The sequence below is a fragment of the Zosterops lateralis genome, assembly GCF_965231275.1.
Source record: "Zosterops lateralis genome assembly, chromosome: 22".
Lineage (NCBI taxonomy): Eukaryota > Metazoa > Chordata > Aves > Passeriformes > Zosteropidae > Zosterops > Zosterops lateralis.
In genome coordinates, this window is record NC_139782.1 from 2,734,377 (window position 1) to 2,805,103 (window position 70,727).

A 70,727-nucleotide genomic window follows, 5' to 3' on the forward strand; every position below is an offset into this window, starting at 1 on the left:
AAAGCAGAAAGGTTTGTCTCTCACAGACTCAGGAGAACTGGGAAATGTTTGTGGGAGGCTCAAGTAGAAGAGTTGAGACTTTTTCAGTGTCTCAGAATGAGGAATCTGGTTTTGGTCTCATAGTGGTATTAAGTAAGAAGGAACCTTCTTGAAGTTAAAGGTGTTAGATGGAATAAATCAGGAGTAATCAGGGAGAACCAGGCTGTCTAGGGCACTTCACAGGGAACACTTTCCAGCAGTGGCCAGTACTACTTTCCAGTCAGGAGTTAATATGATGTAGGACGCAAAGTACAGTCTGTGTTTACCCAGTACCTTCCTAGCATGGCTACTTCTGATGAAACCAAAAAGTTATCTCTTTTCAATTTATCTCTAATTTTAAAGAATACAAACCTTTTCCCTCTCACAGCATAGGGCCACTCTTCACTGGTCACACTGCCTACTGTGATTTAATTTGTTATTGATTTTTACTCAGGTGGTGTCCATGACAGAAGTGGAGCAACCCAAATCTCAAATCACTAATGAAAATTGTGACCAGCCTCTTAGCAGCCTGCAAAAATGATGATTAAAAATGACTGGAAAGGCAAAATCAATCAGGTTCCTTCACAAAGTTGTTTGTGAAGGAGCCTGGCTGGTGTACAAAAACAAAAAGCAAAGATTAGTAATATTAAAAAATTCTTCAAAAGCTTCAGATGGTCTCCTGTGTGACAGAAGTAGCTTTGTTCTCTGAACACAGAAACAGGGATTTATTTCCTCAGCTGTGGTGGCTGAGGAGGAGCCACTCTTGTGTGTCAGATAAATAATGTGAGTTTCTAACATTGTTTTGCATTACAAAGTTCCCAAAAAAGGTCTTAATGGCCTTCAGGACAATAAATCTAGAGAGTGGGTTATGGATTTAACATTTTAGATCCCAGATGGCTGCTGTGGGAGGGATATTAACTCTGGTATCAGTGTGTTCTGAGAGATGCATGGCCCTGCTTGGCTGGGCTCAGAGCCTGCTGTGCTGAAGGCACTCAGGACACTTCATGGAGCTCCCTACAGCTCTGTGCACTCACCCAGCACCAGCTCCAGCTCCTGGTGGGGCCAAGCGTGGTTTCAGTGATGTATTCGCAGGGCTGCTATTTTCCATGAGCACAGCACATGGATATTGGTAGATGGAACCCCAGAGGAGCCTTGGGAAGCAGTGAAGGTTCACCATGGACATGGCACATACCTGGTGCAGCCCAGTGCCTCACTCAGCACTGTCAAGGTCCTCAGTGGGGATAAACTGGTCTAAATCCATCATTTTCACTGCCACTGCAGTGACTGATGTACACCATGAGAGCTGGCCTCAGATGGAGCTGGGATATGAGAAACATCTCTCATTCAGCTCATCTGGATGATGCGGCCTGTTGACTGAGCAAGTGGCTGCAGGGGAAGAAGTCCAGCAAGATCTCTGCATCTTCTCTTTTAAGGCATGAGTGAGCTTTGGGAAGGCCTTTTCTGTTCTCCTCTGTCAAATGTGCTAGTTCTGCATTTCCATTACATCAATTATGTACATTGCTAATATTTGAATTTGGGGAAACGTGAAAAGAAAGGAAACTACTTCCCCCTGTCTCAGGGTGGACTGGATGTGCATCAGAGTAAAGGAAATGGGCAGAGAGCTGGGGAAGCAGCTTTTATGGCTTGTGGATCAAATGGCACGAATATGCAAGAGAATGTAATTGGCTCCCACAGAGTAACCAAGCTGCCAGAGGGCCCAGGTGTCCTGGCTAATTGTTGTAGACAATTAATAACTCAGAATCTACTGATTCCATATGGAGCTGGGCAGCTCATTGCAGGACCAGAGAGGGAGATTTTCTGAAAAAGCTGGTTGGAGATAGGGAGCCTTGGGGGATCCAGGCTTAGGGGCAGAGAAGGTCACAACTGGGCTGGCACTACTGTTGGCTCAAATGGCAGCAAAATCACAGCCCCAGCAGGAGACAGGGACAGTCTGTCAGCCTTTGGCTGAGATCTGGGGGTCACAGGAGGGAGAGCTCTCATCCACTTGCTCCTCCCTGGAAACAGGAGCCGGGTGATGAGTCTGTGGGTTTAGTAAAGCCTAACAAATCACATCTTTGTCCTGTGACCCAGCTCACATACAGACTTTTTTTTTGTGGTAACATGAATCCTGTAAGTCAAAAACATTTCTTGACCCACTGTGTCCCATCCACAGATACATCCTGCAAACTGGATGACCTGTGGTGGGGGATGCAACTGCCTGAAGCCCACTTGAGGCTTCCATGATAACCTGCCACTAACCACAAATCTCCTTGAGAGGAAACACTTGCAATTTTAAGGAGGGGATGTGGCAGCTGCCCAGTTTGCTCTGTGTTGCAGGGCCTTGAATAGATACAGACAGAGTTTGTGGGAGGACTCCTGCTCCTATCAGCCATACTCTGCATGCTGTGGCAATGCTGGCATCTGTTTTGAGCCAGACTGTTTTATAAGTGTTCTGAGAAGTGATGGACCCTGGATTTCAGAGCCTAATAAAGCTTTTGCTGGGTTTAATGCACTTGTCACAGCAGCATCCATCAGAAGTGAACAGCACCTGAGAGAGTACAGCTCCATGGTACTTGAGCACCCAAAAATGGATGGTGCTCCAAGCTGAGATTTTGAAGGCAGCATGGATCACATTACATTTAGAAGCAACTCATATTTTTATGGAGTTCCAACAAGCTCCTCCATTAGCTACTGTTACAGCAGCCCTCTTCTTAGAGGGTAGAAATGAGCTGAGACACAGACTTCTTGTTTATCACAGCATGAAAAGGGTCCTGGTTTATTCCTCTTCACAGCTCAGCCATCCTGACTCGAACCATACACTGACTCTGGCTGCAGCAGCTCCTGCTGGAGGTTTCCCTTGCAGCCTCTGACTGCTGGGTATTTTCTGCTGAACTCTGACTGTAGAGATTGGTGTGCAGACTGTGACTGCAGGGATTGGTGTGCAGACTGTGACTGCAGCTTTTACCCAGCTAGACTCTGACTGCAGGTTCCAACAACAGGCTCTAATTGCAGACCCAGACTGACCTCACTGCAGTGATTCTGTCTCCCCAAGATCCTTCCTCATGGTTCTCTCATCTCCTCCTCCTCCAACTTTCTAATTTTTTTTTCTATTAATATTTTTCCTGGAGTGTAATTCTAAATGTAAGAAAGTTCCTTCTCTGCAACTTTACTATCTATTTTGTGGGAGTTCTATAGCAGAGATTTTAGGTACCAGTCCTATGCTGCAGAACAGGTTTTCTAAAACTTCTGTTGTACTGTTTTTAATTCCCTCACCTATTCCCTTCATGCTTTTTCTCATCTGAGTATTCGCCTTCCTATCCCCACATACTTCCCTGATTTTTCACTTTCCATCCTGTTCTTTTAGACAGCCTGATCATGACAGAAGAGGTTCTGCAATCTCACAGTCCTGTCTCTGGCTGCAAGGGGTTCAGTGTCCCAGAGCCTGGGCTTGGATTACAAGGGGGACCCTGGAAAGGATCTCAGATGCCCTATTTTGAGTCAGGGTCACACAAGCTACATTGGATTCTTACAGATATCTAAATAATGGCATTTCTAAAATACAACTGCAGGGGAAAATAGGAAATAATTATAAATAAATGAATGCAGCAGACTGCTGATGGGCACTGGTGGAACTTTAATCTCAGGGCCAATTGGAGTAAACACATCCATGCCACCCACCAGCTCTGGCCACTCTCACTGCTTTGCCATCTGTTGCAGGATGGCTGGATGAACAAATTTCCATAATTTGCACAATGTCCTCATGTGAAGCACAGAAGGAAGGCTGATGGTAGTTCCTGATCTTATGGACTTTCACTATAGGGAAGAGGCCAGACCACTTCCCATGTAACTCTTTTTCTTTGGAGTTTCAGACCTTGAAAAAGTTTTCCAGAATTTTGTGAAATAGTCCTAATTTTTTCCCAGGGACAATGAATTTCCAAAACATCCCATGGACTGCAACTTCAGCAAAACAATCCTCTGCCAGCACCTGAGGCAGTCAGGGAAGCAAAACAAACAAGTAAAACCCAAGCCACACACACTGCTTGAGCTTAATGCAAATAAACCACAGAAGTATTAAGTTCAGCTCTAAATCTCTCTCTCCTTCTTCCTGTATTTCAGACTGTGTCTTTCAGACTGTTTCTTACCTAAGAATATTTTGGCAGTCTGGCTTTATGTACTGTTTAGCTTTTTCCTGGCTGTGTATTGTCTGTCTGCTTCCCTGCTTATACTTCTTACTCTACTTTTATTCTAATAACACTGTGTTAGTAAATAAGGGCACACCACCAAAAGCAATTACAAGAGATATTTCTCCAGCGCTGTCTCTCAGAGGACACTTTTCTCCATCAGAGGCTCTTTTACAGATATATTTTTATATCAGCTACAGCCTGCGCTGGTCCCCACTTCCACACTGGAGGCAGCACAGTTGGGACTGTCAAAAAACCTGAGGACACTGCACTGTCCTCACATGGCTGCAGTCCACAGCCTTCCACACAAACACAAACTCACTGATTGGCACAAAGGGCTCTGGTGAAGCAGTGGAGCCACAACAGGAAGAGCTGCCCTGTCAGAGCATGAAGCCACTGGCTTTGTCGAAAGGCAACTCCATCATCCTGCCTGCCTGGGCTGCTCACACAAGTGGCTCCTTTTTATTGCTCCCTGTCATGGTTTGAAAGCAAAACGAGTGTGAGGCTCCAAGTCAGAAATACAATTTAATAAGAAGAAAGGAAAAAAGTAAACTAAAATAGGAGGAGCACTGACAGAGTCAGAACACAGCCTGAGCAGGGTGGTGGGAGCAGTCCAGGTGAGGGGCTCTTCCTGAAGCAGTGATCCCACAGAAAGGTCTGGGAGCTCTGCTCCTCTGGGAATCCAGTGGCTCAGGGCTGCTTGTCCTGTCCCAAATCCCAGATTCTCTCCAGGTGGGAATGCTTGGCTCCTCCCCCTGGGCATTGGGAGCATCTCCCAATGGGATGAGGAGTCGTGCAGTGGGTCCTTGATGGCCCATTAAACAGAGAGAGCTCCTGGAGGGAGTTCCCTGTGAGTCCTGGGCAAGGCATTGATGGGCCATGAGCAGAAGAGCCCAAAGGAGGGGCCTGGGAAAACACTGCTCCAACTATTGGATTCAGCAGTTTATGAGGATGGTGATAGAATATTTTGTGCACATCCTACACTACAACCCAGGACACTCCCTCAGAAAGAACCACACCAGTTGATGGCTTCCTCAGCCACAGGTAGATCAGCCTTTCTCCCACATCAACAGTCAACCAGGTTGATGTTCAAATGAAAAAGCCTGCACAAGGCAAAATACAAAGCCTGAGAATAGATAGAGGGTTTCAATCGCCCCCATTTGCTCAGGGTGAGAAAATATCTTTTATTCTGTTTACTTGTCTAAGGCAGAATGCTTTGCTTGGCTCAGTGAAAGGACCTGGAGATTAAAGGAATACTTAGCTGCTTAGCTTCCCAATAGCTGTTTGGAGATAATGCTGTGTATGGGGGGACAAAAGATTCATTTTCCAAGCAGGCACCATATAGATCTTCCTGCCACAGGGTGTTTAAATAGACAGGTAATGAGTCCTATGCTCCATTGCTAGGAACAGACCAACCTTTCTGAGGTCAAAATGGAACAGGATGGATTTATAACAGCTACCAACTTTGTTCATAATGATGCTTGGTATAATAATGTTTGGGTTTTGCCTTTTTTCTATGTTCTCTGTATTCTTTGCACATATATTTGTAGCTCTGTAGCCTATTGTATTAGTAGCTAGTTTTCCCAGTACTTTTCCATGGCCTTTCCCTGGGCAGAAAGACAAAACTAATTTCAGAGCTCCAAGCCCTGGGGGTACACAGCCCCTGTGCTATCTTGGTTCTTCCTGAGAACCAAGGCTGAGAACAATTCCTTGAAATGCACTTCATGGACCAAGTACAGCCAGTGCTGGAGGGGGGACTCCAGAGAAGAGGCTTGACCTGGGGGGAATTGCACCTCCACTTGTCCTCCTAATTGGTGCTTTTTATCAATTATGCTAATTTTCTAAAACCTATAAAAATGTATTTACCCCTGGAAGGGGGGGGCTTTTGTGGACATCTTTCCATAACTGCCCCTGAAGGCCTTCAAATGAAGATCTGCTCTTGCATTACCTCCTTACTAAAATTATCTTGACTTTCATTTCCAGGTTGGGAAAAAGGCAACAATAATTTCTCCCCACAGTTAATTTTTTTTCCACAGACTTTACATCAACAGGAAAACTACCTGATATAGATGTGTGGTATTTGAAAGACATCTTCTCTTGCGTTAATCATTAGGCCACAGTGTGCCCTGTGTTTGCTATGTGCACACTGGAACATTTCCCACAGATGGTTCAGGGTGATCTACACCAGTGGAGGAAGGTTTGATTTTGAGGAATCCTTTTGCTTGCAAGCACTTTCTGGCTTAGAACTTTACTAGGAATTTTTTTGTTTTATATAAATTGTTTTCTTTCTGGTAATTTTTTGACCTTGAATCACTTCTGCAAGCTTTCCTGATTTGGTTCTAGAATAGCTAAAGAGATTGGGAACATTTCCAAAGTGGTAGTGGGTATGCACTTGCCCTTCAGAGTGTGAATAGTTTGAGTTCCTGTGCTCCTCCTTATTTTCCTTATTCTGTTCTGCATTCCTGGGGCATTTCTTCCACCTGATTTTCAGGAGCACTTTTTTACTGCTGCTACCAATATGCCATAATTTCTGATTGTCTGCACTGCATATCTGGTGGAGAAGGAGTCAAAAATGATGCTTTGCTTAAGTACATTTTAATTGCTTCAATAAGGAATATCTGCAACTCAAAATATTTCAGCTTAAACTAATATATTTTTGTTCCAGTCAGTGCTTCCTAAAGATTTGTGTTTCCAGTGAAGAGCTCAAACGTTCTGCTGGTAATGTAGAATGTTTTTTGAGAAGTTTTTATGTAAATAGGAATATTTACATATCTGAAAATAAATGACCAAGGTTTAAAAGCCTTGAGTACTCACAAATTATGTTACATGTAATGAGAGCTTCAGGTTTGATGCTTAGGGATTTAAATATTGATTTAAAAACCTACCTTTTGGCTTCTGGATTTGAAGTTTTTGGGTTTTTATTATTGGAATGCCCTGACTTTTCCTCTGTGTGACTGCTTCAAGATGTGTTCCCCCTTAGGGATCTTGCATTCATCAGAGAAATAATTTCTGCAATGAATCAGGGCTGTGTGGTGAAGGCAGGTGATAAGAAGAGGCAGCAGAGAACAAATAACAAATGGCACCTCAAATGCCTCCCACCACCCAGCTGTACAGAGGGAAGGAGAAGGCCAGAGGAAAGCCAAGGTGGAAATAACCACAGTGACTTTTTCAAGATCCCAGAGTGGATCCTGGAGGTCCAGGAATGGAGGAACAGAGGTGTCCACCAGATTGTGATGTGCCTCAGACAGTTGAATTGTTAAAAAATTAATGCTTCATAGTCCCCCCTCTACAGATGGTTATTATTTATGTTTATACCATTAACAGTTTGAAGGAAAATCTATCTATATCAAAACTTCACTTATTATGTCTCCCCTTCTGTGTTCAACTCTATTATGACCTGTTTGGTAAAATCTGTTTAGGGGCAGCACTTTAACTGGAGGGCAGGAAAAATGGAATGAGGTGCTCTACAGGTGGACATGAGTAAGAACAGTTGAACAATTGATTGCAGAGGGGTTTCTGCAGGTGCTGGGGCTCCAAGAGGGAGCTCTATAGAAAGACACAAGGGAAACACAAGGCCAAAGATAAACTATGAAATAGGGATAGGAAAAAGAGTAGGAAAGGTTGAGCACTAACTGCCACAGGAAGACCATTAAGAGCAGGGCAACACTACCCTGCAGAAAAACAGCTGCTATATTAGTTCTGTTGTCTTCTGCCTCAGAGTGGCCTGTAGGGGATAACCTCACCAGGAGGAACAGAAATGGCCTCATCTCTCTCCCTTCCCCCCTGTCCTCTGATGACCACAGTGCCACAGAGGAAGGGATGTCTTGTTCGAGGTCACACAATGAGTCAGTGGCAGAAGCCAGCTGGGGACAAGGGCTCCCCAAGTCCCTGGCCTGCCCCCACTGTGCATCACTGGGATAGAGGCAGCTCCGTAAATCTCACATTCATTACAACACAATAAGGCTTTGCTGCATGGGTCTGGTTTTTGGGGGTTTTTTTACAATGTCTCTCAGAAACCCAAGACTGATTTGCATTTTTAAAACCACCAGTTAGAGCTCAGGAAAATGCTATTCAGTAGCTCTGGGAGCTCAGGAGTGAAGATTATCTCCCAGTTTTTCTCTCCCAGGTCTTTTTTTTGCCCGAAGTATATTTTTCTCCTAATAGCCCAATACTTACTGCTAATGTTTGTGTTGTGCATATTCATTACATCCTGGGGCTCCAAGGCTCCAGAGGGAAGAGCACAGGAGGCACTGCAGTGCTGATACTCCTACGCTCCATTGACACAGGGCAGAGGCATCAGGGTGAGAAGGCTGGCTCAGGGTGGGAGCTGTGGGATACTAATGCAGCCTGGAAGCCTTTGGGGAACGCTGCTGAAACTCCATTAAATAGTGCACTGAAGGCCTTTTCAGCAAATAACTTCCATAAAACCATTAGCTTGCCTTAATTGCAAGGAAAAAGCTCCAGACACAGCAGGAGTTTAGGACATTCTGTCTCTCTAGATCTGTTTCTTTCTCTATGGCACTCTGCAGAAGGATGACTCCATCCCAGTGAACTCCAGGACTGGGATCCTCTTCCTGCCCTCAAAACTGTAGAGTTTTACCTGTCAGCAGTGGTGATTTAGGTTTCCACATGTGAATTTATGCAGAAGAGCCCTCCTCTCATGTGTGCCTGAGCAGGGGCAGTCTCCTGCAGCAGCGAGGGCTGCAGCTGCTTGCAGGGCTGGGACATGTTTCCCTTCTCCTGATGTGGCTGGAGGCTCCTGAGCTCACTGCTGTTCAGATGGTGCCATCTGGCTCTCATGAAATAGATGAGAAATGTTATCCAATAAAAGAGGGGGCTGGCTGGCTGTGTGCCCTCACCTCTGCTCTTCGGGGGAGCGATTGTTTCTGCATCTGGGAAATGTTTAACAGGATCTTTGAGTACTAGTGGTGCCTGAGTAAGAAATAACAGGCTGGCAGTTAGGATTCAGGCCTGAATCAGTGGTAACTAGAAGATATTTTGCTTGGTCAGGTCAGAGCTGAGGTTTATAAAAATACACAACACATAGACATAGATAGTAATGTGGCTTTGTTAGTTTTATAGACAGATAGGAAATGTCTCTCTCCTTGATGTTCTGTCAAGCAGGATGTTTGGGTTAAGAAAGACAAGGAGAAAAGGTCCCAGTGTCGCCCCTGATTTTCTTGCTTTCAAGTGTTTGAACCTTTGCAGCCTGATTCTCACACTGCTTCATGTAAACAATGTGTATTCTTAGAATTTATCTGTATGTTTTGCATAGTTGTTCTCTGAGAGAGAATTTGACTGATGGTCATAGTGACCAATGGAGTCAGGAGGTTGTAACTTCCTTGGGCCAATCTGGGCCCCTGTAAAAAGTGTATATAAATAGATTTGAGTCAGATAATAAAGAGCCTTCTATGTTTGACCCTGCTGCTACTGCTGTCCTCTGTGAGGGTCCACACCATGTTGCAACTTGTTACCCCTCAAAGTGAAGAGGATCACAGTCCCAGTTCTATGAAAGAAAGACATAGGAAAAAATGGCTGAGGGAAGTTTCTAAAAAGACTATTTTTTCCCCACTCCCCATTCTATTCATGTGAAAAAATGCTTTATCTGCAGCTCAGCATCCTCAGGAGGATCCCGAGGAGCTGAGGGGACTGATGGTGCTGTTGCATGCACCTGCAGATTCTCCTGGGACACTTTGCTGGCAGCTGATGAAAAACAACCTCTTTGGCTTAGGAGCTATTGCCCTTTCTTCCTGGGTTTGTCCATTCCTTTCTCTTCACATTGTTCACATTGTTAAGCTTGCTGGTGTGTTCAGTCTTCCTTTGAGCCCCTTCTCTATGTCCCTGCAGTCCCACATGCACCTCACCCTGTTGTGGTTTGACACTGGCCAAACACAGGCACCCACAAAAGCCCCTCACACTCCCCTGGCACAGCTGAGCAGAGGAGGGGAAAAATTCACAAAGGATTCATGAGTTAAGGACCAGGAGAAAACACTCCAAGGGCAAAACATGCACATCTTAGAGATACAGACTGAGCTTATCACCAACAAAATGAGAGGAGGATAATGAGAAGTAAAAGAAGCCCTTAAAAACACCTTTTCTTCCCCCAGCCCCTCTCTCCTTCCCACAGACAGCACAGGCAGACAGGGCGTGGGGATCTTGGTCAGATCATCATCTGAGGTTTTCTTCTGCTTGGCTCAGGGAGAGAAATTGTTCTCCTGTGAGACCGTGGGGTCCCTTCCACAGGAGACACTTCTCCATTAACTCCAGTGTGGCTCCAATCTCATGAGCAGCAGTGACATCTCCTCCAGTGTCCTCCCAAAACTGCTGCAGCTTGGGCTGCTCTTCCACAGGGTGCAGCCCTGCAAGGACAGGCTGCTCCAGCCTGGAAACAGGGGCCCTTTCTCTGCTGGATCACAGCCCAACCCAGGCATCCTCCTGCTCTGGCCTGAGCACCTCCCTCATGGGCTGTGGGTGGATCTCTGCATCCCCTGTGGATCCCCATGGGCTGTGGGTGATCTCTGCATCCCCTGTGGATCCCCATGGGCTGTGGGTGATCTCTGCATCCCCTGTGGATCCCCATGGGCTGTGGGTGATCTCTGCATCCCCTGTGGATCCCCATGGGCTGTGGGTGATCTCTGCATCCCCTGTGGATCCCCATGGGCTGTGGGTGATCTCTGCATCCCCTGTGGATCCCCAGGGGCTGTGGGTGATCTCTGCATCCCCTGTGGATCCCCATGGGCTGTGGGTGGATCTCTGCATCCCCTGTGGATCCCCATGGGCTGCAGGGGCACAGCTGTCTCACCGTGGTCTCATCACAGGCTGCAGAGGAATCTCAGCTCTGGCCCCTGGAGCACCTCCTGCCCCTCCTCCACTGACCCTGGTGTCTCCATGTTGTTTCCCTCACATGTTCTCACCTCCTCCTCTTCTCTGGCTAGAATTAAAACTGCACCACTAGTTTTGTTTTGATTTTCTTCTTACATATGTAATCACAGAGGCATTCCCATCATCTCTAACTGGCCCAGCCTTGGCCAGCAGCAGGTCCATACTCAGAGCCATCAGGGATTGATTCTGCTGGACATGGTGGAAGCTTCCAGCAGCTTCTCTCCTCTGTGGTCCCCCATTTTCAAGAACCAGGCCATGCAAAACCAACACACACTTTCCAATCTAGGTGCTTTCAACTCCAAGCACACAAACATCTCCATGTACACAAGCCCTGGTAGCCCTGTGGGCCCTCCAGGGCTGTGCTGACAGACTTTGCATGCACTCATCTGTACACACTCACATGGAGGCATTTCTCCATCCCAAGCCAGCCCTTATGTTTGATGGAAGCTCAGTGCTCAGCTGTTGCCCAGCCCTCTCTGCTCTGTGTCAGGCTGGTACAAACTTGAAAGCCTTTCAGGCAATCAAGCAGTGGATTCAACACACTGTGGAAGCTGAAAGTCCCCCAGATAAAATTTACAAGACCTAAGAGAGCCTGCTTGGCATTATTTAAGGCTTTAGTAATGAGCACCTGGACAGGAAAGATTGCTTAGGCAATTTTCTTCTGCATTGATGAGCAGTCAGAATTTCAGAGAGGGGCCATAAATATATGCAAGGGGAATGGCCAATGATGGTGCCTGATCTTGGTGTGGAAGGCGGATGTGCTGAGGCTGTGAGACATGAATAAAAGGTTTCCTTCAGTTTCCCAACTCCAAAAGGCACGTTTTAGCCAGGAATGGCTTTAGGTACAGCAGCAATCTTTTCCCTGCCTGCCTGTGACTGTGGCTCTATGGATGGATGTTTGTGGATTTGCAGCTGCTACCCAAGAGCGCAATTCAGTGCTGATGTCCCCTGTGCCATGGGTGTGTGGCTGAGGACAGCAGTGTGCAGCACCTCAGCCCCTGTGCTCTTTGCCTGGGCATCTGTGCCATTAATAAGAGCCACAGATAATGCTAATTCTTTGTAGATGCATTTGCATTGTTTGCAGAGTCTACAGTAAGGCACTGACACCTTTGTGCACAGTTTATGCACAAGTAATGCAGGTACAGCTGGATACAGTTTGTGTTTATGTGTTGCTCTCACAGTTTCAACTTTTGTCTGAGTAAAACATACTCAGTATTGCTGATTTAAACAAGTAATGAACTATATCTTCATTTTGGCAGCACATGCCATGTTTGATTGAACGCTTCTATCAGACCTGAGGGAGGAAAGTGATAGCAGTTAGAAGCTGATGCTCGATGATCATGGAAGGAAATGTTAAACTAGGTATGAAGATCTCTCCTAGGCACTTTACTGGCCCTCTCATCCCCAAATATTTGAAATGTTTTATTTCTTTCCAATGAAGAATGAAAAGAGACTGAAATCATAGAAGTTGCCATAGCACAGGACTGTCAGCCCTTTCCATCCAGGTGAGTACTCCATTATGGGCTTTTTGAGTGCTGTACAGAGCTGTTAATGTACTGACACTTAATGTTGAATATGGCAGTTGGAGTGGCTCTATACTGACATGAAAAGACATACTTGTCATGTACATATTATAGGTGCTAGCACAGCAAGAGAAAATTCTAGTTCAGCTAAGGGCTAGTTTGGGTCTGTGGTGTGCATGTGAAGGAATGTGTCATGGTTTTATGCTCTTGGAAAACCATGCACAAGTTTTAAAAGCTGAAGTGGTCAAGTTGGTTTGTACAGAGAGGAGATGGGAACGGTTTGTCTTTGTGCAGATGCCAGCAGCACTCTGTGGCTGTTCACTCCTGTGTGCATCACACAGCCTGGGCTGCTTGTGCCCAAAAGCCAGCAGGGCCAGCTCAACCCAGGATGCTTGTGCCCAAAGGTGAGTGGGGCCAGCTCACAGGGTGTGTGTCTGTCTGTCTGCACCTGGAAGGCTGTCTGTCTGTCACAGTCAGAAACACTGCTGAGGAGGGTCATGTTACTGAGGGCTTGGAACAAGCACTGGCTGATAACTCCTGCAGCCTGCTGGACTCTGCTGAGTGATGGATTGAGCACTGTCCCCCACAGCAGCGTGGGCTGTGCCTGCAACACCAGCAAAGTTAGGGAAACCATTTTTTCCCTTTATTGTACACTTGCAGTTTTCAGCAAAATTGCTAACCCCACGCTGTCACCTTCTCTGCAGACACCTTTATAACTGGCAAAAATGTACAGAGCTGGTGGAATGCATTTTTGCTTCAGAAGCCTCATTAAATTTGCATTCCTTGGAGCCCCACAAGGAAGATGATGGTCTGGCTTTGTCTGCTTCACTTCCTGTTCACTTCAGGTGATGCATCAGAAAGAGCTTTTGACACAGCCCGCTTGGTTTTATTGTGCTGCTTTCTATTTCTTATTGACCTGACAAATCTATCTGAAAATAGATACTTTCCCTAAGCACCATCAACAGTTAAATAATTGAAAGTATAGGGCAAACAAGCTTAGGTTACATTACAGAGATAATGTAGCCCAATTAAAAGCCATGACCATTGGGTTGTTGTTCAGCAATTTACTAACACAATCCTGCTCTTGCAGGAGCCCACATTACAGTAACAGGTCAGGCCAGTAAACAGGCCAAGGATGGGGGGACTATTGTTCTCTCTCTGCCTCCAAAGCCAGAAGAGCACAAAATAAATAAATAAATAAATAAATAAATGCAAAACCACTGTACCCAGCACAGTAATTAGAGATCGTCCACCAACACTAAGCAAAGCCCCTGTGCTCAGGGATGTCTTTAACACAGATGGGACTCCATCTCCTGAAAGCCCAGGCAAGGGCAGGGCAAGCTGGAGGACCAGCTGTGCAGCCTTGCTCTGTGATAGGCAAGTATGAACATATAAAAGATTTTCTCTACCACCTTCATTAATAAGTCTCACTGGCTTCCATTTAATGACTTGTGCTTAATTCAGGGATTGTTGCTGCATATCATTGCCACTTAACGCACATAGATATCTCCTGTATAGAACATTTATCTAGCAGTGAGGGCACCAGCGATGAGTCCTTCCCAAAGCCCTGGCTCTGAGACGGGCTGGACCTGTAAAAGTTTCTGGTATTTCCGTCCCAAGAGGCGCCAGCTCTCAGGGCGGTGGCGGTGCCCACCCGGCAGAGCGGGACTGCCATCCCCAGTCAGTGACACGGGGCATCCCCATCCCTCCCTCCGCCAGCGGCAGCGTGACAACCGCGGGCTCCTCTGCGGGCGGGCAGGGCCGGGGCGCGCCGAGGGGACACGGGCACCGGAGCCCCACACCGGCACCTGGAGCTCCACACGGGCTCCCCCAGCCCCTCGCTCCGGGCTCGGTTCCCTGCCCTGTCCGCCGAGGAGCAGCGCGGGGCGGGCTGTCCCCGGGGGCCGTTCCCGAGCCCCAGGTACCGGTTTAAGGTACCGGGTTAAGGTACCGGCTTTAGGGTACCGGGTTAGGGCGGTGCGGCTGCCCTTCCCCCCGAGCGGCGCGGCCTGTCCGGGGCCGGCGGGGCGGGGGCTGCGCAGGGGGCACGGTTTATATCCACGGTTTATATCCGCCGTAGATATCCACGATTTATATCCGCCGTTGGTACCCGCGGTTTATAGCGCGGCCACAGCGCCTCCCGCAGCCCGGCGGGGCGGCCGCAGCCCCGAGCTCCGCACCGCACCATCCGATACCACACCACACCACACCACACCACAACACTGTGCTCAGCTCAGCTCCGCACCGCTCTGCTCCGCTCCACAGCGGCTGCCGCTCTCCTGCCCGTCCTTCCGCCCACAGCGGCCGCGGCGCTCGGCGGAGCGGGTCCAAAAGCGGCGGCGGGCCCGGGGCAGGGCTGCGGGCCCGGGGCAGCGCTAACGGGACCGGCACGGCCGCCCGCCGCCGCAGCGAGCCCCGGTACCGGGTGCAGCCCGGCATCGCTGCCAGCCCGCCGGGGCGGAGGTGAGTGATGCGCCCCGCGGCCCCGGGTCTGGGCACAGCTCCCTGTCCCTGTGCCATCTCTGCCGCCGGCCCGCAGCGCTCGGCTGTGCCCGGGGGGTGCACAGGGGTGTCGGTGGGGGTCCCGCAGTGCTTAGAGACAGCACCGCCTGCAATCGTCCTTTCCTTTCCTTTCCTTTCCTTTCCTTTCCTTTCCTTTCCTTTCCTTTCCTTTCCTTTCCTTTCCTTTCCTTTCCTTTCCTTTCCTTTCCTTTCCTTTCCTTTCCTTTCCTTTCCTTTCCTTTCCTTTCCTTTCCTTTCCTTTCCTTTCCTTTCCTTTCCTTTCCTTTCCTTTCCTTTTTTCCCCCTGGGAATCCAGCAACTGAATCCCTCGGCTGTGTGTTTAGCCAACTCTCCCTGGAAGCTCTGGATAGCCCATGAATATGCACAGGGGGATCGTTTCCCGGGAGGCTGCCTCTATAACGAGCTGATTGAGCCGCGCCTGCAGCAGGGCTGCTCTCCTGGGGGAAAAGTTGGGTGCCAGAACTGAGGAGCTTTGTGTCCCTGGCTGCACGGAGGCTTGGCAGAGTCACCGAGGTATTGGCTGTACTCGGTGGTGTTAGCAGGTCCAGCCAGGCAGGATTCTCATCTGCTGTGTGTCCAAAAAATGTAAAGAGCATCATGTAAGTAGTGCGTGTAAGGTAATGTTCCTGTTCTATACCAGCTCGTGTAGAAATGGACTTTTCCTGTCCAAAAACACCGCAGCACTTAATAAGGACATTTCATTGCTTAGCAACGGTCCCAACTCAGCCTGGTCCTTGTGGCTCTTGCCATTCAGGTGTTCTCCAAAGATGTGCCAGTAGAACAGCCACTGTCCTGGAGGAAAGGATCTCTTCTGGTTTTTCCTTTGTGATGCAGTGACCCAGCTGAAAGAGCAGGGCTGGTCGCTACTGCCCAAGCATTTAAGAGCACTTGTGAGATTTGTGTAACTGGAAAACTGCAGGCTGGACAGAGTAGATGGAAGTGGCCAGTCCCTCAGGCATGAGTGGGACCTTGCTGCTGCATCCTGTGTCTCCTGCACCTTTGTTTTGTGCACAGGCACGGCAGGGTGCTGGTTAACAACCTTCACTTATGCAATTATTAGAATAGTGTTTTGACAGCTGTGCAGAGCCTGCTAGTGTTTAATGTAATACACAAACAAACAAGTTCCTTTAAAACAAGGCTGATGCGTGCCCTCATCTGCTGTGACAAGGCAGACTGGTGAAGTGGGGTGAGGACTTGTGCTTTGGAAGAGCAATTCAAATGACAGATAAACACACAGACTTTTTGCTCACAGAGCCACATCCTGATACACATAAAATCCGCTGTCCTAGAAACTCAGGCTTTTAAAAACAATTTCCCCATGAAGGTTTGTGTAAGCTTTTGAAACTAGCTGTCTGCTCTTATCAGAACAACTTTGCTTGGGGACAATATTTTTCCCTGTTTCTCACCAGTAACCTTATAAAGTGTTGATAAAGATAGAATCCACAGCATCAGCTTCCTTTAATTGCTCTTTTAGGCTGTGTGTCTAGATGGAAGCCTAGCAACACAACTGTATTGAAAGGAGATGTTTCAATAGCTACACTTCTTTTATCACCCTGGATGCATCTTCAGAGGTTAGACTCATCAAGCCAGTCTCTTTACTCCTTGGAGCTTTATAGCTTGATTCCCTAAGCCTGGAATAAACCAGAGCTGAGCTAGTGAAAAAGACAACAAAGATGGAATGGAAATGCTTAATATGATAAAAGATCTGTTCTTCCTTTCTTCCTGCTGCCCCTGTGAATACCTGCAGTATTCCCCTGGGGATGATCCTCCTCTACAGAGAGAGAATGCTTGTCTAACAGGAAAATGATTCGAGGGGAAACTACCCAGCAGTGTTTGTGTCCCTTTCACATAGAAGCCCAAGGGGAAAGCTGAGGGACCAATGGCCCAGAGCAGTGTGTAACAGTGTAATCTGTGAGAACTGGACTGGCATTTGGGAAGAAGCATCAGCATCATCCAGTCTCCAATTGCCCATGGTGGTGATTCAGTTTCTGCAATGTACAAGGCAAATTCATCCTCAGGGGTAGGAAAAAACCCCAAACCACAACCACAAACACAAGCTGAAGTCACTGATACTCTGTCCAGATTTCCCTCACTGGCTATAGTTTAGTGTTTTTAGCTATATTGACAAACACCCTTGTTGTCCATAGTCTCCTTACCATAGATAGAGCACTTACAAGGAGTCAAGGTGGCAATATCTGACTGGCTCTGTGTAACTTGGGGGCACATAGATGAGGGATTTCACACTGATGAAATTGCTGTTAGTTTTCAGGTGTCTGGGGGAAATGTGTTTGCTAGGTGCTAAAAATTCTCTCAGTACCTAGGGTGTCCTTGGCTATGCCTCCCAAGATCTTGTATTTTCTCAGCATTAATGAATTAAACATTGCAAATGCTTTTGTCACACCAACAGAAGAAGCAGTTAAGTTACAGGAGAACTCTGACCCTTTCTCTATCTGTCATTTCTGAGCTGCAGATGAAGTGTTGTTAACAAGCTGTATTTTGCAGGAGTCTATGGGATGGCTGTGATGTGTTTCTATGAGAGTGGTGGGATGGATGTATTTCAGTTTGGCACAGGCAGAGGGTATGCACATGGTGTTAACATTTTGCATCTAAAAAAGCCACAGCATGTCTGTAATCCTCTTGTGATGCCAGTGCTCTCAGATAAGTGCTGCTTATACAAAGACTTGCCTGTTGGGTATGAGTACTTAATAAATAAGCTTGAGTGAAACTGGAGCGGGATAGAAGTTCATACCCTGGTGCATATGGAAGATCTGGATAAGCTGTGATTTTTATTTCTGAAGTCTGAACGGGTCCTTCTGTGAGTCCCAGGTGATGCTGCTGTGGTCTCTGTTCAAGCCAACATGCAGTAAATCCTGGCAGGACTCTCTTCAGCACCAAAGTATTTAGCATACAATTGGTTTAATCCTGTAATCTTATCAAGCACTAACATAAATGAGAATTGAACAGATTAGTTCATTCTAAAAGATCAAATCCCGTGTAGTGCAAAATATTTCTCCTTTTACTTACCTGATTGGCTTATTTTTTTTTAATCCATTCTTTGTTTGGAGGCATCAGAGTACAGGTTTGGGTTTAGTGGTGAAAGTTTCAGGTAATGGGCTCTCCTGTGATGTGAGTTTATCTGCGCTTTGAACAGCTGGAGGGGATCTCAGGATCAGAGCAAGGAGCGTGGCCTGAGGGCCTGGTTAGAGAGAGGGTTTCTACCGAGTGTGAGTGTTTCTTACCTCCTCAGCAACAGCAGTCCTGTGCACTTTTTATTGTGAAGAACAGTCAAGAACAGCAGAAGATGTCCTTTGCCTTCTTCCTGTGCACACACCTCACTGTTCCTGTCTCTTCAGAGGGATGAGCAGTGTGTGAGCACACGAGGTGTCTCTGAAAACTCTCCTGCAGCTCCCTGAATGTGTGGCCGGGGTCAGGAATGTGTTTTCAGGCTTCCTGATGAAGTTCAGCAATGAAATATTAATTTCTAGAACTCACTCAATCTCCCCCCGTGGTACCGCAGAACAGGCTGTCTCTTTAAATTACTGACTTCACACAGGTTTACCTGAGTTTATTCATCTTATTGTAGCTTTGCCAGGTTGAATTTTCTCTCAGGTGTGTCCTTACCCATGCCTTTGCCTCTTTCAGAGCAGCCCCTCATTCTGTGACCAGCTCTGCTGCATTCGGTGACTTAGAGAGAGAGGCTCTGGTGCCTGTGACTCAGACTAATGCAAGTCAATTTAAAGGACAGATTAAGCGCAGTGTGAGTATGGATTGCAGCGTCTGGCCTGTAATGAATAATTCAGGAATGTGGAGGAGACAGTGTAAGAGTTAAGTGCTTAATCCAGCTCTAGGTGAAGTCAGCAAAAGACTTTCCATTGACCCCCGTCCAGGATACTTTCAGCAAAGCTTAACTGTGTGTGAGTTTGTAAATTGTCTCATTGATAGCAGTGTGCTTCAGGCCTGAGCTACAAGTGTCTGCATTAGCACCCAGCTGAATGTTATTTATGATTCTCTTGTCTGTTATACTGTCATTATCCGTCCCCTGCAGCACCCAAGGGAAGCTTCCTGAGGTCTGAGCACGGCTATGGATTCACGCTTTTAGAGTATTGAAAACCAGAAAAGATTAATAACTGGAGTGCCACACCATTAACAGTAGAAAATACAGACACAAAAAGCTTCAGAGGTTTAATTTTGGTTGTTTAGAGCCAGAATCTGTGCCCTCCTTCTGTAAGAACAAGGGAATTGCCTGTGGTAGGGATCCCACCATGACTGGACGGAGCCTTTCCCAGCTCAGGAGCCCACTTGTGCCTGCTCTGCCAGCAGCTGAGTGTGATCCTCCTTCCCGGGTGAATTGAACCCCCAGGGAATGCAGCTGCCCTTGGAAGAGCAGATGTGGGAATGGCAGAGCTGGTGGGAGCCAGAGGATGCTCTGCACCTGCAGCTCTTGTTTTCAGGTGTGGGTCTGTAGCACCTGGGAATTCTGTCCTTCCAGCTGCTCCAGAGGGATTTACTTTCCCATAAAAGTTCAGTTCAGCACAGCCACTAGCAGTGCTGATTTTTTTTCATGATGGCAGCATCATCGACTTGGAGGGGCAGAATGTCTCCTTCTGGTTGTTACTCGATATACAAAAATTCCAGTTTACCCTGTGCCTTTGCTCTGAGCCTGCAGATTCTGGCAGTGCCACAGGCTTTGCTCTCCCATGGGGAGACAAGCACACCCACGACAGGGGCTGTCTCCTGCACTGAAAATAGGGCTTCACACATTCCTCACCCTTTCTTCCTGTTTTTGAGTTCTCTCTGCTTGCTGGGAGAAGTGGTTTGGGGGACAAGGCTGGGATACTTTCCCTGCCATCTGCCTTAAAGGCAGCAGGCTTGAAAGTTGGCACAGTCACTTCCTGATCTTTGCCAAGCTCTGTTAATACAGAACAGCTTCTGCTGAATAGAAGGCAGTTCATGTTTCATAAATCATGGAGAAAGGGGAGAGGCCAGTGTGTTTAAAGGGGTTGAAAGACACACTGGCAGTGATCTGATTCTTGAACTGCTGCTGGCCTTGACTCTCTGCTGTTTTATGGGGGGAGATTTAGGGGGGAACATCATTTTTCTGCCTGGACTTGAAGGTGTGAATGCTGTTGCTTTTGGGGGCTCGTTCTGCAGCTGCATCTCATTTGCAGTCATGTCAGGGAAGTCACTTTGGGTTTGTTACCCGGGATCTACCTGCTGAGCTAATTACATCAATAAGCTTATTTGGGCTTCGGGGCATCCTGTCTGATGCTGCCACAGACTTTCTTCCCGTCTTACTTTTGCATAGCAGAAATCTTTTTGGCTTGAACAAAGAGGAGTGTTCTGGGAGATCTCTAGTTTTACTCTGAGCTCACTGGGCTGATGTTGGGCTAGGAAGTCACAGGCTCTCTGTGTCACTGATAAATGGAGTTGTAGGTACCACTGCTGCTCCTCAATTGGCAACTAAAGCTGAATGATGTTAGGTCTGTGTTTAGCTTCTGTCAAAGTCAGCAAAAGTAATAGATTAATTCCATCAGAGATGTGGAACCTTGCTTAATTAATTTATGAACTTGCATATAATCCTATCTATTTCCCTAGAGGAATAAAGAATTGGATTTCATAGGTGTTTGCAAAGGGTTTATGCATCTGATCATCATCAGATTATCATCTGATATATGATGCACAAAGTATTACTCTTTGCTTCTAGGGGGATGTTGACTTGTTTCCTGGTTCTGTGTTACACCCAGGAGCTGAGAATTGCACTGCTTTTGACCTGTTTTAAATCTTTGGAGACAATTTGGAAAAAAAACCCACAAAACAGCACCTAACCCTTCTACTGCTTGGGGTACTGTTGCACATGCAGGACACTTGATTCCCTGAATCCAACAAATTCTCTCTTTGTTCCTCCTTTTAACAAGGGAAATGAATTACTGGAGGAGATGGGGCTGCAGACTCAGGTTTGAGCTAGAGCCCAACAGGGTGTTTTAAACATGTTTGAGAAATGCCCAAAGCCACCCTGACTGCTGCCTATAAATCAAACCTGGCCAAATCCTGTGTCTTCATATTTCCACTGTCACTGCTTTCCCTCTACCTCCCCCCTTGCACACCCTCCCACTTGCTCTCCAGCTAAAACTCAGGTACCAGGTTTAATCTTCAAGCCAATTTTTATAGCTGAATTGAAATGGGGAGGTGGACAGGCCCACAGGAGCATGAAAGTGACTCACTAACACAATGGGCTCCAGTTAAACTGGGAGTCTGGACAATATAGACATCAGCTTGTTTTTAAAGCTAAATTTATTTAGCCTGAAATCTCAGACTAGTTCTTGGACCATGCTGAAAGCTGCTCCTTCTGATGCTTCCTGCCAACAGTTGCAATTTCCAACCTCTGGGCATTGCAGGCTGGGCTTCTTCAGGACCCACAGAGCACCTGTCAGTGCCTTGGAGTGGACATCCAGACTGGACTGGACATCCAGAGTGTCCAGTCTCTGGATGTGTTTCTCAGTGGAGTGTCTCACAATCTGATGTATATGCTGCAAGCCACTTCTTTCCACATCCAAACTGAATTTTACATCTACAGCCATCCCTTCTCTTTCTCCCCATCCTAACCCTTGCATCTCAGCTCTGTCCCTTCACACAGGGCTCAGAGGTGGGCAGCAAGGGGGCAGCTGAGCTGTGGTCTGTGGTGGTCTTTGGTCCATTTCATGCTTGTCTCTGGTGTCAATGCACTTGTGCACAGAGTGTGGCAGAAAAGCTGCAGCGTTGTAAGGAGCTATAAAACACCAGTCTACAACAACTGGAAACAAGATATATCAGCAGGTAAATGTTTCATCCCCTGTGGCAGTGCTTATGCCAAAGCAGCACAGCTTCGTTCCTGTAAATCTCCTGTCTGGAACCAATTCCTTGCAAGTTTCCTCACATTAATTGCAGAGTTCATAGCATGGGTTTGTGTGTAAGTGGCACAGGAAAGCATCTGGCCTTGTTTAGATTCCAGTGACAGAGAGCTCCACTGTTGGTAGCAGACAAATAAGATTTTGATGACATTTCCTTTACAGACCTCTTGCAGTCTCTTGAATTTCTGATGTGTTGTAGGGGAGATAATTCCTTCTGGATCCAAATCTTGGTTTATATGCAGCTAAACTCATTCCTGCATGTACACCAACCTGCCTACATCCTCATTTATTTGGTTATGTTGCAGATCCTGGTACTGTTTGCATTTCTATTTCTTTGGTTGATTTGAGAAGTGCCTGCAGTGACTTTTCTCTTGTGGTCAGCCAACAGCCTGGTTTCCAGAGGGCCAGACACAGTTCTGTATCCACACAGGGCTGCAGAGCGAGTCCCTTTGAAAATCAATTTACAAATGTCTTTGCAAAAATAGCCCGTGTTTCCTTGTGAAGGGGAATCCCAGGAGTCTTTTGAACAAGGTACATTGTGAAAGGATGGAAGTCTCAAACTCCAAAATATGAGAACAATTCAGAGCAGATGATATCCTTTGCCTCAGGAAAGCTGGAAAAACAAACAGTAGAGCCACAAATATTTCTTTCATTTTTGTGTTTTAACTGCAAGACTTGGTCCTTAGAGATAGCACAAGTAGCATCTCAGCCTGTAAACATCTGTCTGAAAGTGTGGGCTGCAGTAAGAACCTGGGAACAATTGGCTGAAATGCTTTGATCCCTCCAGGTGGCAGTTCTTGTCCCTTTGGCTTGGCTGGTTGCCACTCAGGAGCAGCTCCTGTGGCTGTGGATCTCTGCATCTTTGCTGGTAGAAGGGGAATAAGGACAATGCTGATGTTTCTGAACTGCTGCAGATCACAAACCTCCAGGTCTGTGCTGGAAGGGAGAAGAGAGCAGAGAGGAGGGACATTCCTGCTGTCTCAAGCTCTGTTCTGGTGGCCTAAATCTGTATCCTGGAGACGTGGCTTCACTGGCAGCTTCTGGGAGCTGTTGCAAGCAACATTTCCCTCCCTTGCACAGTAACTAATGGGAAGCAGCTCATGGTGTCTCTTGTTTGTATTTGGAGGCATCCTGGACTTTCTCTGAGATGAATGTGTCATTAAAGCCTGTTTGCTTATTCTGAGACTCTGCCCCTTCCTCAGCTAATGGTCTGTGCTCATTGAGCTGTAGTAATATTTAATGTGAGTTTCTGCATGGCTGGTGCAGCTGGCAATAAGCTCTAACTCCTTGTACTGGCAGGGGATCTGCCGACCTGCTGCTCAGGCACTGAGGCAGCTTGTCTTGTCTCCCCATCTTCCCCTAAGAAGGTTTTCTTCTGTTCTGAAAATCCTTGTGCTTGGCCAGGTCCTGCTCCAGAGCAGTGAGCTGTGTGGCACTAGAGACTCTTCAGCCTCTGGATATTGCACATCTGCTTCCACATTTCTCACTGATTCTTGGGAGGTGAAATAGCAGTGCTAATTAATCTAATTCCACAAGCACTGGATTTCCATCGGAGTAGAACAGGTAGCTGCATCTGTTTGGGAGAGAGAGAGAAGTGTGGGAGGTAAGATACCTGCTCAGATCCCACTTTTCAGGCTGCTAAAATCCAATCAGCTGCTTTGTGAGTCCCTCCTGATCCAGTAATAAGTTTTCCATGGGTCACTATAAAGCATGGTTTGCTGCAGTTAATTCTCACTCAGTTGTATTGACTGTCAGGATGAATTTCCTCCAGAATTCACCCTCACATTCTGAGAAATAGGAGGCTGTGTCTGTGCCACAGATGAGCTCAGCTCAGTGCATGGAGCTGGAATGGAGCATGAGTATTTCAGTATTCCTGCTGCTCCCTCATTTGGGAGAGTGCTACAGATCCCCCAGTTCTCTCATGCTGGTGTGTGCAAAGCCCTGCTGAAAAAGTGAATGTGACTGAAATACCATGGGAGCTGTGTCCTCACTACAGGTTGCAGTCTTACAGTATTCCTCTTCCAAATCTGACATTTTCTGATGTCAGTAAATTGTAGCAGTGAAAAATGAGACCTTTAGATCCATTAGATATAACTGGGTGGCACCTGGGGTGAGACACTGACCTGCATGACTCAACACCTGCAGATGGGGCTTTGTGCCTGTTCCTCCTCTCTCTGGAAGGTCAGAGCACAAGGAGCAGAGCTGGCTACGTACACTCTTCAGGTGGAGCACTTGTTTTCTTTTAAACTCATTGTACTTTTTGAGTTGGAGTGGCAAGAACTGGAGCTGAAACAGCTCCTGTGCTGTGCTTGGCAAGGGTCTGGCAGCACAGGTTGGAATTCCTGCCGTACCTCTCATATTGCTGCCCACAGAACCACAGCCAGCAAAGCCTCCTCTTCTGCTGGAGCTGCTGAGAGAAACAGCCCTCAGATGGAGGGTGAGGAAGAAGTTCTCCTCCTTCTCAGATGAACTTGCAGCTCAGGTGAATAATGTGGAGAGGAGCCTTTTGGAAGAGGGTGTTTTGATCAGCCCCAGAAGTAGTGTGCACACCAGCTGGGTATTGCTGAAGAGCTGCACATGGATGAGGCTGCACAGCCAGCCCTTGTCTGTGTCCTTCCTCCCACTGCAAGGGGTGGGGGTGAGGAGAAGGGTCAGAGTCTGCACAGGAGCCCTGCAGCTGAGCACAGAGTGGTGTCAGTCCTGGTGTTAACTTGAACTGGGGAGGCTGAGCACAGGGTAGAATAATAAATGACTGGTAGGCACTGCCAGTAGGATCTGGCTCTCCTTTTCAGACTGACACTGATGTGTAAAGCTGGAACGTTTCTGTAAAACAGCAGCACACAAGTTTTGGGATTGGTAGTTTATTCCATTGGCTTGGGAATGGATGATTCCCTTCTGTGATCTGACATTCCTTCCGGGAGTGATATTTTGTGAGGTAGTAATGCAAGGCCCTGGTTTGTGGCAGCCAAATGGGGCAGACACAGTTCTGTATCCACATAGGCTGTGGAGTGAGTCCCTTTGAAAATCAATTTACAAATGTCTTTGCAAAAATAGCCTGTGTTTCCTTGTGAAGGGGAATCCCAGGAGTCTTTTGAACAAGGCACATTGCGCCTTCTATATTTATATTTAATGATCCATAAAGGCTTTGCTCTGAGCGCAGGTGCTTAGGGGTAGATGCTGGAGTGTGAGAATCCACATACCTTTGACAAGCTTGTTCCTTTGGGCCCTGGCAGGTGGGATCCAGGGTGCTTTTGAAATCTGTCAAGGCACCCAAAGGCACCCAAGCTGAGCCAGAAGTGTTGCCTTTACTTAGCAGCAGCAACTGGCTGGGGTTCAGACAAAATCTAAGTAATTTTTGTAGTGGTTAGCTAAGTCATGTTTGAAGCATATCAGAGCCTCAGCTTGCTTGGTACCTGTTTCCAGAAACCTGGAAGTGCCAGATGCCTGAGTGACAGCAGAGCTTATCATCAGCACAAGCAAGTAACTTGAGTAGTAAACACGGCACAAGGCTGCAAGGCATGTTTTGTGAGATTATAACCAAGACGCTGCTTCTGACACCTACCATCATTAGCTACAATAACCAGAAGCAAATTATTTTATCAGGAAATTAACTTTCTTTGGCAGTGACAAGCATGTTAGCAAAGTGCTCATGCAGGTGCACCTCTGCAGCAATCCCAGGATGTCAAGGCACTAAACGTGCAGGGTTTGATGTCAGCAAATCTTGCCTTTGGAAAGTGCCAGTTCCAGTACTTTAAATGTGTTTTGGGGCAATTTATTGGGTTCTTTTTAGTAGTGGATATGATGTGAATTTGGCTTTCATTTGGAGATTGGATATCCCTCACCAGCATAAAGGTTACATTGCACAGTGATGGTTATGTTTGATGATACAGCTCAAATTGTACTTGCAGAACACAGCAGAGTTTGTAGTTTGTTGCACACAGCCCCCATTTTTGCCCTCAAAAAGATTTGGTATCTTTTGTGTGTGTCAAACTAGGCACCCAAAATAAATGTCTACTTCTTCCTTCATCTCCTGAGCTCCAGCATCTGTCAGATGCAGACTGTACCACCCCCTCCTTCTCTGAGATGCTGGGAGAGGATTCAGTTCAGCCCTGTTTGTTCAGCCCTCAGACTCTGTCGTGACAGGCAGTGTTAAAAAGCTCACGAGGAAATTAAAAATTCAGCCTGTGAGCCAGGCATGAGCGGCGTGCAGGAAATGAGGCATGAGACCACACACTGAATGATGAGGAGAGAACAGGGTAATGAATAACTGCTGGGTTTGGGGAGCAGCATCCATCACATGCACTGGTGGAAGCCAGAGTCCTTGCCTTGGACACTGAGCTTGGAAACAAAACTACACTGCAGAGCATTTACAAAAGAGGGACAAATTTAAGGATGCTGTGTTGGCCCTGAATTTCCTGACTGGTGAGTGCTTGACTTTGCAGCTGATCTTTCCACACTGTTTTTGGCATGCAATTATGAGTAGATGTAATCAGTGTCAGAGCCTGGAATAGCAGGCAGATGCAGAAAATCCTCCTTGACATGGTAGGCTGAGAGTGCCCTGAGCAGCCTTTGTCCAGTCTGAAAGCTGGTTGAGAGATGGTAGAAACATTTAGGTTGGAAAAGATAATTGAACCTAATCACTTAAGATCATTGACCCTTCTGTTTTCAGCTGCCAGGGTGTAAAAGTTCCTGTAAGAGTTCTGTGCTGCTGGAGCATTCTGATATCATTCTGATCTGCAGAGTGCCTGGGGTCTGGCAGTGTTTTTCTGCATCTTACTAAAGGATTTAAAGCAATCTGGGTCTGGCTTTTCTGCCTCTTACTAAAGGATTTAAAGCAGCCTGGGTCTGTTTTTTCTGCATCTTACTGAAGGATTTAAAGCAAGTGGAAAGGGAAGTGCAAAGCACACAGAAAGAAAATAGATTAAAGCCTTGTTGTTTTGTTGTGCTTGCAACTGGGAAAGTGAACCTGCTTAACTAATAAAGGTGGAGCCAACTCAGCCAGCAGTTCAAACCAGTGCTTTTGTGCATCCCTGGGCTCTTATCCCACTGACACAGGATCTGTCTGTGTTGTATCCTCAGGTGCAGGTTCTGGTCTGTGACTGAATTAAGTCAATGTTTTGAGAAGGAGGAGGAGATTCAGGGTCAGGTGTCCAGGGCCTGCTTTACTTTGCCAGGAGTGCAAGATTTGCAAAAGTCAGTTCTCCAATTGGGGGAAAGTTATATCTAATTCTCCCCATTGTTTGGTTTAACAATTGGTGAAAGGTAGTCTGCACTGGGAAAGGGAGTCCATGCACTCGGTGATAGCTGTGTTGATAAGGGAGAACAGAGACCTGAGAAAGCCTTTCTTGGTTGTGCTTTAAAATTAGACTTCTGGATTAGTGTGAGTGATTCAAGTGTAGATTGAGACTGTGGTGCTGTGTCCTGTGGAGCTCAGCTTTAGTGTGGTCCATTAATGATGCCCTCCAGTTGTTCTACATGGCCAGAGCTGTGTGCAGCTCTTTGGCTGTCAGCAGGACCTGGGTGCTCTTAGGATGATTTGAAAGCCCAAAGACTCTTTCCCTCCCTCTTACAGGAACTTCATGTAGCTGTCAAAGGAGCCTAAAGCTGCCTTTGGTAGGAACTCCTGGAGTTTTCAGGAATACAAATAAGAATACAAACTGCTAGCTCTGCTCTGAAAGCTCTGCCCATGAGAGAAACCGGTGTAAAATTTGATTATTTTGTCAATGAGACTCTCCTATATTACAGAAATTGTCTTTCCCTGCCTTTTAGTCTTGAGCTATCTTTCCTTTTTTCTTTCTAGCTTGCTGTTGCACAAGGCTTCCTTTTTCCTGTGGGAAGGAACAACCGGGTAATTGAAATGGAACGTTAGTGAGGAGTTTTTAATGTGAAAGTCAGCATTAATTAGTCAGGTCGGGTGTAATTAGTTTCCTCATCTGTCTCTGCTTCTCTCCAACTTGCCAATGACTTTCTTCTATCCTAGATGTCACCTAAAACTGTCTTGTGGGAGTTGCATGGGTGTTTTTCCTGGCTGAGGTGCAAATGAGTGATAATCCCTGTGGGGCTGTTGGGGCATGAGCTGGATTCCTCCTGCAGGAAGCCTGTTTGCTTTGGAAATAGCAGAGGGAAGCCCAAGAAACCTAAATGCCTACCCAAAGCAGGTGAATCAGTGCCTCTTCTCTAAAGAAACAGACCCAGGGCTCCAAGGAGCGCTCCAATCCTCTGCCTCTTTCAACCTGGCTCAGGCTAAGCTCGCACAGAAGTGAGGCAGAGCTTTAATGAAGGCAGTAGGATTAACTTCTCTGTATATCCTGGAGCTGAAAAAGTAATTGGGCCATGATTCATTGCTGGGAGTCTCTGGATAGTATGAGGAGTGATGGAGGGAAAACAGCCAGCCCCCAAGTAAAATTCAAGCAGAAAAAATGCATTTCAATCCCCTTCTGGATGATTTGAGGGTTTATCTCCCCTGCCAATTCCATTTGCCATGTTTTGGGTTGGATAGGCTTTCATCCTGACCCAAGGAGGATGTGAGGAAGGTGGCAAAGCCATGTGAGTCCCAAGGGTAATGCTGAGTGTGGGATGTGTGGCTTTGGAGCTGAATCAGCTCTCCTGGAGAGGGTTCAGAGCTGGGGGTGCAGACACATCCCTTGTGCAGAGGGAGGCTGGCACTGCTGGGGACAGCCCAGGTGCCACCACCCTGCCCTTGCCTCTGTCCCAGACCAAATCTTGGTACTTCCCTGACTCAGTTCTCATGTGAGGGTATATAGGGGCTTCTCCAGAAATTTCTGTGCTGAAGTTCACACCAGTGCCGAAATTTGTGCCAGTCTGCAGCTGGAGTGTAGTGGGTATTGGTCACAGACATTATAGTGCCTGTGTGTTACAAACTGGGCTTTGCAGTCACCGTGACAATTGATGGAAAAGTCAGGAGGAGATGCCTGAAATCTGATCCCATCCTCGAGCTGAGGATTTAGCTCTTGGTTAAGAAAGACGATGGTATGATCCCTTTTCTGCTGCCTTATTATTATGTCGCTCTCCTTCATTTCCCTTTCTTGTCACATCCAGGCTCTTCTGTCTCAGGATAAGAATCTTTTCCCTCCTTCTCCTCAGTAATTCAATAAAATGGAAAATTATTATGCCTCTTCACCTCTCTTTCTAAAGAGAGAACACATATACACGTTCAGATCTCACAGTAACTCCATTCTGTTGAAGGAGAGCCCAGGCCAGTGAGAGAAAAGTCAGGAGTGGAATGGAGGTAACTGCAGGTACACAGCAACCTGCCCAAGTGGGATGAGTGAGGTTTACACGTGGGTTCCTGCAGCATCAATCTGCACTAATATGAACTGGAGTTGTAGCTTGGCTGTCCCTTAGAGGCTGAAGGGTAACAGTCCCTGCCAGCTCAGTGATGGAGGGGGATCACACAGCAGCCAAGGGTGTGCTGAGGACGCCTGGCAAAGGTGAGCAGTGTGGGGTCACCTGTGAGCTGGGGCTGACAAGGTGCTGTGTTTGGGGGCCTGGCATGCCAGCAGGCTTTGGACACATATCTTGTCATCTTGGATGGGAATATGGCTGTGTTTGGGAGTACAGACTGTGAGAGAGAAGGCAGGACTGTGCTAAGAATCCTCCAGGAGAGGATTAATTTGCAGATTCAGAGGCTTGGGAAAGCCTCCTCCCTGTCATGACACAAATAAGGCGCTGTGAGCAACAACACAAGAGTAGGTGGGTCTGTGTTCCCATGAAGCTGAGCAGTCCCTGCAGTCCAGTGCCTGTCCTGGGCAGCATCATTCTTATACTCTTGGCTTTGCCCCAGTGCCAAGGGCTCACACAGTGATCCATGTGTATTCAGGGAAACTTTCAGGCACTCATTGGTTGTTTAGGATTATGCATTCAGAATATTACAGAAATCTCTATAAGAGTCTAAAATGAGCTAGAGTACTCCTAACCTTTCCAGAGGATTAAACACACACACCCACACCCACACCCTCCCCACTGTGTTTTCCTCTTGCTGTCTCAGTCCTTTATGTGAAGGGGGGCAACAACACAGAAGAGTTTTGTGAGCTGTCCTCACTTCACCCTATTTCTCAGCCTGCTGGGGGTTGAAGATCTGGCAGGAGAGGGGCTGTGGCCATCTGCAGCAGTGGTACCTGTCTGTTTTTGTGCTGAGATGGCAGAGCAGGAGGCTCACCTGTCCTGCACAGTCTCCACAGTCCAGCTTGGGGTGGGTGAGCCACTGTAGGAGCCTAACCAGTGTGAGAGGCTGGGAGAGCCCCTGCTCTCACACTGACAGGAAGGGTGGGGTGCTTTGAGACAAGATCAGCTGCAGATCAAAGGCACTGATGAACATTCCTGCTTTCCTTGGTGTGGGCCAGAGCAGGGGGCTGTAGCTCAGAGGTTCCCTGATCTTTGCAGGTTCTGTGATGAGGGGAACACTCTGCCCAGACGTGCACAGATGCTGTGCAGACCAGACTGAATCCCATGGGAGCTGCTGTGGATCCTGTGAGCTCTCTGTGAGCAAAGCCACTGGCATTGCTCAGACTGGCCAGAGCCAGAGAGGTTGCTGTGATCCTTGCTGCCTTGCTCCTCTCTCAGGGAGCATTTTGGTCCCACTGCTTTTCCTCTTGGTCCAAGTTCATGCAGCTCCTTGGCCTTCTGAGGACAAAGAGTTAAGAAGTATGAGCAATTTATCTTTCTGCTGATATAAGGCCTGTTAAAATAGAAACACTGGTGAGAAAAGAGCTCGTAAATTTTTTCTGGCCTGTGTGTAAATTGCTTTCATCTCCCAGGGTCAGGTAACAAACTGAACCTGTTGGTTGGTTCATCCATTCAGTGACAGGGGCTGCCTTTGCTGCCTGGAGCCAGAAAAGGGAGTGACACTTACAGGGTCAGGGCTTTGCTCTGAGGGACCACCACCTGTGGATCCCTGCCTTGGGAGGCCACTGTGAGACACTGAGGGCAAGTCTGGGAACCTGGGAAACCCCTGCTAAGGAGAGCACCCCCCAGGGATTAGCCCTTTCTTTCCTGGCCAGGTCTGGGTTGCTCAGAGAGGGTTTGTTTTCTTCATCATTCCATGAAAGCAGTAACTGCTTTTACTTCCTAATTGTTCTGTAGGAATGGGAAAAAGGCACTCCACTAACAATATCCTGCAGGAGTGGAAGGAAGGCAGATGGTTCAGCCCTTTCCCTTCCCATGCTGTCAGTGGATATCCTGTCAGGAGCTATAGCAGGGACACAGTGAGGTCTTGGAGGGGTTGATGTGTGCAAGTGTGCATCTGCCTGTGACACCACTGCTGGGCCCTTCTGACTGCTCTTCTCTATCTGTGCAGGTGCTGGACATGGACACAGAGGATGACCCATTGTTACAGGATGCCTGGCTGGAGGAGGAGGATGAAGAGGTAGCCTTCAGCTCCCGGAAGAGGAGAGAGAGTGCTCTGCTGTGTGGGAAAAGCCCCTGCAGAGTCAGGCCCCTGTGTGTCACACTGCCTGTGTCTGGCTTCTGGAATATTGTTGGCTGGGTGTTTACCAACCCGTACTGTGCTGGCTTCATACTTTTCCTGGGCTGTGCCATCCCTGCTGTGCTCGCTGTTGTCATGTTCCTCCACTACCCTGCCCTGGATATCGACATCTCCTACAACGCCTTTGAGATCCGCAACCACGAGTCCTCGCAGCGCTTCGATGCCCTGGCCTTGGCCCTCAAATCCCAGTTTGGGTCCTGGGGCAGGAACCGCCGGGACCTGGCTGACTTTACCTCAGAAACCCTGCAGAGGCTCATCTTCGAGCAGCTCCAGCAGCTCCACCTCAACGCTTCCCATCTCGGGGTCAGCGCGCGGGTGAAGCGCAGCCCCAGCGGGGTCAGGATGAGCTCCCTGCAGCCCCAGGCCCCCCTGAGCACAGCAAACCAGAGCTCCCGGATCGGGAGAGGAGCCCCACGCTGGGACTACTCCAGCTCTTACATCAGTGCCAACACACAGGCACACGCTCACTGGCGCATTGAGCTCATCTTTCTGGCTCGGGGGGACTCTGAGAACAACATCTTCACCACTGAGCGCCTGGTCACCATCCACGAGGTAGAGCGCAAGATCATGGACCACCCTCGCTTCAGGGAGTTCTGCTGGAAGCCCCATGAGGTCTTGAAGGACCTGCCCCTGGGTTCTTACTCCTACTGCTCCCCTCCCAGCTCCCTCATGACCTACTTCTTCCCCACCGAGAGAGGAGGGAAGATTTACTATGATGGCATGGGACAAGATCTTGCTGACATCCAAGGTGAGCTGAGGGCCGTGGGCAAGGGCTGGCGTGCTCAAGGAATGCCTCTCATCAAGTTCGGATGGTCAGTGGTGTGCAGCTGAGTGACTGCCTTGTATGGCGGGGAAGATGGTGTTGGGCTGTGCCATGAGGAATTGGCTTTTCTGCACCAGGGCCCCTTCTCAACCCTGCACCTCCAGTCACAGGTCACACAGACCCCCACAGGCAATTGAGGGGGTGTCCTGAATGGTACAGATGTTTTCTACTGACCCTTGTCCCCCTGTAGATGGCTGTGGTTAACTAGAGCAATGCCAGGGCTTGAAAAGAGAATAGGGATGAGCTTCCCTGCACTACAGAGCAGATTAAAGAGGTCTGTGGGCTGCTCCAGCAGCTTGTGAGTCACCAACTAGAAAGGCTTCTATAAGGAGAGGAGGAGAAAGGCCCTGCCTCCTCCTCCCAGCTCTGTACCCTGTACTGTGCATCTCTAGTAGAACAGAGGCTTTGGGTCGTGACAAAGAGGTGACTCATGAGGAGTCTGTGGGTGTGATGTGGCTGTGGGATGTACCCTCCATCTGTCTCCAAGCCAGGCTGCAGAAGGTAGCTGTGCAGGACCCATGCAGGGGGAGCAAAAGAATTAAGTCCATCTGCTCCAGTAACAGTTCTGTTACCAAAACAGGAAAGAGCATACTTTCTGCTCTTTCTGGTACAAACTCTAGGGAGCTGGTTTTGGGAATAGACAGTGTCTCTTAGTAAGAACTAGCTGAGTGCCTCCATCTCTGCATCCCTCACACCATCAGATGGCAAAGGTACCAGGTCACTGCAGAGCCAGGACTACTCTTCCATGGGCATTGTTTCATTTGTGTGCTTCCAAGTGTAATGGTCCCTGTGTAAGAGAAGGAAGAGCATCCAGCAGTGGGAGTATTGATTGGAATGTTGTTGGCTGGGGATGCTGTGGTTCAGGTCAGTCAGGTGGAAGATGTGTCCATGATGGAGAAATGCATGTGAGTAGCAACACAAGCAGTCACAGAACAGAAATAGGATGTGAGCCTTTGCAAGCCAGGTTTCCCTGGCCCTCCTTGCTCTCTGGAAGGCAGCAGCAGTCAGCATTGCTCTGATGAAGGGCAGGATGATTCCCAGTTTCCCTGTGGCAGACTAGACCCGTTGCCTCGCCAAGACAATTAAGCAACACCTAACAAAAGTGGCTCTGCTTTCTCCCGCAGGGTCCCTGGAGCTGGCCATGACCCACCCCGAATTCTACTGGTATGTGGATGAGGGCTTGTCTGCTGAGAACAGGAAGAGCTCCCTGCTGCGGAGTGAGATCCTCTTCGGGGCCCCGCTGCCCAACTACTACTCGGTGGAGGATCGCTGGGAGGAGCAGCGCCGCAAGTTCCAGAACTTTGTCATCACCTACGTGGCCATGCTGGCCAAGCAGTCCACCAGGTGAGGCTGTGGGCAGGCAGGGCAGGTGAGAGTGCAAAAGGGCAGGGAAGGGCAGAGGATGGAATAGATCTTTCAGGGCAAAAGCTCTGCCTGAAGGTTCACACCAGGGCAGAAGTGCCTGTTCCACTCCGATAGCTGTGTTCCATTTGGATTCACTGGGAAGGCACCAGGCACAAAAGGCTTGCCCTGCTACCTTGGATTGCTGGTCAGACTCGAACAGTGGCCATGGCATAATATTCCAGATGAAGGAGAAAAAGCATCTTCATTGAAGCTGGGCTCAGGCATAGAGTTGTAAGTGATGGTGGGGATCATATGGCAGAAAACGACTCATATGCTCCCCTTTACTGCCACTTCCTACTGCAGCAACATGCCAGAGGCACCAATAGAGACAGTGAAAAGGGGACAAAGTTTGAATCTACTGCCTGCTTTTCCACTGAGTCCTTGTCTGGCACTGGATCTTTTTGCTTCCATCTTAAAAATCCAGTTCCACTGGCTCAAACAGAACTGCCTTCCTGCTCTGAATTTGGCCACCACTGGTCTGATGCAGGGGATGAAATGGTCTTTACTCAAGGCTGCTCAACCTGGGGATCCAATTCTGCTTCTTTTTGTTCAGAGAGGTGGGGAGGGGAGTTTCAGGGCAGGATAAGTTTCAGGAAGTGCAGGCTTTTTTCACCACCAGGTCTGTATGACTTGGTTGAACAGAGCTTTGCTCAGTGCTTGTGAGAGAGAGATGATAAAATAGAGCTAAAAGGGCTAAAAGAGCATCCCAGTACTCAGGCAGCTGACAGAAGACGGTGTGTCCCAGTCTCTGTACCTTCTTAGACTCCAGCTTTCTACTGCCCTGAGTCTCAGAACTTTCCAGAGCAATGGGATGCTGGTCTTCAAAAGCAGGTTAGAATGCAGGCAGCCATGGAACATTCTCAGCAATGGGCTGGGAAAGCAGCTTGTGAATCTGAGAAGCCAAAAGGGAACTGAGGCCAAGGCTCAGTTCCAAAGCTCAGATCCCTAATAGCCTCCTATGGTGCAGCATTATTGTAGTCCTGGTTGAATTATGTTGGATTACTTCTGCTCTGAGCCTGCTTCCAGAGGCAGAAGCTGGTAAATCATATGGTTTCTGATTAAGGTCTCACTCTGCCTGCATCCGCTGTGCTAATATAATAAGCAGTGATTAGGATTCCAGATGAATTGGCTTTGAAGGCTCCAGGAACTGTCTGTTAGTACCTAAGACCCACCATGCAGTGGAGGAATTTTAAAAATATTAGATCTGCTCTTTATTTTTCTCCTTCCCTGTGTGAATTTCACCTCCAGCAGCAACTTTGTTGAACCTGCTCTCACTGCTGTTTTCTCAGAGAACTGCCAGGTTATTAGAGCAGTGACCTCCTTCAGCTCTGGAGGAGATACTGTACTTTAAACCACCTGGGTCTGCTCCTTTTGTGCTCAACTCTTCTTTCATATCTTCCCACCCTAGCAAAGTCCAGGTGCTGTATGGAGGGACAGATTTGTTTGACTATGAAGTGAGGAGGACTTTCAACAATGACATGTTGCTGGCCTTCATCAGCAGTAGCTGCATAGCTGTCTTGGTCTACATCCTCACTTCCTGCTCAGGTAGGCTGGGATCACAGCTACCCTGTTCTAACACAAATCTAAATATGCCATGTCTCTCTGTGTCAGTGCAAGCCCAGGGAGAGACTGTGATGCCCTGGCACCAGTGTGGCACAGCAGCATGTAGAAGGGCAACCAGTCTGATTCTCCAGAGCTGAGATTTATGGGCAGGGTGAGGGAAAGGCTCACAAGAGATCAGGAATAAGATGCAAATGCCCATCTTGCTTACACAGGCATAAATCTGATGTAATTTTTTGCATGAGCCTCATGGTAAAGAGTGCAAGCAGTACTCCTGCAGCCCTGAGCTGTTCTCTGTCACCAACACACTCATGGGAACCAGTATCCCAACAGGGCAGGTGGGAGGTGTCTGTTCTCCTGGGGGTGACCAGAGATGCTATTTTTTCCATGTTTCTTTTCTGCTGTAGTGTTTCTGTCATTCTTTGGCATTGCCAGCATTGGGCTAAGCTGCCTGGTGGCTCTGTTCCTGTACCATGTCGTATTTGGGATCCAGTATCTGGGTATACTCAATGGTGTGGCTGCCTTTGTCATCGTGGGGATTGGTAAGCTTATCTTTCCTCAAAGCCTGTGCTTTACCTGTGCTGCCTTGCCCTGCCTTCTCTCTGCAGGAGAGAAGAAGGTGATGGTGGCAAATGCAGATTGAATTTTCAGGCCCTTTTCCATTACCTGTAAGTTTAATATTTGCAGGTCAAATGTCAAGGGAGAAAATCAGATTTTTAGCAGGTATCACTTCTGTGGGCAGAGTATCAATATCTCTGCTGTCTTTTTCCAGGAGTTGATGATGTCTTTGTTTTTGTCAACACCTACCGCCAAGCCACCCACCTCAAGGACCTGCGCCTGCGCATGATCCACACTGTGCAGACAGCAGGGAAGGCCACCTTCTTCACCTCCCTGACCACAGCTGCAGCATATGCTGCCAACATCTTCTCTCAGGTACCCTGCACCTTTGGGGTTTGGGGTTTCCATTTCAGGAACCTGCCAACACCATCTGTCTTCTCCTTCAGCAATGGGCTGACAGAGGTGCTTGTTACAGGGCTGTCTCTTACAGCCCTCTAAGGTGGTGGATTATCCAAGGAAACACTTCTGTTAAGTGATAAAACAGGCTCTGTCTCAGTGCTTTACCTACTAGGTTTGCTGATAATCATGACTGAGGTCAGCAGGTGCTGTTCTCAGGTTCCTCCAGACATCTCTGCTGTCTCTGCAGCAATCCTGCCCCAGTTGATCCCAACCCTCTGTTCTCTCTCTTCATGTAGATCCCAGCTGTGCATGACTTTGGACTCTTCATGTCACTGATTGTGTCCTGCTGCTGGGTAGCTGTGCTCTTCACCATGCCAGCTGCTCTTGGAATATGGACCCTTTATGTGTCCCCATTGGAGAGCTCCTGCCAAGCCAGGTGAGCCTTGGAGCTTGTGGGTGGGAAGCCGTGGAATTTGCAGTCAAGGAGGTTTGCAAATTCCTTCCCTATCATCTCAGTTTATCCTCATTCCCCTCAGGCACCTTGGCTTTGGCTCTGACAGAAAGGAGATTTAAATTCTGCCATTCCAGATTGGAGCAAAATGGAAGGGTGAAGTCCCAGTCTCATTCTCTTTCAGTCAATCCTCTTGGTTGAATCTCATGGAATATTGGACCATTTGTTGTGGAGCACTTAATGCACAGCTAAACCTTCAATCAGTGGAGACAAAAGCCCTGCAAGGCAGACAGATCACCATTGCTTCTGCCTGTAAGCACAAGCAGGACCTGGAGATTTATTTGAAAGTCAGCACATTTCCTCTCCCCCTGCTCTTTAGCACTGCAGATGACCTGGCCTGATTTTATTCATTAGCAGGGAAATAAACTGCTGAAACTGCCATCACTCAGCACCCAGTGTCCAGGCTCAGCCCTGCTCTGTGCATCCAGCCCAGCCCTTGCCCTCTCAGCACTTAGCAATGGCAGTGCCTGTTGTCTTTCCAAGTAATTGCAGCAGGTTGTTGCTGTGCTCCTTGCCTCTGAAGGAGCCCACTGGTAACTCTTCACTGGGTATGTGGCTTAAAACTCTTGCCTTTGTCTCCTTTCCTGTTTGAATCCAGCTGCAATCAGAAGTGCACCAAAAAGAATGCCTTGCACCTGGCTGAAGATCTCTTCATTGCCTCAGACACAACCAGAGCAGGTCGAGAGACCCTTCCCTACCTTGACGATGACATCCCCCTGCTGAGCGTGGAGGAGGAGCCTGGTATGTGTCTGCTGTGTGCTGCCTTTAGGGGGATCACCTTCTTCATCCTGCCTTCTTCATCCTGCATTTTCCCTACCCCTGACACTGGTCCTTGCCTCAGTTCCCTGAATTTTAAGCTGGAGATGATGCCATCATGGGAGGTTGTAGGAGTCAAAACTCAATATTCTTTGTAAGTTTGCTTTGAGATCTTCAGTGGGTGTCAATGCATGTTAATAATTTGTAACTACTTTGCTAATTCTCATGGGTCCACTGTGGTCTGCTTTCTGTCTGGAATCACGGATTGTGGCATGGATGTAGCCATGAAACATCTAATCCATAACACCAGGACAGTTCACCATGAAGTAAAGTTTTCTCTTCTTCCCTGCCATTTGGAGCACTGCATTTGGGAAGCAGGAGAAAGAACACTGTTGCTCTCCAGCATCAGCCCCCTGGAGCAGCTCCTTTATCATGGTGTGAGGAGGGCAGTGACTTGCCTGATATCATATAAGCAATCTAGAAAAAAAGCCCAGGAATTCTCTATCTGTTGTTGTTAGAGATAATCCTTCCAGCCCTGATCCCAAGAATAATGGTGCTTACAGGGTCATGCTCTCTTGTACTTGGCTTTTAAAACTCGCTGGAATCTTTTCCTTTTAAAACTCCCACCAGCAGTGGTCAGGGCAGTTAGTATCTTTCAGGCCTAGAAGCAAACTGGAACTGGAGATAACTAAATCAGTTCTATGGCATGTGCAGAGCCCTTGCTGCAGAGAAGGCTCTGAGATGCCTTTGACAGGCAGGCAGAGAAGCTCTGGCTCTGTGCTGCGAGAGTTCTCCTTAGTATGCCAGAGCCACATGCAGTGGTGATGTATGGAAATAATCCCTCTCTTCCCTGCAAACAGCAGAATGTTTTCCTCAGGGCTCCTGGGCATCAGGGAACTGTGAAGAAGCAAAGCAGCTTGTTCCAGTCTCTGCCCAAGCGTGGTTTGTAGGTTGGCTGTACAGTGTGCCAGACATGCTTCATCCCACTACAGCAAGTGCTCAATTCTCACGCATAGAGAAGGGGGCAGTTCTCTTGGCATCCCCGTTCTGGAGGTTAGAGAATCAGGGAGGAGCCAGGCTGCAGTCAGGAAGAGGTCAGCTGTGTGTAATCAGCAGTAAGTTGTATTTAAATGGGACAGGGACAAATTCTGCTTGGCCCCAAAAACAAGCAGTGTCCCTGTGACCTTTTGGACAGTGTTTCTGGGTTTTGGTAGAGCAAGGAATAGCCTGAAACATAGATTTGGGCTGAGCTGTGGATTTACATGTGTAGCTGTTGCATGGCAGTGACTTGACAAAGATGCTTCTTAAAACATCCTGTAGTCACTGCTTTTGCCAGGGTCTTACTCCATCTCCTTAACTTGTTTGAGTTGTACAGCACCTTGTAGAAGATTTGATAAAGGAGAGCAGAGAGCTCTGAGAGACACCCATGACACTGAGACTGCTTTTGATTTCTCTCTATTCTAGTTTCCCTGGAAATGGGGGATGTCCCCTTGGTGTCTGTGATGCCAGAAAATCTGCAGCTCTCTGCAGAGAAGAGCAGCCGGGGTCACTTGATAACTCACCTGCAAGAGCTGCTGGAGCACTGGGTGCTGTGGTCTGCAGTGAAGAGCAGATGGGTGATTGTGGGTAAGGAAGGAGGCGAGTTGCATCTACATGAATTTTAGAGGGTTTGACATTTCAATCAGTCTCCAAGCCTTGATTGTTACTGACAAGAGGTGGAAAAAGGGACATGGTAAATGGCTTCTAACACAGTGGAAGAGTGCTTCCAGAACAGTCAGTCCCTAAAAGGGACTTTTCCATCTCTTTCTTGCTCAGATCTAAAGTGGCAAATCCTGCTGGAGTTTTTTCCAGGCATGGGGGTTATTACAAGAAAGCCCAGCTGCCGGTGTGCTTTAGTGGCTGTTCTTTCTCCAGCTGAAAACACCATCTTCCTACCACATGCCTGTTCTCTGAGCATATCTGAAGTGTCAAGTGCATGTAGGGTCCCACACTCACCCAGGTTTCTCCTTGCAGGGCTCTTTCTCCTTGTTTTGCTCCTGTCCATATTCTTTGCCAGCCGCCTCCATCCAGCCAGCCGTGCTCCGGTCTTGTTCCGGCCAGACACAAACATCCAGGTGCTGCTGGACCTGAAATACAACCTCAGTGCTGAGGGCATCTCCTGCATTACCTGCTCAGGTGAGAACACTGGCCCCCAAACCATGGTGGGTGCAGCCCAGCCTGGCCTAAGCCCTTGACTGGAGGAGCTGAAATGTGAGGCAAACACACATACAACGTTCAAATGTCTCATTGGATATTGGATGGACCCCGTGGAAAGGAGGCACACATTGGGAATGGGATGGTTGAGTTGCCTGAGTGGAGTATTTAGAAAAGTATTTCCTGCTTTAGCTATGAGCTGTCTGAGTATTTTTTCTGGAGAAGTCCCTTCACAGACCATGAAAACTGACTATTTTCACTCATAAGTGCTGGTCTCATGTCAGTGCCCAGCTGAGGGTGTGTGGCACTGAGGGTCTGTGGTGCTGTGGCATTGTGTTGCCTGCTCAGGGTTTGGTATTCAGCAGCAGAGTCTGTGGTATGCACGGGCCTGGTACATCTTTTCTCATGCCATTCACTCTTTCCTCCCTGACTAACCTTGTGGGACAGGTTTGTTTCAGGAAAAGCCCCACAGTTTGCAGAACAACATCCGAACTTCCTTGGAAAAAAAGAAGAGGGGCTCAGGGTCACCGTGGGGAAGCAGAGGCAGCATGAGTGATACAGGGCAGCAAGGTGAGTGGGGCATGATGACTCTGGCCACATTTGTGGCCAGGGCCCAAGGATCCTCTGGGGTACAAACTAAAACACATGCTCTCTGAATGGGGAGTTGGGGAGTAATTCTATTCAGAACCTGCCCCACTGAGCCCTGGGTTGGTCCTGGATGTGTGGGGCATCTTTAGAATCCCCCTTTCCCTGAATACCTACAGCTCTCTAGGACATGGTCCTATAGCCCAGGTGGCAATATCATCTATTGTCATATCCCTCTGATCTGAGTTAAGGGCCAGGAGCTCCAAGCTTTCACATCCCAGTCCTGTTCACAACCTTGTTGGCAGGTCACAAGGACAGTAAATTCAGTTTGCAAGGGATTTTGAGGACAAAACAGTTATTGGGCCAGGTCCCAAGATGACATGAATCAACAAGCCATCAGGAATTAGTGCAGCTCAGGATGTATTTGTGATAGCCTTTGAAAGGTGTGCTGTGCTGCCACAGGGCAGAGGCTGTGCCTGGTGTCCCAGAGCAGAAAGCAGACCATGAGAACCCTCCTTTGCTCTGCCTGTCTGAAGGATTTGCTGATTGAGAGGCACCACCAAACCTCATGCCCTCTGTTTTCTTCAGAGCTCCAGGGGACTGTGTATATCTCCAAGTCCAGGAGCAAGGGAAGACCAGCCATCTACAGATTCTCACTCAATGCCAGTGTCCCTGCGCCCTGGCAGATGGTGTCACCGGGGGACGGGGAGGTGCCTTCATTCCAGGTAAGTCAGTCCAGGATCTTGGACCCCTCTAGCAAGAGGGCAGCACTCAGCAGGTGAGCACAAGAGCCTCCTCCTGTCTCTCCATGGGGTCCTATGTAGCTTTGGGTGAGATTTTCAGGGCAGCACAGTAGGGTAGTTATCATAGAAGGCATTGTGCTTGGCATCATCCAAGATGATACCTTGGGGTGCAATAACACTTCACCTGTTGCTGTTGTGAGGTGACTGTCAGTGATGGGAGCAAAACTGTGAGTGTCACTAGGGCAGATGTCCCTCACCCTGGGCAGAGCAGCCACCATTCAGCCTGGGCCACTGGGAATGGGGGTGTTACGGGGCCCATCACACACTGGCCATCACTGGGAAGGGGCAGGCTGGGGGCTGGCTGGGGAGTGCTCATTCTGTGTGGCTGTGCCAGTGCTCAGGGAGGAGGGGAGAGTGTGATGCTAATTGTGCAACAGGCTGCAACCCTGTGGAGTTAAGTGTCTGTTTTCATTAATCCATTGCTTAGGTGTATAGAGTGCCTTTCGGTAACTTCACCAGGAAGCTGACAGCTTGTGTGTCCACAGTAGGGCTGCTTAAGCAGATGAGCCCCAGGAAGTGGATGATGACCACCTTGTCCTGTGACACCAAGAAGGGCTGGAAGTTCGATTTCAGTTTCTACGTGGCCTCCAAGGAGCAGCAGCGAACACGGTAACCTTCCAACCCCCCTTCAGGGCAAGGCAACAGAAACAGCACAGCTGAGAGGCTGGTGGCAGATGCCTAATGGCCAACCCTGCCCTCAATCAGAGACATCCATGGCTCTAGAATTTGCCTTGCTGCATATATGCCCCATCTCTGCAGTCACTTTGCAGGCCCATAGCATCATTAACATGCAGAAGGCTTGAGAGACTGTGACTGGGGGCTTTTTTGGGTGGCAGAAAGATGTTGCTGATCTGGTTCTTGCCCTTACCCACCTGAACTCTTGGGCTGAATAGGCAGCACAGAATATGCAATACCTAGGGTTACATGTCTGCAGATGTTCACCTTTCCCTTTGCTTCTGTCCCTGACAATGTCTGTTTCCATGTAACACTTCAGACGCTTCATCTTTCCTACCTCTGTTCCCCCATAACAAACTTTCTTTGCTGCACAGGAAACTGTATTTTGCCCAGTCACACAAGCCCCCTTACCATGGCCGAGTGTGTGTGGCACCTCCAGGCTGTCTGCTCAGCTCTAGCCCCGATGGCCCCACCAAAGGCATCCTGTACGTTCCCAGCGAGAAAGGTGAGCTGATGAATCCCTGTTCAAACATGCCAAGATCCAGACAATCAGACCATCTAACCATTTGCCATCTAACCTAACCAACCCTTTATTCTGTGTTTGACAGCAGCCCCCAAAGCAAAGCTGTCAGCCACATCTGGATTTAACCCCTGCATGAACACAGGCTGTGGGAAGCCGGCGGTGCGGCCACTGGTGGACACGGGAGCCATGGTGTTCGTGGTGTTCGGGATCAGGGGCGTCAACCGCACCCGGCACCTGGACAACCATGTCCTTGGAGACATGGTACACCTGCTCTGCAGGCTGCTCTGGCATGCTCGGGGCTGGCAAGGATGGGACAGGCTCTCTGGATGGTGTTTAGTTCATACCCACAGCCCAGGGGGGTCCAGCAGTCTGAGCAGAGGTTGTAGTGTTGTGATGAGCCAGTGCGGTTCTGTTGTAGCAAACTGATAAAATGATGGAGATCAGGAAGTCCTTGCTGAAAAAAAGACTTCAGACTTTTCATAAAATCCCTCTGAGTGCAATATATAACCTTGTAATTTTGAGTCTGAACCTGGCTTTCTTGAGGATTTTAGAAACAAAAACCCATCTTGAGCGCAGTATGAAATCTCACTACAAATTCAAGACTGAGGGAACTGACATTTTTCTATAATATATGTCTTGTTATGAAGTATTAACAAAAAGTAAAAATCGATTACTTCAGGGAAAAGTTACTAAATCTGACTGTTCTAGAAACAGCTTATCTCTGAGATCTGATACCTTGACACATGACAGTATTTCCCTAGAAAAATTATGCTTAGCTTGGCTGATGCACTTCAGCTTTCTGCTGTTCTTCCTGCTCTGATTTGTTCTTCCTGCTCTGTGCAGCATCAGCCTTTGCCTGTTTCCTCTGAAGGGGCAGGGGGAAATGCAGGCAGTGGAGCAGGCAGGAAGCTGGAGTGCCAGTTGCTGTGTGTATGTCTCACGTGTGGTGCTCTTGCATTGTGTCTCCTTGTGAAAGGGCAGTGTTATCTACGATGACAGCTTTGACCTCTTCAAAGAGATTGGCAACCTGTGCCGCCTCTGCAAAGCCATTGCCAGCAACTCTGAGCTGGTGAAGCCCGGAGGGGCTCAGTGCCTGCCCTCGGGTAGGTTAGACTAACTCCTCTGCAGCCCTACCTGTGCTTGCTTCAGCTGGGGTCCTCAACAGCAAACCAGAAAGGGTGACTGCTTCTTGCTGTCTCCTTTTCTTCCCCAGGCAGCTTGACCCTTCTAGAACATGTTGTGCATTTGTTCTTTCCAGTCATGGGTATTGCTTGAGATACAATCTTTTGATTCAGTAAATATCTTCTTAGTAGCTCCTGAATAGCAATGAACTCATACCTGATCTCGTTACAGTGAGGTTATTTCACTGTCTCTGTGGCTTTGCATACCTGACCAGTGACCATCTCTCCCAACTTCAGAGGTCACAAGGTTGTGGAGCTGAGCCTAGGAAGTGTATATTGGCTTCAGGCTAAAAGTCAGTTTCGTGCCTGGAGCAAATCCCTGCCAGGCCAGGCAGGCAGCCCTCAGCACTTGCTCTTTGTGCTGCTTTCTGACAGCAGGGGACAAACAGAGGCACTGTCTTGTTCCATGTTGATGACAGGGAGTGTCCTTTGTAGCTACAGCAGCTGAGAGCTGTGATGCCAAGACCTCAAGGGCTTTGGCAAACCAGAGTGACAAGGGGAAGCAGCTGCAGACAGATGGGTCCTGCAACTCTCTTGGGAATCTCATTTTGGGTTGTTGGTTGGGTTTTTTTCATCCCCTTGCTCCAATGTGCTTCCTTTCCCTGCTCTGCCTTCCATCTCTTGCTCTTTCTTTCTCTCCAGGTTACAGCATCTCCTCCTTTCTGCAGATGTTGCACCCTGAATGCAAGAATATCCCAGAGCCAAACCTGCTGCCTGGGCAGCTCTCTCACGGGGCAGTGGGGGTGAAGGATGGGAAGGTGCAGTGGATTTCCATGGCATTTGAATCGGTGAGCACAGGCCATTACCTGCTTACATTGTCATCAGTTTCATCTTGGTACTTCTGGGAGTTTATCTCTGCTCTTTCTGCACTGGCCACTTCTGTTTGCAGCCATAATTTAGTGCTTATTAGCATTTGTTGCAGGCAGATTCCTGCACTCACAAGTTGGTAGAAGTGGCTGCTCACACCACAATTAGCTCAGGCAAAAAGCTGGTGGCAGATTTGCCCAAATGGCACTGCCAGTTCTGCCTGGTGCTGCTAGTCAAGCTAGGTTGGTTCTGCCCTTTTCCTTGCCCTGCCCAAAGAACAGGACATGAGTGATGTGTTTATCCTGTTACAGACAACCTACAAGGGGAAATCGTCCTTCCAGACATATGCTGACTATCTGAAATGGGAGACATTCCTGCAGCAGCAGCTCCAACTCTTCCCAGAGGGCTCTGCTCTCCGCCATGGTTTCCAGACCTGTGAGCACTGGAAGCAGATTTTCATGGAGATTATAGGCAAGTGACTGCCGTGTTTCTCTCCGTGGGGAGCCCGTGCCCTCTGATACGTATTCACTGCACACTCCATCCCATATGGTGGGCATGGGTTGTATCTGCAGTCTGTTGCCATTGCTGTGCAAACTCCTAAAGCCTGTTCCTGCCCTCAGCAATGTGTATTGTCAAAATTAGGCAAAGCCCAAGGAAATAGGTAAGGGAAGGGACTCAGCCCTGCTGATGAGAGATTCAAGAAACCGATCACCTGCTTTCCACTTTCATCCTCCCCTTCCTGTCTTCCCCAGTGTGAGTCCCTGCCTGCCTTGTTGCCAGCAGGAACATGGTGCCTTTCTCATCGAGCTGTCACCTTCCAGGATTCATATCAGCTGGCTGTTTCCTTCCAGGAGTGCAGAGTGCCCTGTATGGTCTTGTCCTCTCGCTGGTCATCTGTGTGGCTGCTGTGGCAGTGTTCACCACACACATCCTCCTCCTGCTGCCAGTGCTGCTCAGCATCTTAGGTAAAAACACCAGTTCCAATGTGTCAGGCTTTCACTTTTCCTGAAATGGGTGGATTGTGGCACTGCTGGTCCTCTGGTGATTTGAATGAATTGTTCATATTCTGTGTAAACCCTTTTGGCTCTCTGGGAGCCAGTCTTGGAGAGCAGACTGGCTAAGTGCACAGAAGAAACTCTCAGCAAATGCACAGGAACTACAGTGGGAAAGTAGATCTGTGTGTCTAATTCCCAGTGTGTTTTATCTACACAATCCATTCCATTTGTTTAAGTAAGGGTTTTAGCTACACAAATGCCATCCCTACCTGTTATGTGTAATAATGTGATTAAGTCCCACAAGCTCTGAATAACAATTGTACTACTTTCCAAGAACCCGCACCATGGCTACAGTTTCCAAGCAGTGGGAGATGTTAAAAGTGGAGTATTTTAGCAGTTTTTTAGTATTTGAAGCAAAATTGTAAATAGTTTCCTCTCCTTGGCTGGTGATTTGATAATATTGTGGTCTAACTGTGTTGCTAAACTTCTCAGTTTAAAAAATCCAATCCATCAATTTGAAACCACTTAGTCTCCCACATATAACTCACAAACTAACAGTACTCTTTGCCTTCAGAGAAGTGTGCTCAGCCTCTGTGTAACTCTAGCAAGCAAAACAACAGGCTCAATTCCCTGTGGTGCTTGTGTGCACACACGGACACTTGTCTGGGCTTGGATTCATGTAGCAAGAGTTAGTCTAGATTGGCATCAGTCAGTCACTTTGCCTGATGTTTAACTGGGTGTTCCACTAGGCCAGCACGTCTGGTCACCTTAGGAAATGCTGCCTGTGCTAAGGGAAGGTGAGGGAAGTGTTTGTTTCTGTGGCGGGGGGAGTGGGGTACCAGATTCAGGCTGGGTGGTGCACAGAGCTGTGGGGTATGATCTCAAACTCCCCAGGCTTGTGCAGCAATCTCAGAGTCCTTTACATTTGCCTAACAACACCTTCCTCACACAGGGGTCGTCTGCCTTGTGGTGACCATCATGTACTGGTCTGGCTGGGAGATGGGAGCTGTGGAAGCCATTTCCCTCTCCATCCTGGTGGGCTCCTCTGTTGATTACTGCGTGCACTTGGTGGAGGGCTACCTGCTGGCAGGGGAGAACCTGCCACTCCACCAGGCTGAGGTGAGCTCTGGTCTTCCTACAGCCTTGCATTCTTTCCTCTTGTGCCCTCTGTGCCACTCAGCTGTGATGATAGGCAAGGGGGGATGTGTCCTGGCACCCTCAGAGTACCCCTGGGGTATTTGGGATTTGCTGCTTGTCCAGCTGACAGCTCCAGACTCTGAGCTTGTGCACCTGAGTGCAGTAAACTCAGATGAGGGTTTCCTGGCACAGCTGTGTCCAAAGCAAACCATTTTCATGTCCAAGTGAAGAGAGTCTGTGCTGTAACAGCTCTACACTAATTCTGTAACCTCTGAAAATTGCTTTGCTGGACTGCCAGCTCACCTCTGGCTTGTTAACATCTTTTGTCTCATTGGGAAGATGGAGACCACAAAAACCTGGGATGTCTGGTGCCAGGTGGGGTGTCTGCATGCAGTGCCTGTGTGGTGTAGGCCCAGCAATCAGTGTAATGTGGTGGAAAGGAGGCACAAAATCCAGCAGCCTTTGCCTCTGCTGGGTTTTAACCCTATAGTTCTTTGCTCAGTGTGCTCAGAATTGTCTGAGCTGCACTCAGGCAGTCTATTCATCCTGGACTGGGATTCTATCAGCTAAGTCATGTTCTCAAAGCCTGAAATATCAATATAGCCCTGTTGCTAGAGGACATGAGAGAACCACATTCACTTCTCTAGTTGAGAAGTGAGAAGAGAAAGAGAAAGTTTATTATGATTTGGGGTTTAAATAGGGTTTGGAATTTGTTCAGGGATTGGGGGACGAGTGTAACACCTCTCTGACCCCAGTGGTCAACTTAAAAGTCCATCAGTTTGTCCTTTCCCTTGGAAAGGAATGCACATTTAAAAAATATCAGCCTTTGTTTTTGTTATGAGCATGAGAAAGCTCCAGTAAAAACATGAAAAGCATGAGAAAGCTGAAAAACCAAGGCCACTTATCCCCATGTGTGTGACTTACACTAACCCTGCTGTCCCTCCCAGCAGGACCCCACAGCCTGCAGACAGTGGAGGACGATGGAGGCAGTGAGGCACGTGGGGGTGGCCATCGTCTCCAGCGCCGTCACCACCGTCATCGCCACCATCCCCCTGTTCTTCTGCATCATCGCCCCCTTCGCCAAGTTTGGGAAGATCGTGGCCCTCAACACGGGGGTGTCCATCGTGTACACCTTAACTGTGAGCACAGCCCTGCTGAGCACCATGGGCCCCGGCACCTTCACCCGCAGCAGGACTTCCTGCCTCAAGGCTGTGCTGGGGGTGCTCCTGGCTGGCCTGCTGGGGCTCTGCCTCTGCCTTGCCCTGCTGAAAAGTGGATTTAAGATCCCCCTCTCCAATGGCACAGCCCTGTAGAAGACCCCGGGCCAAGAGCCACTGTTCTCTGTCCTCTTGGCTCCCTTTCTTTTTTTCTTTTCTTTTTAAAGAATATTTTTTGTAAAGAAAAAGAAGAGGAAAAAAAAAAGTCCCTTTTTTCATGAAGTTTTTTCAACTCCAGATGCACTTTATTTTCTAATGGGTTTTGCTCTAAACTTGTATTTATTTTGGGTAGTGATGGATGGATGATGGACAGTGAGGGCTGCCCAGGGAATACCTCAGCCCGTGAATAGGAGAGGAGGAGGTTTCCTTCTCTCAGTTTTCTTTCTGCTTTTTTTTTTTTTTCTTCTCTTGTTCTTTTAATTTATTTTTAACAAGCAGAGCTTTCTGGACCCACAAAGCTAAAACGGGAGAATTTGGGAAGGTCCTTTCAAAAACCCTTCCCTCTGTTCTTCCCCTTCTCTTGCCCAGGGTCAGCATTGCAACCGTGACTCTGGAGGTGATGTCCTACTCCCACACCAAGCCTGTGCCTCGTTACTTGAGCCTTCAAGAACAGCAGTGAGCTATTGGACAGGCCTGGAGGACAGGGTTGTCTGGATCCCTGTGCCCAAGCCAGACCTGCAGTGACCTTGCTGCACAGGAGCTCTCATGGGTGTCACTCTGGGATCCAAACCAGAGCTGTTTGCTGTGTGGCACCACCTGGAGTGGACCTGCTGTCATGATTCAGGGAGGGTGTAGGGACACAAGGCATTTCTGGAGGCACAGTGCATTTTGTACTGGGGTCTCCTGTGTCTGTGAACAGCCATCAGGAAGCAGATGGTGCCCTCAGCAGGCTGCCCTCCTCTCCCTCATCTCAGTAGTGAGGTCAAGGCAGTTTCAATGCCCAGTCCCCCCTGGACACCTCACCAGTCACTGCCTCTGCTCTTCCTGCTGGAGGGAAAAGAGAGTCTTGAGGTGCCTGCAGAGCTCTTTGGTCACAGCAGTCAGCTCTTAGCCTGAGCACAAGGTAACCCCTGGGGCCGGGTACAGCCCATAACTGCTGGTGTGCACAGCATCCTCTGTGGCAGTTCAGAGACTCCCTCCTGTGTGGAGACCCCAGGGCAGCAGAGCTGCAGCTGCTGTCTGCTCTGAGCAGATGGTTTATATTAAAGCAAAATGAAGTCACAAACTGGTGCCATTAACAAGTACATTTTAAGCATCACTGGTTCTATCGTATTTTTAAAATTGAAATAGCTAAGTGTGCATTAATATACAGCACATCTGATCCTTGGCAGAAGGGGAGGGTCAGGCCCACTGGGAGATGCATTAACCAGTATTTACAAGGGTGCCAATAATGTGGCCAGGAAGCAGCCTGACTCAATTTTTTTGCAGATTCCATGTCCTGGTGGCTTTGTGTTCTCTGTCTGGATCTGTGCCTCTTTTCAAGATGAAAATTCCAGGAAGTCCAACCCCATTGCCAGCCAATTTGTGAGGCCTGCACTGCTGAGAGACTGAGCTGCTTCTGCTTGGCTCAGTGCATCCCTGCTCCTATCCCTGCCAGTCTTACACCTTCACATTGTGTCATCCCTGTGAAACTGGATCAAATACTTGTTCCTAAAGTAGGTTCCCCGAGGTGTCCCCAAGCTGGAGAGAGGAGTTCCTGTTGTTTCCAGGTGGACTCCAGAGCAATCCTGCTGCAGGCAGTGAGGGTCATGAGTAGAGCAGAACATGATGCCTGGTTTCTCCTTGCTATCCCATGGCTCAGCTGAGTTACCCCTTTCTGCAAAATGTTAAATGTTTCTTGGCACCTACCTCTAATCTGCACCAGCTCCTTCATAATGAACCCTGTGCCCACAAATAAATGGTTCTGGAAAGGCTTTTTGACTGTCCTTAAGCATTGCTACTTTGATGGCTGCTGTGCCCAGTTCTGCCCCATCCTTGCTGTGTAAGCCATGCTGTTCCCTGTGTCTGTGCTCCAGATTTAACTCCTGGTGGTGCCCTGAGCACTCCTAAGTGGCAGTGACTGGAGAGGGCAAGAGTGCTTATGATATCCAGCCCCATGAGAGCTGTGTGGCTGTGCAGGTGCTGCAGGGGACAGCAGGGTGTCCCTGGTGCTGTGGCCAAGGATGCCCTGGCTGGTGGCCTGACTTGAACTTAGCAAACTTCAAACCTCTTTTGGGTGATTAAAGCTGATGGATATTTCCAGGTCAGCAAATAAGAGAATAATGTACTGAGGGCACCCTTAGAGGAACTTCCTCCTTCTATAAGTATGAAGAAACCTTTAAAGGCCTTTAAGAAAAGGCAGAGATGTGCTTTGAATCCTGCAAGGTTGAAAGCTTTTGTAAGCCCCTGGTATCCTATGTTTGTGCTCACTATAAAGAGGCTACATAAACCCCCCCACCTCCAGTGTGATGCTGGACATGCCATGCTGGGAACATTCATTCAGACACTGTGGGGAGGCAAAGAATAATTTTAAAGTAGAGGGAAAGCTTTTATGTCTCTTGGGTCTGATCTGGCAGTGTCTGATCTGCAGACAAAAATAACAAGTGTTCTTAGCACCTGACAGGATCCATCCTGTTTTCGGAAGCAGGTAGGGAAAAGGACAAGCTCTCATTTTCCCTCTTCAGCCAGCCCAAGCTCCCTCAGTGCAGAAGGACTGGCTGGCACTGGCATGGGCAGGGCATCACCTTGGCTTTCATTGCCCAAAGTGATACTGGGAATGCAGTGGCCAGAACGATTCAGAAGGAGGAGGGGAGACCAGGGTAAGTGCAAATTATTCACAAAGGCATGCTGAGGAGATTGTGCCCCTCCGGGAAGGAAACTGAGGCAAGGAGAGGAGGAGGAACTTACACCAGGTGTAGCAGGATGACAGAAGAGCCAGTAGAGGGTCCTGGGTGATGTTTTACACTGCAAAGACCTAATGAATGCTGTAAACTGAGACCCTGATTAAATACAGTCATGACACTTGTCTTAAGATCTTGACTTAGGCATTTGCCCCATCACTGCTTCACCATGAACAGCTCTGTGCTCAGGGTGGCTGATGCTTTCTCCACACGCAGTGGAGTGACAGAGGCTTTAAGGTGGGGCCCAGCCTTCTGCAAAGCATTTAAAACATCCTGATCTCCCCAGATCTCCATTGCTGTGGAGACAGCAAATGAGTAGCAGATGTGTACATCCATGTCCATGTAGGCAGTGTCATCCTTGTGATTACAGAATACTCATAAATATAGAGGTGAGAAAAGGGATGGCTTTATCTGACCAAGTGTGGAGGTGGAGCTGACAGCCCTGCTGGGAATTGCTGGTCCAAGGCAGATGCTCATGGCATTAAAAAGCAAGGCCTCACCTATCTGGTGCTGTTCCAGGAGCAGATGTTCTCCTTAAAAGATTCCTCCCACTTTGCCTGTCTTCTTTCTCTGATGACTCCATTTCACAGGCCATCTTGTGGGCCCTGTTGTCTTGCTGAGCAAGGTTCAGCCTTCTCCATGGTAGGTGTTCATCGCTGAGGTGCTCACAGAGTCTGGACTGAAAGTGGCTGAAGAAGTTTTCAGAATTTCCTTAGGCAGAGGAAGCCAGGGAGTTAAACAGCTTTGCACAAAGCTTTCAGTTTTGATATTTCTAAACAGAACACATCAGAAGAAAATGCTCTGATTTTCCATTTCAAAACGATCTTGGTGCAATTCAAAGGCATACAGGAATTTTCAGCTAGCATATGGCAATGGAACGTGCCTGTTAACTGCTCACTGCTTTATTTGTAGTAAATCTTGGTTTGAGGCTTAACCTCTGAAAAGTTAGGTCACTGTTTGAGGAGGGGGTCATTCTGGAACTATGCAGTCTCCTACAAAACACAGTGGGTCTTCTCCTGCCCAGAAGTCCTCTCCCTTCCAGCACAGGGCAGTAGCAGGACACTGCTTGGTGCTGAAGCTCTGAAATTCATGCAAAAAGCTGGTGTGGCTGCTCTTTACCTTCAGTGGAGCTGCTGGGGGAGTCCAGGGCTCCCCATGGCTGTGGACACTTGGAGAAAGAGTCCCTGCTCACAACAGCCCTGTCCACATCAGCTTTGGAGTAGGGAGGAACATGATGTGCTGTGAAGAGATCAGCATCAGAGAAAGGAAAAGGTCCATGACTCCTCACTCTGTTTGTTTCTTTATGTTGTGGTGCCTCATGAGGTTTGGGCAACTGGGACATCAGATTTGGCCACTGACCTGAGGGACACCACTGGTGCCTGGCTGCCAGCGGGATGCAGCACCATTCACCACCACTCTCTGGGCCTGGCCATGCAGCCAGTTCTGAACCCAGCAAAGACATTTCTCTGTGTCCCAGAAAAGCACACGGCTTTTCCAGGATTGTGCTGTGGGAGACAGTGTCAAAGGCCTTGCTGAAGTCCAATTAACATCCACAGCCTGTCCTACATCCACCACGTGGGTCATAAAAGGAGGCCAGGATGGTCAAACATGACCTACCCCTCCTAAACCCATGGTGGCTGGGTCTGATACCCTGGCCATGCTGTAAGTGCTGTGTGATGGCACTCAGTATAAACTGCTCCATGAGCTGAGGTCAGGCTAACAGGCCTGTAATGACCAGGATCCTCCTTCCCACCCTTTTTGTGAATGGGTGTCACATTGCCCAGCTTCCAGTCATCTGGAACCTCAGCACTGTCCTGCACTGAATTTCTGTAGTGGAGCAGCCTGCCCTTCTGGAAGGTTATAAAAGGCTTTTTGTTTAACCCCATGACACATACATTTCCTCCCACACTGTCCACCAGGGAAGCTGTGCAGGTGATTTGCAGCCAGGCAGGACAAATTCAGCGTCTTGGTTACTTTTTCCAAAATCACTCCTCACGCCAGATAGTGTGTAAGCCATAGTTTACAGGGATTTCAAAGGGTTCTGATAACTACTCTGCCCTGGGTTAGTACCCAGAATCCCAGAGCTAGACATCTTTCAATGCCTGTCCCATCCTGAGGACAGAGGGTTTTGGCTTTTTCTTTCTGTTCCTTCTTTGGACCATTGCTGAAGGGAGGTGGGGGGCAGTGACCAGGGCTAGAGGCAGAGCTACAAACAGATGAGCAGAAAGGTTTGGAGGCAGAACAAATGGGAGGCAGGATGGTTTAAAACACAAGAGGAGAAGAGGCTTGAGCACGCCATGGATAGTGGGAGGGAGGGCACTGCCATTCCACCACGTTGTGTCTGGACCTTAGAGTGTCAGTTCTCAGAGTGATGTAGCACAATTCCTGATGTATGCGTGTCACTTTTGTAAGTTGTCTCCTGCCCTCACTATTTTCAGTGTTCCTTGATTTTTGGAGACCGTTGTAAATAAAAAGATTTTGACATTCGCATGTTTGAGTCCCTCACTCATCACCACATCCCTGCTCATGTACACATGCTGGCAGCCAGAGTGCCACTGACAGGATCTGTGTTGTGTAAGGGATGCAGTGGGGGTGAGGCCACAGGACCAGTCCCTAATGTGCACAGGATTGTCTGCTCCTGCTGCTGAAATTGGGACTCTTGAAGCCAATTTATCACATCCAGGAGAGCTGGCAGTCTGGAAAAGGCAGTGCAGGAACCCACACAGGTCTGCAAGAGGACTGGCTTGAGCAAGAGCTTTAGCCATTATTTGTGGAAGATTTTTACTCCTCTGTTTCATGCTGTGCTTCTTGCAGTGTATGAAGATTGCCCTGCACTGACTCAATGAGGATGGGTTAACCTGCCTGCTCCTGCAACACTGCACTTCCCCACATCACACAATGAACTTCTGGTGGAGGTTTTGTCTCTCTGTCCTGTGCTGCAGCACCAAAGGGTTGTTCTGCACCTCCCAGGACCCCACTGAGCCAAGAGAGGAGCAATGGGGCAGGAGGAAAACCCCCTCAGCCCCTCATCTGGGTGTGCTCACTCTGCACCCAGCTACAACACTGCTGGGGAGGGCAGCACTGACAGCACATTGCAGCAAGAACCTCCTGTCATCTCCAGCTCTCATTTCTGTGATGAGGCAAGAATTTCTGGTGAAACCTCTGCTGTTATTCAGTACCAGGAAGGCTCCAGGTCACAGCCTGACACATACAAAGAATGCAGTATCCACAGGAAGGAGGAATGTGTTTCCTTTAATGAGAAGTTAGGGATTGCAGGTAGGGGAGGGTTCATGCTTGACCTTGCTGCTGGGAAATTGCCAAGGCTGGAAATGGGTTGGTTTTGGTTACAAATTCAGTCCCTTGCCCCAAGAGCAGGTGTGACAGGCACTCACACACAGGCAGGGAACTGTGTGAGCTGTGGACCACAATGGAAGCACAGGTTGTCCTTCATAGGACTGTAGAACCACCTGGCAGGGGTGAGTGCCCAGGGCTGCCAAACAAGGGAATGAGGGCACAGGAATATGGGGTAGGACAGCTGCAGGCATGGCCAGAGATGGGCAGGGTTTCCTCAGCTCTTCAGGAAACAGCTGCTGGACTGGGGAAGGGTTTGGGACAGGGGAAGGGGTTTGGAGGAGGGATTACACAGGGTGGCAGCTGCTTGGGATTAATTTCAAGCTCACAGAGGAGGGAAGGAATTGTGTTTCCATCTGGGGGAGCCTCTCCACACGGGCTGCTGGCTCAGCCTGTGCTCATGCTGACAGTCCACTCTCCAAAACCTGCTGCCTACCATTAGCAGAGCCCCATCTCTCCTTCCAGGGGAGTGAGCCTATCAGTGATTCAGAGCGAGACTCCACTTTGTGCAAGCAAAAAGTCATTTATTGTGAAGTCGTGAAGTTGTCTATTGCTTCCAGAGCTCAGTTTATATACTCTTACAGCTTTAGGTAGAATTTTCCACTGCCAAGCAATAATCACATTATTAATGTTTCTTAGCACTATTGCTTAACCACAATCCTGCAGGTGCAGTCTTACATGACTTCCTTAAAACAAAGCACCACATTCCTTCTTTTCACTCCTTCTTCCCTTACATTTCTGTAATTTGATGTTGTTGGGATTTGAAAGCAAAACGAGTGAGATGCTCCAAGTCAGAAATACAATTTAATAAGAAGAAAGGAAAACAGGTAAAATAAAATAAAATAAATGCAATAACACAAAAGACCACTGACAGAATCAGAATACAACCTGAGCACGGTGGTGGGAGCAGTCCAGGTGAGAGGCTCTTCCTGAAGCAGTGATCCCACAGAAAGGTCTGGGAGCTCTGCTCCTCTGGGAATCCAGTGGGTCAGGGCTGCTTGTCCTGTCCCAAATCCCAGATTCTCTCCAGGTGGGAATGCTTGGCTCCTCCCCCTGGGCGGAGCATCTCCCAATGGGATGATGAGTGTGCAGTGGCTCCTTGATGGCCCATTAAACAGAGAGAGCTCCTGGAGGGAGTTCCCTGTGAGTCCTGGGCAAGGCATTGATGGGCCATGAGCAGAAGAGCCCAAAGGAGGGGCCTGGGAAAACACTGCCCCACCTGGTTCCAACAGCTCATGGAGATGGTGATGGAATAAATACTTGTGTACATCCTACACTATAACCCAGGACAGATGTTCCCAAGGTTTCTGGCCCACCAAAGCCAAGATGTCCACACTGTCCATCATCTCCACAGTGCTCTGCTCCACTGCCCAGCTGCCTCCCCGTATGAGCCTGGTGTGAAGCCTTCATCACACACAAGGAATTCCCCCTGTGTCCTGTGAGCCTTTGGCACAGGAGAGTCTCCAGTACCTCCACACCAGCATTTGGGGGCTCTGCCTGTGCTTCCTGTGTACCTTCTCCCACAAACTCCTTCCCACCCCAAAACCATCCCCCTGGTTCTGGAGCTTTAAATGGAAAAGTCTCTTCCTCTCTGCAAAACTGTCAGATGATGATGTACCTGTGTCATCCACCTGTCCCAGAGGGTTTTGAGGAGTTGGAGAGGTAGGTTGGGCTCTTTAGTGCCCCTTCCTTCAAGGGGAAACTGCTAAAGGGGCTGAAGTGGGTCTGGGGTAGGGGACAGCTTCCTATCTTTTCAGAAGGGTCTGAAAAATGAGGTTTACTTTCCTGGTAAAATTTAAAAAGTTTAATAAAAAGACAGTAGGCGACAGATAAAGTGAAGGGTTAAACAGCCAAGTGCTTGACATTTAGTTAAAAGCACACTTACTACCTTTGGACACATTTTTTAAATACCTTTTCTATTACATTAGCTTGTTGCATATTTATAGACTACTATGCATATTCATACCTTTCCACAATCTAATTTCTATATTCTAGGAAGTGTTTAGCCTAGCCACTCCTTGGGTCGGGCTTTTTTTAGAGCATTTGTGTTTCTTGGCTCTGGTTTCAGTCTGTTCTCTTTATCACTTCCAGTTTGGGCCTTGGTCTATACTTTTTTCAGATGGCAGATGCTGATAATTGTCATATCAGCAGCAGGATCTTTATCATATGTTTATTGGATGTTATCTCAACTAAACAGACCGTTCATATATAACTATATCAGCTACCACTACTACCATGTCTGAGTTTTGTTAATAGCAGAAATAAAAATAAAGTTATTTTAACATTACACATATAGCATTCATCTTATTATCTGTGAAAAGCCAATTTTATATTACGTATTTATAACATAAGGCCTTGGCTGAGGGAAGTCAGCTGCTTCCAACAGGACATGACTTGGTGCCAGCCTGAAGAGTCGGGGTCTATGCCCTCAGGACTGTTATAAATACATATTATGTTGTTGGCTGTTTGCAAGTATTAAAATAAATATTATATGTATAATGTTAAAATAGCTTTACTGTATAAATATAATTTTTATTTCTGCAATGAACAAAATTAAGCATAGTAGTAATAATTAATATAGTGTACTTAAACCATCCATCTACTTAGCTAAATAACAAACATAATAAAGACCCTACTACTAAAAAAACCATCAAACATCTACCATCTATAAGAAATATAAACCAAAGCCCAAACTAAAAGTAATAAAAAACCAAAACCACAACCAAAACCCACTCTAACCATACTCTAAAAAAACAGACCCAAAAAGTAACCATACAAAACAGTTCCTTGAATATGAAAATTAATTTGTAAAAACTTATAAATATGAGTAATAGTCTATAAATATACAGGCTAAGACAATTTTTTTAAAAAGTATTTTAAAGATATTTCCAAAAATAATAAGTATACTCTTAACTAAATACCAAACACTCAGTCATTTAAACCCTTTGCTTTATTTCTGTCTCCTATTATCTTTTTTTAAAAAATTAAACTTTTAAAATTTTACCAAAAAAATAAACCTCATTTTTCACAGGACCATCCCTTGGCTCTCAGTGCAAGCCTGGCTCAGTTTCTTGTCCCCTCCACTGCAGGTGGCTTAAGAACTGAAATAGGGAGCTTTTAAACCTTACCCTTGCCTAACTCAGTCATGCTGATAGGGAAAAAGAATAATATTTTGGGGAGTTTTTTTTATTAGCTTTTACTCTTGGTGTTTATCTCCCCCATGCTGTGCTCACCAGCACTTCCCCGTGCTCCCTGAGCATTGCCCACTGCTGAGTTTGTCCCCTGGCTGGCTCCTGAGAGCCCCTCATGGCTCATTATCCATTTCTGAGTAGCTCAGAATGTCCTTCCCCTTTAGCTGTTTTTTCTTTTTCCTGTTTTATCATTCCCCCTCTGGGGACTGACACGGAGAGCAGGCAAGGAGGATGAGTCACCCTCATCCCCAGTGATTTGTCACCCTGTAAGTGACACATCTAAGTGGCTCTTCCAAGAGCTCTGGCTGCTCCCTGGGGAGCTCTGGGATGCTCTTTTTTTATCCTCATGGCTGTTTATGCAGTTACTGAATGCTCCCCAACCCCTGGGGATGGTGATAAGCAAAACCTGGAGAGGCTGGGTGCCAGGGTGCCAGGCTTTCCTTCAGCCACTGCAGCTGAAGTGAGCCCAAAGCAATGGGAGCTCCAAAGGTTTGTAGATTGTGATTTTTGAAGTGCTGGCCCACAATGCCTATTTCTCGTTACTTTTTTTTTCCCCCACTCAAGTTAGAGCAAGTTTATTGTCGTTGTCGGGGACACGAAAGAACCACACACTCACCAGTCAGGTTGAAGTGAGGAAAGAAGGGCAGTTTATTATGATTTGGGGGTTAAATAGGATTTGGAAGTTGGTCAAGGATTGGTAGATGAGAGGAACACCTCTCTGACCCCAGTGGTCAATTCAGAAGTTCATCACAGAGAAATATGAAAACAATCTATTTTGTTTTGAGAAACTCCAGTTCAAGAATGTAAACAATCAGAAGGCTAAAGAATCAGGGCGACAGTTTATTATTGAATGCAGTATGCAGCAAGCAGTAGGCAGGGCCAGGAAGCCTCTTATAGCACTCTGATGGGTTTTTGACATGGAGAAAAGCAATGAAGGAGCTGAATAAGGCCTGAAGTGTCTTGAACTGGGGTGAAAAAGATTGCCAAAGATTTAGTTTCAAACCCAGATTTGACGCAGAGAAGCTATTTGGCCAGGTGGGGTTGTCCATGGATTAATCTGGCAGTGCAGGGCAGCCTTGGCTGGGCTGGAAGGCAGCAGCCAGTAAACACAGTGTGGTGGGTGTGGAGGAGAGTGAATTAAACTACAAATACAGAACATTTCTACTGCCTGCCTAAATCACAACCCATCTTGTACATTAAAGGTTCTCCTTGTGGGAATGGAGGTTGAGTGGCAACACCAAGGGGTGAATTTGGGCAGGAAGGAAGGTCCTGTGTATGGACATACATACTGCAGTCCTGCTGAGTGACAGATGTGGTTCTGTTAGAGCAGAGATGATCCTGTAGAAGGGTGAAGTTTTCCTCTGAAGGTCCAGTGGTAGTGTAGATGGGTCTGGTCTTCCTCTGGGAATCCAGTGAAAAAGGCTGCTCTGATGTTCCAAATTTCAGATTTATCCAGGTGGGAATGCTGGGCTCCTCCCCCGGGGTGGAGCATCTCTCAATAGGAGGATGTTGCTTTAAGTTTTCTTGCCTTGTGAGTGTTTGCAATTTTGTAGTGGAGATTCTCACACAGCCTCATAAACTATGTATATGTTTCGAATCATCTATTTTGTTTACATATTTCTCCTCTGGGAGGAGAAATATGATTGATGGTGATGTTCACCTACGAGGTCGGAGAGGTGGCAACCTGTGTAGCCAATCTTTTGCCTTCTGTAAAAAGTGTATATAAATGGAGTCAGAAAATTAAAATAGAACTTTCTTGCCTGACCTTCTGCTGTCTGCCTCATCCTTTGTGTGTCCAATAGTGCAACAGGATGATGGAATTGTATCAGCCATGCAGTGAGCCTTGGTGGTCTATTAACAGCAGATATCCCCTGGAGGGAGGATGGGTCCTGGAAGGGATAAAGAACACTGCCTCAGATGATGAATACACAGAATATTACAGAATACATACTTTTGGTTACATCTTGCATTGCAACCTAAGACAGCTGGTAATTTGGGAATTCTGGGGCCTGGCTTATACTGGCTACAGGGGAGTTCATGTGGGGAGAGGAAGCACCCTGCTCTCAACTGCCCCACTGTGTGTTTAGGCATCTATTGTGGGATAGATCTCACCCTCCAGTACGCAGTAATCATCTTCCAGCTGCTGCTGGGGCTCAGGTTTGCTGGGCCTTTGCAGCTCCAGAGCTTTAGGGCTGAGTCTGTGCAATGTGCAGCTGGTAATAACCCTGAGAGAAGAGCATGATATAGCACTGGAAAGCACAGAGGGCACCAGATCAAAGACACCCAGCTGAGCATTAATTTTGTCCTCCACAGGTTATCATTGTGTGCTACTGGAGAAGTCTGACAGTGCTCTCCCAGAAAATTTTCTCTCTGCTGTCTGTTTTGCTGAGGCCATTTCTAATAAAGCTAACTGCAGAAAAGCAGATTCATCTTGCTCCCAATGCATGGAGACAACTGATTTTTTTTTTTCTCCAGCACTGCTACTCTGAGCCCATTCCTCTGAGCTGAGAAAACTGCCTTTGCCACCCGACTTTGATGGCAAACTCTGTTTGCTCATGTGGCAACTGGATTTTGGGGACACTCTGGGATGGTGACTGTGCTGTGACAAGTCCCATCAGGGTTAATTGGGTGCAGAGGGACATGTGGGACAGAGCTGGGATGGCTTGGCAGGCAGAGCCACACTCCCTGTGCTGTGTTTGAAGGGCATCAGTGGTTGCAGCAGTGGCTGGGAGCTGCTCCAGGACCCTGGCTGGGGAAGGCTGCTGGTGACCAGCTGCTAACCTCGTGTGCACTTGCAGCCTGCTGTCCCATTTATTAGCAGTTAAAACATGCTGTCTCTGCTCCAAATGGAGTGTTTACAGCATTGACATGAGCAGCTGTCCTAGTCAGCCAGATCATAACAAATGGGAGCTGTGGCTGGAATGTTATTTTGCTGCAAGGGGGCAATACATCTTATTACTAAACAGTGAAGGTTGTGATGGATGGTGATGAGTCAGTTTGCTGTCTTGCTTGATGATCATGCTGAAAAATAAACATAAAACCAAAGATGTTTCCAGGGAGCCAGACAAGGCCTTGCATTGTACCTGGGAAGAGACAACACTGAGGTTCTCTGGTGTCTTATCTGCAGCAGCCTTTGCCCCAGGCTATTGGTTATGCTACCTCCTCTCAAGGAAGGATGTGTTAGCTTGGAAAGAAAATTTGGGGAAGAGAGAGGAGGAGATGCTGGTCAAAATCTTCTTCTTCCATGGGAACACTGCAGGTCTTGTCCTGGGTAATGCTGTTTGATTATAAGGCAGTGAGGGCCAAATTGTGCTGTTCTGATCCAGCCTGAAGCAGGGCTGTGTTACTGTGGGAGCTTAGAGCTCAGATTCAGGGTGAGAGGGGACTGGGAACAAGGTACTACAGGAGGCTGTGGTGGAAAAATATTATTTCTGTGGGAACAAGGTCCTCCTGAGGGCCAGGCATATCATCCTGCTGCTTCAAGTGACTTGTGTGGAGGACTGTGAGCCCCAGCCTCTCTGAGCAGAAAGCTGGAGCAAATGAAATGTGTAGCAGAATTTCTCAGAGAACGAGGGCATGAATTATATTTGGATTGAGGTTTGAGCTACCCCAGCCTGGGCCCCAAATTCAGGCCTGTGAAGCCTGTGGTGCAGTTAGAAATTATGTTAAGGTGTTAGTGTAGGACAGAGGTTTTTCTAGGTATTAATATGTATAGTTTGTAGTGTGAACACTTTAGCCACCTTAAGGATGAAATAAACAATGTCTGTTTGCATTTTTCCTTATGCTGTATACCAATGAGAATATATTTGTAATTATAAACTATATTGTAGTGTATATAACTTGCCATTTTAGAGACAATAAACGGAAAATATATATTAACCATATTGGTTGGATCTGCGTTGCTCCTGTCCAGCTTCCCATATTTTTAAGGGGCTCCCTGCTTTGGAAATGTTTGTTTAATGCCAGCACAAAATTGGTGGAAAGAGGGTTTGATGGAAAGGGGGTGGGTTAGTCTGATCAGCCACTTCTGCATCTGTTCAGCTGCAGCAGCAAAGCTCAAACCCGCGCAGGGATGTTTCCTACAACTCAATCACTGCTGATAGTCTTACACATGGCTGGAGTGTAATGAGCCCCCTGAAGATGTATCAGGTCTGAGAGTTGACCTGCAGCCTCCCAGAGTGGCTTAATAATATTTGCAAGAGAGCTCCTTGGGTGTGTTTTGTAAAGCAAAGGTTTTAATAAAAGCAGAAAATAACAAACGATACAGAAACAAAACAAAAGCTGTGGCAGGTTCCAGAGAAGGGTCTGACCCCTGACTAAGACACCATAAAAAGCCCTGGGCACCTTTTTGCTCCTTCTTAAATACTTAATGTTTTAGGAGGGACAATTTGGCTTGCTGCTAATAGAAACAGCTGCAGGTTTTGAGAAACATTTCTAAATCCCAGTGAGTGCCCTTGTGCTGCCACTGGGCCAATGCAGATGGAAAGGGCACAGAATTTTCTAGCTTGGCTTCCTCATATGTCTTGAGGTAAACTGAAACTTTTTTCCTTAAATAGAATAATTTCCTTAGGTGTGGAAATGAATTCCTACACTGCTGCAGCCTGGCTGGGTTCTTGGTCCAGCTCTGAGGGAGCTGCAGATGGAGCAGTGTGGGCTGGCTAATGATGCTGTGTGAGTCACTGATCTCTCCTGTACCTTCACCCACACACCCTTCCCCTCCTGTTTTCAAGAGCAGACAGTACAAGGACTGCTGGATTTTCTTATCATCTCTCATCCACCCCAAGGGTGTTTTCTTTTAAATAGGAACTTTGATATCATCAGAACAGGTGGGGCTGTGGCTCCACACCAAAAAAATATTCAGGGCACGAGTGGGACATGCAGAACAGCCCCACAGCAACCAGAGTCTCCTCTGTTTGGGCAGGTGTGGCAGAGGGGGCCTGGTAGCAGTGAGGGCTGGTGTGTGATACAGGGAACTAATAGCTAAATTTAAACAGATTTGCTGTGTAATCAAGTGTGTTAAAAACAATCCTTTGCCACACAAAAGCGGGACCTTCCCCATTTGTTTTAGACTGATAAGCAGAAACCAGTGCTCAAAAACTAGAAATAAATGGATTTGTAGTTTAGGTTATACCCAGGAGCCTTAGAGGACAGTGAGAGACCAAAAGGACCTGTGCAGAAACCAGGTTCATCCAGGGGACACCAGAGGAAGACTATCCTACTTCATCCAGAGACCCCAGGGCAACACCACCAGAAGATAATGCCAGTAAAAGCTGATTAACATGTGAAGCAAGAGCAGGCAGGGATAGGTACTGAATATGTACAAGTGATGTTGAAACTTTGAAAAAAGCACCCCTATTTCACAACTTTTAGTTATAGAGTCTTTGTTCTGCTTCAGTCTGGGTGTGCAAGCAGCACAGGCTGTGTTGAGAAAACCATTAAAGCTCATTTACACTATTGGCATATTGACAGGCAAGAATTATTCCAGCTGGGTTGGTGTCTCTGAAGGATTGGGTAATAGGGCCAGCATTCATCTGGCAGCTTTTCTTTGAGCACTCTTGCATTCCCCATTTGCCCTGTCTGTCCATGAGAGGGATCTGCTGGGGGAGAGCAGCAGAGGGCTTGGCCATCCCTGCAGAAATGCATTCCCAGCAGTGCACTCTGCAGCAGAAGCTGAGGCAATGAAAGGCAGTGGAGGAGGGATGAGCTCTCAACTCGAAGTTCTGAAAGCCAAAAACAAAGCACCTCTGTTTTGGTGCGTTTGTGGAGTAGATGAAGGGCAGGGAAGCTTTTGAAAATCCCAGTCCTCTTTTTCCCCAACACATTCTCCTGGCTATATTTTATATTTAGTGTCTATTTAGCAGAGAGGAGGGGAGGGCTGTCTCTTTGTTGGGAGAGAATAGGTTTGTAATCCAGATAGATTCAAAGACTAACTTAAATAAGAGTATTAAAGGAAGAGGGAAGCTTTGAGATTGCAGCTTTCTATTTTGGAATAAAATAAAGGAGTTTTCTGTGCATGCCAGCTGCTGCTGGAGTACAGAGGTGGTTGCCCTCTGCTTTCATTTATGTGCACACAAGCACTCCTGAGGGCATCTGTGCTGGCTGGGGGAATTCTTGGATCCAGTCTTAAAAAGGTCAGGAAGAGAGGGGGTGGAGCTGGCTGACCATGTCCATGGTGTGTGGGCACCATGGTGGAACACGCAGTAAATGTTGCCAGCTTTGGGGCTTTCTTGCCTTTCCCCAGACACAGCTGAAAGCAGACTGGCCCGATGACCTGCAAGTTGCTGCAGGACTCATCTGGGAAAGATCTTCATCTTTCTTCCCAGGTGGAATCTAGGGCTTTGAAGCACTGCTGAGCAGTGCCTCCCCCTGCTGCCTGGCTGTCCTCCAGGCTGGACTCCCATTACCTTGCTCCTGTACTGTATTTTCCTTAAAACCATACTAAAATTGGAAAGCCCAGTGCTGAAAGATTTGCTGAACACCAGACAGTAGCTGAAATCATTACACTCCCTTTTTTTTTTTTTCTTCTTCTTCTTGTCAAGGTCATGGTGCATCTGGAGATTTTATTTCTGACTGTTCAGTAGAGATAAATACTGGGACCAAGAAATTCATCTGCACTAGGTCTGTGCCCAGGGATTGTCCAGCTGCAGGCTGCAGGTGCATTTGCTCTTTGGGTCAGTCAAACCCTGGTGGTTTTTTTTTTTTTTTTTTTTTTTTTTTTTTTTTTTTTTTTTTTTTTTTTTTTTTGTATTTTTGTTGATAAATATTGATATTTGAAAATTTCAGTCACATTGCCTGGTTACTGTGGAGTAGAGAAATGACATGGACTTGACTTCTGTGGGTGGCTGTGGATGGTGTGGGAGCAATTCCCAAGCAGCTGTCTGGGGTAGGAGGGAAATTCAGGACCTGTGGTATGGCATGAGACACCAAAAATACAGATCCAGCAGGAGTGACAGACTGAAATAGGAGTTAGGTGATGAGATACTTAACTTCTGTGGACCTGTGTACTTGATATTACAAGAAAATCATCTGAAGAAGTCTCTGCACTCCTGTGTTAGTAGTAGATAGGAAAAGTTTGTCTCTAATACCTCCATACCAGCAAAGAAACCACAAAGTGGTCCCAGGACACAGACTTTGACAATCATTTCCTACAAATACTTTGGCCAGTGAGGCTGTCACTCAAATATTTGCTTAGAGATGGGTTCTTAGCTCAGTCTGTGCCTGGCTGAGTCCTTGCCAGGAGGGATGAGGATGATGGAAGAGGTGACCTGGGATGATGATTTCTGCACTCAGAGGAATTTTGCTTCTGAAAAATGCAAATGTGGTTGGAACCAATTTTGTTCAAGAACGTGAACAGACACTCTGAGGACCTTTTTTCAATCTCTCTGTGACTTCTTCTCTAATTGCTAGGATGGATGCATAAACCCTTGTACTGAAGTGTTCATAAGAGTCGGTTTACTCATTTTACTCCTTTTCTTGGCATAAAAAGTTGTCTTATTAAGCAGGTTTGAATGTTTGCTCACCGAGAGACATGGATTATAAAGCTTTAGAAATAACTTGCATCTGGAAAAGCCAATTAATAAAACAAAAATTCTGATGTCATATTCTCAAAATTAATAATTTATAGATAATTTACAGAGCTCATGTCATTAGGCAAATGGACTTTAAATTGATTTCAAATTAGTGGGTTAATGATTTCCCACAGGTACCTTTTCAAGGAGCAGCTTATGCAAGGTGTTTTTTCAGCAAAGGGGTAGGTGTGCAGGAGAACACTTGTGTCTGTAATTGAGGCAGTAATTGGAGTGGGGATCACATTCAAGTGCAGTATTGATCTGTGAAAAAAGTGCTGACTGTCTCCATCACTGTAGCAAAGGGGAGTAGGAAAGACTGCAGTCTTTGCATATTTCTTGTGTCATAACCTCCTTTTGGTGCACATTATCTCTCATTTGAAATGTCTCACTTTTCTGCAATAGAAGCATTTCTTGGGACCTGTGTGCCAAGTGATCCTCTCCCTTCCTCTTCCCTGGAGTCTCCTAACATTGGGCTTCCCTTGGCTACTCCTCCTTTTATGCCCATTTTACCCCTTGTTGGAGGAGACTGCTGGTTAGTTGGCACAGGCTAATGCTGAGTGGCTGGAATGTGAATGAATTGACTTTCATTGGGGATCTTAAGCTGTGCCAAGGAAAATACAAGTTGGCTATTAGAGTGATAAAGTACTGGAATTGTCTGCCCAGGGGGGTGGTGGAGGCACCATCCCTGGATGTGTTTAAAAAAAGAAGTCTGGATGTGGTACTCAGTGCCAGGGTTTAGTTGAGGTGTTAGGGGTGGTTTGGATTCAATGATCTTAAAGGTCTCTTCCAACCTGGTGATTCTGTGATCTTGGCTATATGAAAATTCCACCCAGACACAGCTGTTTTTTCCCTGTGTTTTCCCTGCAGAAGTTTCTCCCATAAGCTGATATTTTACCAGACTGGTGGTTTTCACTTAGGAAAGAGCTTGACAGGGGAGACACCACTCCTGATGCTTTGACTTCATGTCTAAATTATGCAAAGTCTTTTCATCACTATTGCCTTTCTGGAAAGCTTCCAGCTTTCCTTGGTCCTCTTTGCCTCATCTGGTTCTTGCTGATGCAACCAGGGTGACTAATATAAATCTTTTCCACTACTCTCTGTTGGTGGGAATCTAATCAAATGTTTTTGGGGTGGTTGCTGCATCACTGCAGGTGATAATGGTACCAAGTGTGTGCCCTGCTCCCTGCTAAGGTGGTGGCAGTTCTCTTCCATGAAGAACAGAAGCCTCTCATTTTTTCCAGCAATCCCCAAAAGCCAGCAGTGTGCCTCATCCAGGCTCCTTCACAGCAATGCAATTACCACTGCATGAAAGCCAAGGCTGCCCATGCTTTAACAGCATTGCAAATTACACTCATAAATTCAGAGTGCAGCTAATTGTTGTTTTATGGAGTAGATGTTCTTTTTTGGGGAAAAAAAATTAATCTGTAAACACTCTGATGCCCTGCTGAGCAGAGGGCTATTTATCTTGGGTGAGGAATAGCCTTCAGAGAGATGTAAGGTGGATCAGACTTTTCAAGGGCACTCCCATTCCCCTGATGTGCTTCTGGGCAAGTATGATCTGCAAGAAGAGCATTTTATTTTTTTTAATGTGGGATTTTACCTGCTGCTAGAGTAATATGCCTTGTGATTACAGTATTACTGCTTTTTCTGGAGGCTCATCTGGCCTGGCTGAGCTCAGGGCTCCCCTGTGCCGCCCACTGCCCTTGTGAAGGGGAAGGATGCACTTGGTTTGAAGGATTACACTCCAAGTGGATGTGACTGGCAGGGGACAGAGGAATCCAGCTCATTCTGCAGGGGAGGTGAGATGCTGGGCAGACTCTGCTTTGTTTACCAGGATCCTGTTGTGTGGCATTTGTCACCATTAGGAGATGCCATGAGAAGGTTTCTGCTCTTCATCTATCTTGAGCCTGGCCTGAAGATTGATGGGAGAGCCAGAAATGAGCTGCCCTGGAGACTTGGCCCAGAGCCCTGATCTTCAGTGATCTCATCCTGCACATGGGCAAATCAGTGGTGAAGCAGCTCCTCCCTTTGCTTGGGAATTCTGCAGTGACCCCAGTTAGGTTTCAGCTCCCTGCGTTCTGACCCCAACACTTGTAGGTCAGCCCAAACCTGGCACTTCTTGTGGGGACAGTCCCACCCTCAGACACTGCTCTGATGCTGTTTTAAACCACAATTACACAGGATTCTGACTTCAGAAAGCTGAAAATTACTCCTTTATTCTTGGGATGTGTCTCCCTTTTATACTATTGTACACAGACCAATTGAATTGGTGACAAGAAGACAAACCTCTTCAATCACATCGGTCAGACCAGAGGGACATCAAGAAGTTCCTCCTAGGGATAAAATGTAAAGAAATTGCAGTTACAAAAACACGTCTCTTGTTTACAGAAAATTCCCTGGGAAAGGAATCTCAGAAAACCAAAATATCTCAGGTACAAACCAGGGCTACAGTGCTCCCCTATCCTGCCAGCACCATGGTCTGCATGCAAATGTAGCCTTTTTAAAGGCCAATTGCTGAGCCCTTCTCTCTATTCCTAATTGGATCTTCTATACTCAACTGTCTTCATCTGTGGCAATGTTATGAGGGTGAGTTTTCAGCCCTTTTTTTCTTATGATAGTTTATCGTATTTCAATTTTGGTTTCAGCGTGTAGTGACTTGGCAGGATATAAGATTTGCCAGGAGGCAGAGAGTGGGAGGATTTATAAATAAAAAACCTGCCTCTATTCCATCTCTCTTCACAACCAGGGGCTGATCTTCACTGCAGCAGGACAAACCTGGAAAGCTTTTCACTAAAATTTAGGGCAGCAGCAGCGAGGTGTGGGTGTAGCAGAGATGAGAATGGTGCATGTAAATTGTCAAGGCTGTGGCTCCTGGGGCTCTAAAGGGCCAATGTATGTGTATTTTAATAACTGTAGCCTTCACAGCAAGCACAGTTTCTGCTGAAGGGGCAGAATGTAAATCTGCAATGTAATATCTGGAAAGGTTGTTTGTGGTAGATCTTGATACACTGTTTGGACTGGGCTTTGCTTTGCTTCAGGAGGCTTTAAGGAGGCTTTGGAAGATGATGTGCTAATGTAGAATTCAGCAAATAACAGCTTTTTAAAGGTCCTTGTTTAGTAAGGTAAGATGTCTCTCTAAAAACAAGACTTTCACTGGTTATACCTACATAAGGGGATGTCCTTATGCTGAACTGTGACACTGTCATTACAAGCAATATCTGTGCTTTGAGCTTTGCAAATGCTCTTTATAATAAAAATGCTTTTGTCCCTTCCTTGTAGTGCTGAGGTGAAGCATATAAGGACAGGGAAGTTTTTCCTCCTGGGGCATGGAGGCAGCTCTGGGAGCTGTGCTGAAACCGCTGCCTTTTGCCCAAGTCCAGAAAAGGACTTGGAAGCTGTGAGGAGCTTTGCTGTAGCTGCCAAGGCTGGCATATGTCTGGTGCCACAGTGAATGTTGCTGTACAGCTGCTCTAAGATCTGATACCACGCCAAGTGGGAACCTGGTGGGAATCAGACTTTAAGCACATAATCTGCTTTATCAGCCTCCATCACCAGGGGACTCCCATTGTAACACTGCTGGTTCAAAGGGGGAAAGTGAGCACAAGCATTTTAAATGCAAGGGTTGAGCCAGGCTTTCATGTAAACAGGATGCCTTTCCCCTCCAGTGTGTGGAGGCTGGTGTGGAGTGCCCACTGGGCTGGCAGCCCTGGCAGAGCTGATCTGGGGAGGTGTCCCCAGCTTCAGGAGGAGCAGCAGCAAAAGCGGGATGAAAACAGCTGGGGCAGAGGGGTGTTTTCCTGTAGTTTCATCTTCTTTTTTGCCAGGGTCGGGATTAAATGCTCGAGATGGTATTTCTTGTTCAGACTCAGATGTTTATTAATTCTTATCTATATTACAGTCTCACAAACTGTGGGTTCTACAGCACTTCTAGCTAACAAACTATAAACAGAGCTGTATCTCTCTCTCTCTCCAAGGCCTTTTAAGGATAAACTGTCCAATTAAGAAATGACACCTAAATTATTTTTACTTTTAACCCAATAACCAACCACCCATGGGCCACAATGTGGATTTTTCTATCCAATTACAAAATACCACCCAGACCCATGAAGAAAAAAGTGAAAAAGAAGGATTCAGCCTACGCTCTAAAACCTGCTTCTTGCTTTATATATATATTACTATATTCTAAACCTTTAAACTCTAAGTTTTCCACCATGTGATATCACACACTTCTATTCAAACTCCACACCCATAATCTCAGTTTTATCATTCAATTTTGGAAGCCTTCTCTGAGGCCTCAGGTCGAGTGCAGTGTTTGCTTGGGGGTCAGTGCCTGTCAGCACAGAAAGTCTAAAATTCTCAGTGCCCAGGGTTCCAGCACTGTCTGAGTGTGGGCTTGGCTCTGCTGCTGGAGGAGCTGAACTGGAGCCCCCCACTTCTGCTGCTAATCAAGGATTGCTCAGCCACTGAGTGAAGGAGGCAAAGGCTTCAGGCAGTGCTGTGCTGTGATTGCCAGGCTAGAGCATGTGTTACTGTGAAAATTGTAATGCTGGCTCTTGGCAATCAGTCAGAATGACCTGAATTGGGGAAAGAGCTTCATCCACTCCAATGCCAGTCATTATTATAGGAGCCAGTGCCTTGGTTTAGAGACAAATTTAGGAGAAAAGTCTGAAATGAGTGTTTTCTCTAAAATGAAGGGCTTCAGTAATCTCCCCTTTTCTGCCAATGAGAGAAATGACCTGCAGGTCCCAAATCAACAACCTCGGTGACCACTCGACTTCAGACTGATAACCAAGCCAAACAGTTCAAGAGAAAACAAAACAGAAGCTGCCAAAAGGATAGCTGGTGCAGCCTCCAGGCCAGGGGAAGAAAAAAAAAGGAAACATCTTGCTTAAACTGGCAAAAAAATAATCTACTGAAAGCAACAATGCAGCACAGCCAGCAGGCTCCAGAGGGAATCTTTGGACAGAGCCTGTGGAGGAGCCCCCAAGGCTCCCTGTCCCTCCTCTGCATCCTTAAAACTACAGCAGCCATTTCTGGGCATAAAGCAGACAATTAGGGAATGGAGTATCATCATAAAATCACCCCAAGACAGTCAGTTTTTATTCCTGGTCTGAGTGTGAGCTGACTCTGTCACTGTGAGTGTGCTCAGCTGAGTTTCTGTGTAGTCCCTCCTGGGGCTGTATTGGGGCCCCTCAGACTGACCTCCCCTGCTGTATCTCTGCAGCTGAAATCTCAGCTGTAACCTACTTGGATTTCTTGGCAAAGGTTTCCAAGTAGAGCACCAGGCTTTGCAGGCAGTGCATGGGTGAATGTGAGCAAAGCCAGCAAGGTGTTCAAGTCATCCTTTCCAAAATATTCCCATCCCAGATCTTCCTTTCCCTAATTATCCCCTTCCCAAATTTCCCCACCCAAATCATCCCCTTCCAAACATTCTATTCTTATCTAAAGGAAAGAAGTTCTTTGACAGGACTCTTAATCCCTCAGGCTGTGCAGATAAAACTACAGATCTGGAAAGACAGCCAAGGAGGAGGATATGGATAGTCAGGGAGAGAGGAGGATACTGGAGAAGGAGCAATGGGAGAGGGACAGAGGTTAGGAGAGGGTAAGTTGTGTCACATTTTTCATTTGTATTGCTCATCCTATTCTTCCAGGGTGTTGTGAACTGGAACAGAGTCAGCAGAAATTTGGTCTCTCAGCAGAAGCATCAGGAGCTGGTGAACAGGAATTTAGCCCTGTGATGTTTTTATTATTTTATTTTATTTTACAGTGCATTGTGACTGGAGTTCAGCTTGGAATATCTTTTCTGAGACACCTGGAAAGCAGCAGTTGCAGCATTACCCAGAGTGCAGGGGAGCTGTGCTGGGATCAGCTGTGTGGCTGTTTCAGGCTTTACAAGTGCATTGCAGGGATTTTGCTTTGTGAAGAGCTGTGTAGTTAAATCCTCTTCAGCTGTTTTATGACTGGCACTGCTCATGTAAGTTACTGTCTCTTCTGATAGCTCTGGTCCTTGTGTTAGAGAGGAGGAAAGCCCAAAGCTTCACAGGGTGCTGAGGGCTAAGGCAGCTGAATATTCTTTGCTGAATATTCTGAAG

The 70,727-nt window shown here is 47.5% G+C and overlaps 1 protein-coding gene across 2 annotated transcripts; it reads left to right on the plus strand.

Moving 5' to 3' along the window:
• Window positions 1–26,328: 26,328 nt before the first annotated feature.
• DISP3 (dispatched RND transporter family member 3) lies at window positions 26,329–52,216 on the plus strand. 2 transcript variants are annotated; one of them, XM_083876725.1, is made up of 21 exons: window positions 26,329–26,436; window positions 31,331–32,267; window positions 33,467–33,686; window positions 35,155–35,291; window positions 35,714–35,848; window positions 36,079–36,239; window positions 36,560–36,699; window positions 37,373–37,515; window positions 38,995–39,156; window positions 39,544–39,705; window positions 40,171–40,293; window positions 40,897–41,033; window positions 41,539–41,720; window positions 42,161–42,291; window positions 42,395–42,570; window positions 43,286–43,412; window positions 44,133–44,278; window positions 44,609–44,768; window positions 45,149–45,262; window positions 46,245–46,411; window positions 47,380–52,216. In XM_083876725.1, exons 2-21 carry the CDS (start codon window positions 31,340–31,342, stop codon window positions 47,740–47,742), a joined length of 4,014 nt encoding a protein of 1,337 aa, XP_083732851.1. In that variant the 5' UTR covers window positions 26,329–26,436; window positions 31,331–31,339; the 3' UTR covers window positions 47,743–52,216. The 2 variants fall into 2 exon arrangements, with proteins under 2 accessions (XP_083732851.1, XP_083732852.1); XM_083876726.1 differs by having other exon boundaries at window positions 42,398–42,570.
• Window positions 52,217–70,727: the final 18,511 nt, after the last annotated feature.

What these genes read in the sequence shown, in the direction of transcription:
- DISP3 (XM_083876725.1), top strand. Translation starts at nt 31,340, where the DNA reads ATGGACACAGAGGATGACCCATTGTTACAGGATGCCTGGCTGGAGGAG. An exon ending in AAGGAGCAGCAGCGAACACG is followed by an intron (nt 41,721 to 42,160) that starts GTAACCTTCCAA and finishes TTTGCTGCACAG; the next exon opens with GAAACTGTATTTTGCCCAGT. An exon ending in GATTTTCATGGAGATTATAG is followed by an intron (nt 44,769 to 45,148) that starts GCAAGTGACTGC and finishes GTTTCCTTCCAG; the next exon opens with GAGTGCAGAGTGCCCTGTAT.